We start from the raw sequence: 69,934 nt of genomic DNA, 5'->3' as shown, positions 1-69,934 counted from the left end.
GACTCAACCTCTGCTTGTCCTCCGGCTGTATCTGCTCTCATAGCAGAGTCGGGATCGTCTCAGTCCATAGCTGTGGCTGGAACTCTCGGACCATTTCAAGTGCCAATAGTAAGAAAATATATGTATTTGATTGATGCTCTCAGAGTTGTTTGTAGTATTTTGTTGTTTGAGACTTATTGTGTTGATATTTTCATAGGTGAGTTACTTCTCGACATGTGCCTGCCTGAGTGATAGAGCTAAATACCCTACGTTTTTCCGGACGATCCCCAGCGACTACTTCCAGGCCAAAGCCTTGGCAGCTCTGGTCAAACGTTTTGGCTGGCAGTGGATTGGCACCATACAGTCAGACAATGCCTATGGCCGGAATGGGATCCTGGCTTTCACTGAGGAGGTTAGGAAGCTGGGGGTTTGTGTTGCATTTGTCGGGACAATGCTACGCACGTACACTATGGATACGATTCTGGATGTTGTGGAAATGATCAAGCAGTCAACAGTCAAAGTCATTCTGGCTTTTGTTACTGAGGGGGACTTTTATCCCTTGATAAAAGAGGTAGTGAAACAGAATATCACTGGAATTCAGTGGATCGCTAGTGAGGCCTGGATAACAGCAGCGCGACTATCCACGCCTGAAATCTTCCAAGCTTTCAGTGGAGCCCTGGGATTTGTGGTGCATAAGATGGCCATCCCTGATCTCAAACCGTTTCTCACAGCCATCAGCCCTCACGCAGACCCAAGTGCCGCCTTCGTGAGGAATTTCTGGGAGGTTATGGTGGGCTGCCGACCTGTTTCAGCCGGTGAACACACAGGATCCGAGGAAACAAATGAAAAATGCACAGGCAACGAGACGTTATTATACTCCCAGCATGTGTTCTTTAATGTAACTCAGCTCAGAGTGTCCTATAATGTATATAATGCATTGTATGCCATTGCACATGCCCTGCATGAGCTGGTGTTCTGCCAACCAGCTGGTAAACCAGGAGGAAAACCAGTGATGCCGTGTTTGAATGTGTCAGAAATTCAGCCCAAAGAGGTGAGAAATAGTATAAAACCCACAATGTTTGCAAATAAACTTGTATCTATGTAAAAGTTACCTTATCATTGGCCCTGAAATGTCTTAAAAATTCATCATGATTTTCTCAGGTCACTGATCACCTGCAGAGAGTCCATTTCAGAAATCAGTTCGGGGACGACGTGTTCTTCGATGACAACGGAGACCCTCCGGCTTCTTATGACTTAATCAACTGGCAGCTGAGAGACGGGCACGTGCAACATGTGACAGTGGGTCATTTTGCATCTGCTGCCAAGGGTGATTATAAGCTCAGCGTCCAGGAGGAAGAGATAGTGTGGAGGATAGGGGAAAAGGTAATCATCAAGATTTTTTATTTTCATGCTTTAGGCTTACAAATTCTAAAATATGTGTCCCATTGAATTATTGGATGGAATCATGTGAGTGTGTCTGCACTTTTCCCCTCAGGTTCCCACATCAGTGTGCTCTAATATCTGTCCAGTGGGAACGAGGAGAGCTCAAATTAAAGGAAAACCATCCTGCTGCTTTGATTGTCTCCCCTGTGCCGATGGAACTATAGCCAACTCAACAGGTACTGACAGGCAGACAAACAAACACCATCCAGTTATAGCATTTAGTTGAAAATGTAATGTTAATGTATCACTAAGCGACCATGTCATTTTCTGCTAAAATTAAATCAAGATGCATGACTCTCACTTTCCTCTTCCCCTCAACAGGTGCAGCAGACTGCACTCAGTGTCCACAGGACTTCTGGTCCAGTGAGGGGAAAGACATATGCATTCCCAAAACAGTTGAATTCCTGACGTATCACGAGCCGTTGGGAATAGCTATCACAGTCATATCGCTGCTGGGAGCCTCCCTGTCTCTGGCCACCATGGTGGTTTTCATCCAGTACAGAGAAACCCCGGTGATAAAGGCCAGCAACGCTGAGCTGAGCTGCTTGCTGCTGTTTTCTCTTTTCTTGTGTTTCCTCTGTCCCCTCACTTTCATCGGCCGGCCCACAGTCTGGACATGCATGCTCCGCCACACAGCTTTTGGCGTGACGTTCGCGCTCTGCATTTCCTGCGTCTTAGGAAAAACAATTGTCGTAGTCACGGCTTTCAAAGCAACGTTTCCTGGCAACAAAGTAGCGGGAAAGTTCGGTCCTGCACAGCAAAGAATCATAGTCTGCTCCTGCACTTTGATTCAGATTTTGATTTGTATACTGTGGCTTAAATTAAATCCCCCTTTCCCAGACATGGTTTTCAGATACAGCAATAAGAAGATTGTTTTGGAGTGTAACACAGGCTCTGAAGTTGCTTTCTACGCAGTGCTGGGGTATATTGGGTTCCTCGCTATAATTTGTTTGGTCCTGGCATTTCTAGCCAGAAAGTTACCCGACAACTTCAATGAAGCCAAATTCATCACCTTCAGCATGTTGATATTCTGTGCGGTCTGGATCACCTTCATCCCAGCATATGTCAGCTCCCCTGGGAAGTTCACTGTAGCTGTGGAAACTTTTGCAATTTTGTCTTCAGCATTTGGATTATTAATTTGTATCTTTGCACTGAAATGCTACATAATATTGATCAAACCAGAGAAAAACACCAAGAAACATGTCATGACAAAAAATTGAACTAGAAAAAATTATTTCTTGACTTGAGACAGTTATGCTGCTGTTGCTTCCAACTCTCAGCGAATATACTGAAGAATAAAACATGAATTTTCATCATTTAGTCTGAATTTGCATCTATAAAAGTAATAAATGCTACGTTTATAATATGACATTGTGATATACACAATGCATTGTGTGTCTTCCAGGGGAAACCCATGGATGGGAATGTTTACTATGATCCTAGTCATTGTTATTTGAGCTGTTTGTGGTTAAAGATGATGATTTGTTTGAAAAGGTTTGTATATTTTTCAATCACTTTAATTGACTCATTTCACCCATACATTTTCATAATCAAACGAAAAATATGTTATATCTCTCGATTACTTAGGCGCTTGTAAACAATAAAATAAAAACTTAAATCGGAAAAGAAGTCTTTGAGTCTTTTTTTAATCATTCTCTTTTTCTGTAGTTAATGCATTTTCAAATTCAAATGAAAGATACAATAAAGCTACAACTTTTTTTAAATCAAAGTCTAAATGATGATGTGACTAAACACTAGGGATGAGCGAGTACAGCATTATCTGTATCTGTATCTGTATCTGTTAACCATATCAATTATCTGTATCCGTATCCGTACTCGGAGTGGGCGGGGCCTAACCCGGAAGTGGGTGTGATTTAACCCGGAAGTGGGCCGGGTTGTCTTGGACGTTTTTGTGGCAGCAGTGTCCATCACTTTTAGCTGTCCCATGGAAACACTTCCGTTGTGTTGTGGCCTCTTCTTGCTGCGCGTTTGGCTTCTTGCTGCGCGTTTGGCTTCTTGCTGCGCGTTTGGCTTCTTGCTGCGCGTATGGCTTCTTGCTGTGCGTTTGGCTTTTTGCAACGCGTTCCGGTATTTGCTGCGCGTTTCTCTATTTGCAGCTCGTTCCGGTATTTGCAGCGCTTTTCTCTTTTTGCAGGTGTTTTGTCAACTTGCATGTGTTTTCTTAAGTTGCCGTTCGTTGAGCTTTCAGGGCCACCGTAACAAACAGCAAATAGGCTCTACCAGACAACAATCAGTACAAATAATATGCTTAGATGTCTCTCCAGTTGTGCAACATTTATGAGGTCTAAATGGCCTTCTGCATCTTAGAAGAGATGTACATATACTGTGCATGAATAAATAAAACATATAGGTGATATCTGACTGGTTCTTAGCACAGGGCAAACAACCAAAGCAGCAGTGAGGCTCTGTCGGACTTCTGGCCTGTCTGCTGCTTTAAGGGCAAGGAGCTCCTGCAAAGACACCAGAACTTTAGTTCAATCAGGAGAGACTTGATTTCCCAATTTAACGATGTTTATTTTGTCAAATGCACAGAAGTAATGTGAATGTTGACAGTCTTTGGCCTTATAGACCCCTGTGATATGTCAGCAGGAATAGAAGGGGGTGGAGCAGAGCATTGAACAGTAATACCCCCCCGGGGTCTAGACACTTGTGGTAGTTCATCAGTCAATCGATTGTTTTGGATGGCCCATATTCGTGAGAATTGTCGATTTGGACTTTGCCAATTGTGACATCCTCTGCCCTTAACCCTCAACAAGAGTAAGGAAAAACTACAAAAACCTTCTTGACAGGAAAAATTTAGAAAACCTCAGGAAGAGCCACATGCGAGGGATCCCTCTGCCAGGATGGACAGAAGTGAAATGTATGCCACGAGTAATAGGTATATTGTCAGGCCGTTTTGTAGATTTTTTAAACGGCTATCAGTTCCCACCTCGGGTGTCGCCGTAATCCACGATCCATTGTCATGATCTACTGATACTATTGGGATCCGTCGTCAAGGTCCATGATCGCTGCCAACACAATGTGAGATTATGCATACGATCAGTTGAGGTCGGGATCGAGAAAAGGTGATGAACATTCTGCTGGAGACTGGAGGAGATTGGGATGGAGGAGGAGTTATGCGCGTCACTAAAAGACAGCTGACTGTTGAAGAGAGAAGGGATTTTTAAAGTTTGACAGGTGCTGAATGATTGTCTGAAAGAGACCGCGGCAGACCTGATTCGACATTTAGGAACACCAACAATCAGCTGATTAATATGCAGGTTAGATCTTCCTGACTGAACTTACGCTAAGCTTCATATTAAGATTCAATTCTGTACGACAGATGATTTGTATCCTGTGAGGAAATCGAGTAACTTTAGGAGGCAAATTACACTTTTGATTATGCACTATTTTTGTTATTTCGCTTTTACCTGTGTCTTTGTGTCTAGATTTGTGTTCATTCTGAGTTCTGTGTTTCCTGTTTTATTTGGAAAGTCTGATCCCCCTCATGTGTTTCTGATCTGTTTTTCCTGCCTTTGTGTGTTTCCCTCCAGTTGTGATTGTTTCCCCTGTTCGTCCTGTCTCTAGTTTGTCATCAGTTCAGTTTGTATTTAAGTCAAGTCCTCAGTTCTGTTTTTGTCCAGTCGTCTGTTTAGTCTCTTCCTGTTTTGTCGTCGTCATCTCAAGTTCCGTATTCTGCCTTGTTTCTCCTGACAGTTTTAGTTTGGCTGTTTGGTTCAAATTTTGTGAAGAATTTATTTTACTGGACCTGCCTCTTGCCTCGCTCCTGAATTTGTGTCCACCTGCACCATACTCTGAACACATGAGATGTCTGTTTTGCCTTGAAGTAATTTGATCTGTGAAAAGAGAGGAAATGACAAAAGGAAATTGTAAATATTTTTAGACTGGTTGAAAAAACCTATGTCAGCAAAGCTGTTATTAGGTTATTTTAAATGGTTGCCCCTCATCTGTGAATTTGAGAACTCCGAAAATAATTTGGTATATTGCTGTGTACCCTCTATAGCAGGGGTGGGCAATTCATTTTCTCGAGGGGCCACATGAGAATCTGTATCCCAGATTTGTTAAACTTCATCACAGAAAATGTTTGTTCATATTTGTAAGTAGATCCAAAGAGAACCAACATCTTCTGAGCATGCCTCCTGAACTCTTGGATGTCCTTGTCTTTTTTTTCACAAAACTCTTGAATCTCTGCTCTCAGGTCCCATACTGTTTTAAGCACTTTGCCCAGACTGATACATCTGACAGCTGCGTGGTAGCCTATGTCCCCATGTTCAGTCTCATGCTCCTCCGAAAGTGCAACAAACTATCTGAGATTCAATGCTCTTGCCCTGATAAAGTTAACTAATTTAGTTACAACATCAGTAACATGATTCATTTTGAGCACTGACTTACACAACACCTCCTGATGTATAATGCACAGGGTTCATACACATTTTGACCAATGGATTTCCATGACTTTCAATAACTTTAAACCAACTTTCCATGACCAAACATTTTGTGAGATCTCAGTGTATACATGCAAAAGAGACTAAATTTAGTATTTAAACTAACAATGACAATTTCAAGGCATACAGTATACCTTGAATTACACAAATGAAAGAGACATTAGTTTGATTGACGTCTGTTGTAACCCATGGCATGTACTTTTCCATTTGTAGCCAAGCATGGTTAAATCTACACTTCCCTGGTGTAGTGCATTATTACGCCTGCTTCCCAACGGAACATTTCAATTAGTACGAGATAGTATGCCTGCTTATATTTTGAGCGTATTTCTTTTAAAAGCATATGAATTAATTAAAACTCAGCGTAAATTAACGACATGAAAATATGAATATAACAAATTTCCATGACTTCTCCAAAACTTTTGGGATTACATTTTTTGCAAGCACTTTTCCAGGACTGGAAATAAACATTAAACAATTCCATGACTCTTCCAGGTTTTTCATGACCGTGGGTTAATTTCCCTCACTTTATCTTGCATCCACTTCAAAAGTCCGACTGTTTCCCCTGTCAGATTTGGACAGCCATTGGTTGTAACACCTGCCAGTTTGTCCCATTTGAGTCCCAGCTTGTCCAAGCTCGTCGTCCCTTTTATTGACCGCATTGCTGCCAGCTCCTCAGTAATCGCAAAGTCTTTCGTCATCCAACCTACAAATATGAGGAACTGGGCTGTGTCGCGGACATCACAGCTCTCATCCAGAGCCAAGGAGAAAAAGTCAAAATCGACCACTTTCTTTAGCAGCTGAAGCTCGAGATTTCCCGCGATGTCCTCGATCCTTCTCGTTATGTTTCGTCCGTAAAAGTCTCTCCGTGCTTTGTCTCGTAGTGGCGGTTCAAAATGTAATCCTTAAAAACAGCGATCTTTTTATCCACAAACTAAGCACAAGGCTTTCCCTTTGACTTCAGTAAATAAATACTTAGCAGTCCATGTCTCGTTAAAAACTCGTTACTTGTCTTAACGTGGGCTGACATTTTTGCAGACTAATAGCTAACTCACATCTCTTCTTAACACATCATCCACTCGCGGGCATTCAGGATGTACGTCAGGTAAATGTTTAAAAAAGACACCTTCAAAATAAAAGAAATGTTGTTGTATGAATGATGTTCACTTATTTACATGTGATTCCTAATATTCCGTTGACCTCACGCGGGCCGGTCATAGACAGCCAAAGGGCCGGATGCGGCCCGGGGGCCGTACAATGCCCAGGTCTGCTCTATAGTGAACATGACCCCGAGTAACCTTTAATCAATTCAAAGCTAGGATTTAATATTAAAATTTTTTATATTAATATTCAATATTTGATTTTGATTTTGACAAAATTTATTGAATGCAGAAAGGCACAACATTTTATGGTATCAAGTTTAATGCAGTATTGCACAACACGCTGCAGTTGTCCTACACAGATAACTTTTGCCCATTGGTGAAAACCCAGCTGAGCCAATGAGGATTTTGAATCTGACGAGGAAATCTACAGCTTGTGACGTCAGTTTGAGTTTCACATGAGTTACTTGATAATTGCAAACACGTGTTTTATTTGTCAAACATAAATGTTTCTCTTCATTAGAGCAAAACCCTGAAAACAAGCCAATTCACTCTGAGATCCAACAAGAGACGAAACATGAAATTGTGACGGTAATTATTGATATTTTGGTGAACTTTGAAAAATGCCATCCACCAACAGACCTGAGAAAAGGGATTGGTTGACTGCTTCCATCTAGTGGTCATAACCACAGTTCTGCATTGTTGATGTTTAACTTAAATTTACAGAATATAGGTCACCATTTATCATGCAAAATTAACCCTTCACATATGATTGGCTTTTTCTTTAAAATAAACCAGATTATTTTCACTGCAAAATTATATTGGCCCATTTGAACCTGAAGGAAAACATCAACCTTTCCCCCAATCCATCTCGGGAGGTCGATATGGGTTTGATTCCCGTCTCCCTCATTCCACACATGCCAAGGTGTCATTGGGCAAGACGCTGAACCCGAAAGACTGCTGATGGCAGTGAATGAAGGATGTGTGATAGAGAAAGTGCTGCATGTGAAAGCCTTATGTGAATGTGTGTGTGTGAGAAGGTGGATGACAAAACTGTACAGTGAAGCTATTTGAGTGGTTAACAGGACAAGAATGGTGCTATATATGAATACAGACTATTTACTAAATGCAGGCCATGAATATAAATCTGACCACATGCAGGAAGTGGAGCGTTTATCCTCTTGACAATGTATTTTTTATTTTACAATCCTGTGCAGATCCTCAGAGGTAACAGTTATTGAGTTCTGTCTCCTACATGACAGTCATTGGGCAGGTTTTTTTAGAAGTGCAGTAGTGCGTTGAGAATAATCTCAGGGGAATTGGGAGTACGTTCACATTGGCTGTTGATTCTTCTCTCATGGTACAAAGAAACACTATAAGGGTCAGTTCCCAGGTCAGAGTTGCCTCGTCGGAGAATAGGGAGACTCGTGATGGGTTGGATCACTTGTATCCTCTTCACTCTGCTGGGAGGTATAAAGTCAGAAAAACAAACATGCAAAATGATTGGGCAAACAGGGTTCAAAGAGTTTTCTAAAGATGGTGATCTCATTATCGGAGGAGTTTTTGATTTGTCTATTATACGCAAATTGATTGACAATGGCTACCACTCATTGCCGTATACATACTGCGAAAAGTAAGTGAATGTGTGGTAAAACCTGTTTGTTTTGTGTGTAAATGTGATCAGCTCTAATGTCATTTATTAATAACAAGCTAACACTGTGTGTAGGCTGGATGACAGGGAACTGAAATTTGCCAGGATAGTGATGTTTACAGTGGAGGAGATCAACAGAGATTCTAAGCTCCTTCCTGGATTGAGTCTGGGCTACAGGCTGTACAGTGGCTGTGGGAGTGAGAACCTGATTCGAGCAGTAGTGGAAGCCGTAAACGGAGAGGACTCAAAGGGCTGTGCAGATCAGATACAGACTCTCCTGGGCCATTCCTCCTCCGGAGTGAGCAAAGATATAAACACAATACTCAGCCCGCTATCCATTCCACAGGTGAGGAGAGGTGATTGGAAAATAACTGGGGTTTACTCATGTTTCCATCTTTGAAGAACATTTATTCTGCCTAGTTGTGGTTAACATGTTTTCTTTCTTTGAAGGTGAGCTATTTCTCCACTTGTGCTTGCTTGAGTGACAAAAGGAAGTTCCCTACATTCTTCAGAACTGTGCCCAGTGACCGCTTCCAAGTCATTGGTCTGGTGCAGCTCATGAAATACTTTGACTGGCGCTGGGTGGGGATTATTTATAGTACGGGCTTGTACTCAGACGAAGGTACAACGGCATTTGCAAAGGAAGCAAAAAAAGAGGGCATATGTGTTGAATACCGGTTACTTCACTCAGATACAAATGTAAAATTTCTTGCTACTGTGGAGGCTCTGAGGAAATCCTCGTCCAAGGTGGTCCTCTTGTTTATGCCCTTAGCCCCCACCAAATCGTTTTTGTCAGAAATAAATAAGTATAATATCACTGGAAAGCAATGGGTTGGCAGTGAGGCTTGGATCACTCAAACAGACCTGGCTTCTGATGGGAGAAAGAACCTTTTGCAGGGGACGATGGGCTTCGCCCTCCCTCAGGCCCCCATCCCAGGTCTTGGTGAATTCTTACTCAGCTTTAAGCCCTCTGACGAACCACAAAGTGCTATAGTTAAAGATTTTTGGGAGTCGTTCTTTGATTGCAGCTTCTCTCCGTCAAATACTTCTGCTACGTGTACTGGCAGAGAAGATCTCAGCACAGTCTCCACTGACTACACAGACGTGACACATTTTAGGGCAGAGAATAATTTGTACAAAGCTGTCTACTCTGTGGCATATGCTATTCACGCACTACTGCAATGTCACAACGGCTCAAATCCAACCACTGGAAAGTCCTGCGTGACTAAAGACCAAGTTCAGCCTAAATTAGTAAGTTATGGTATATTTACTCAGGCATAAGATACTTAATATTAATGATATCCTTACCTTGATGTTAATGCAAAAACTTAAACATTTTAATATTAGCTACATATCGTATTGGTTTCTCAGAAATATGCTGAATTGTCCTGATTGTCCTCTTACAGGTGTTGGAGCACATTAAGTTTGTGAACTTCACAACACAGAGTGGGGCCAAGGTTTTCTTTGATGAAAATGGAGACTCAGTTGCCCAGTATGACTTAGTTAACTGGCAAATAAAAGATGACGGCTCTGTTGAGATCGTAAACATCGGTCAATTTGACACGTCTCTTCCAGAGGGGGAGAAATTCCAACTAAAAGACAACACCAGGATAGTTTGGGGAGGAAACAGTATGCAGGTGAAGTGACCATCTGTCTAATAATTCTCCCAGCTAAATTATATTGTTTTCCTATAGTGTATTTAGAAATGTTCACACGTTGTGTTTTCTCTAATCAGGTGCCGAGGTCTGTTTGCAGAGAGCCATGTCCCCCAGGGACTCGAAAGGCGATAACCAAGCATAAACCTGTGTGCTGCTTTGACTGCTTTGAGTGCCCCGAGGGATCAATTAGTAATGAGACAAGTGAGACAGAAATTGAATTCATTCATGTTTGCAGTAGAAACAATATAAAGGAATGAAATGCATGATTTAAAATCTCTCTCTCTATCTCCACTGTTAGATTCTCCCGACTGTTTGATCTGTCCACCTGAACTTTGGCCGAATGAAAAGAAAGACCAGTGTCTCCCGAAGCCGACTGAGTACCTCTCCTACAAAGAGATCATGGGGGCACTTTTAACTGGATTTGGTTGTGTGGGCATATTTTTATCTCTACTGATATCAATCATTTTTATGACTCATAAAGAGACTCCCATTGTTAAAGCCAACAACTCCGAGCTGAGCTTCCTGCTGCTATTCTCCCTGACTCTGTGCTTCCTGTGCTCCCTCACCTTCATTGGCCGGCCCTCTGAGTGGTCCTGCATGCTGCGACACACTGCGTTCGGCATCACCTTTGTCCTCTGCATCTCTTGTGTTCTGGGGAAAACTATAGTGGTGTTAATGGCCTTCAGGGCGACACTTCCAGGCACAGATATGATGAAATGGTTCGGTCCTGCACAGCAGAGGCTCAGTGTTCTGAGTTTCACCCTGGTTCAGGTTGTAATTTGTGTACTTTGGCTCACAACAAACCCTCCGTTTCCAAGGATGAACATGAAATACTATAAAGATAAGATCATCTTAGAGTGCGCTCTGGGGTCAGCTGTCGGGTTCTGGGCTGTGCTGGGTTACATCGGACTTCTTGCTCTCTTGTGTTTCATTCTTGCTTTTTTTGCCAGGAAGCTGCCAGACAGCTTTAATGAGGCCAAACTGATCACCTTCAGCATGTTGATATTCTGTGCAGTCTGGATCACATTCATCCCGGCATATGTCAGCTCTCCTGGGAAGTTCACTGTGGCTGTGGAGATATTTGCTATTCTGGCCTCCAGCTTTGGCTTGCTGATATGCATTTTTGTTCCAAAATGCTACATTATCCTATTCAGGCCAGAACATAACTCAAAGAGACATTTGATGGGAAAAATACCACCAAAGAATCTTTGAGCTGTAGTTTTAAAGGTGTTGAGTTAACTGCAAATAAAATATTTTCACAGCTTGACAGATATTGTAGTAAACTATAAGTTGTGATGTGTTTAATCGAATCAAGTCTTCCTCATTTTTATTCATCAACTCCACTGAGTGTAAGCAGTGTCTGAGATTTCATTAGATTGATTTTGAAGGTAGAATTTAAACACATTCAACAGAAATATTCACACTTATAATAGTTAATTAAATTGGCTGCAGTGGAACAGACAAATAAAAAGTGTCAAGAAACAGGCTCCACTATAAGCCACTACAACTGCACTATTTCTCCACTTGTGCTTGCTTGAGTGACAAAAGGAAGTTCCCTACATTCTTCAGAACTGTGCCCAGTGACCGCTTCCAAGTCATTGGTCTGGTGCAGCTCATGAAATACTTTGACTGGCGCTGGGTAGAGCACATACCTCCTCCAAGGCCCAACAGTCAAAGGTAACACTCTCATAAATATCAGTCCCATAGACTTGCTAGATTTTACTTATAAAGGTTCATTAATTACTCACTGACAAATTAAAGAAATGTTGAAAGATGCCCTGTCTCACAATGATAAAGAAAGTAAGAGAAAATTCCTGGATCAGCCCGCTGATCTGGATCCATATTAAAAATATTTGGTTTTTCCATCAAACCACTTTTATAGTAACCGTCCTAGAGACAATAAAAACACAGAATTAATAACTCAATACTCTTCCTGTATATATGTGATTAGTCATTATAGAAGCACCCCTTGATTATTCCATGGAATTGCTAGCATTGTAAAAAAATCTTCCAGAATTAAATTTGTATTGTTATATTCAAGAAAACAGGGTGAGGTGATTGATAAGTGGAATCACAGAGTTATGGCCATTTACAGCTGTTTTATTAAAAATACATTTATTAATGTAAATAAAATGATGTATCAGTAACTACAGTATAAACACTACCGAAATAAAATTTCACCATTTCTTCATCATTTTTATTCTCAAACATATTTAAAAAAATAAGATTTATATGTAAAAGGTAATTACGTTTTAAAAAGTGACATATTCTTCAGGCAGTGTATGTGTGTTTACAAATTAGATTAAACCAATTCAATCCATAACCTCCCACAGAGACCTGATAAGCAGGTAAAACTGGGAACAAGCAATCACATATTTTTGTATTTTCTTGTACAAGGTTAGTATTGTACATCATGAAGAACGCACCTTCTTCAATATGCTTAGTGCACAAAGCTGTCACAGCCTTGCAGCTAAAACGAAATCAGCACTTTCTGCAGTATTGAATTTGTCCATTACTGGATCAATCATTATGTTTATAATCTTTGATTTTAGACTTTACACTTTGATTTTGTCATTTGCTGTTTTTGATTTTGAATGACATGAATTATGTTTATCTCTGTTGACTTAACTGGTTTAACTTGTTTTATATTTTTCTTATTCTTGTTTTAATTGTCCTCTACTATTATTATTATTAATGTTATTATTATTAATGATATTATTATTAATAACATTACTAATATTGTTATTGTTGGGACAGAGTTTTTGAGAAAGCAGAGGCCTACATGTGTAGTCAAAAGCCTGAAACCGCATGTCCTTTGTTCTGGACAAAGCCAGAGCAGAGGGATCTCAGTCTCCGAGGATGTCTCAACTTCACACCGAGGTGTGAAAAGCCTCCAGAGACACAAGGGTTAACACCTATTGGTCACTCTGGACCCCATGGCCTGTGAGGTCCCGGGCCAATAGAAGTCCAGTTCTCCCCCCCTTTGATCTCTTTCTACAATCCCTCCAAGGAGAAAAGGCTGTCCAGCCTCTCTTCAAGTGCTTCTCGTACATCGCAGAGGGAAGAAGCCTTGCTGCTCCAGCTCACATCTTCTCTTTCTATCCAACTCTTCAAGAGGAGCACAAAGGTGCAGCGTCTAGCTCATCTCACCAAGGAAACCTTCTCGCAACCCAAGCTCTACCAAACTCCGAGCAGTGTTGGGATTTTTTATTTTAGCTTGTCTGTATGTGTGAGTCTGTTAAGATGGCAATAGAACTGTACTCTAAACAAGTGAAAGGAGGGTGGGGGCAGGAGCAGTTTGGGCCAGATATATACAATATGTATATGGCCAACAGATATATGGCCTTCACACAATTACTTAAAATAACCGTTGCTGCTTGGTGTTAATATTGAAGTTAGTTAAAAATGTGTGTGCGTCACATTGCTGGTCAATCTCACACCTGTCTTGATAAAAGGTCTGATAAGAGCTGCTGCCTGTTATGAAACTGTAAATCCAGGGCATTCAATATACTGTATTTCAACCTGTTCTCACACTTAACTTTTTATATTAAAGCATTTCTCCCTTAGCTTCATTCAACATCACACAGAGTTAAGCAGCTGCCCCAGGTTCTGGAGGGGAGATTGAGTGGCGTTGTTTTGGTTCCGAGGATGCAAATGTTTACACAAACAGAACATACAGCCTATAAAGCAGGAACACAATATTCTCTACTCCAATGAACAACAACGTCAACCCCCTGTTGAGGTTTGTGATAGGAATTGGACCCCAAAGCAGACACGAACGAGTAGTTAAGGATAAATGAACAGAGTTTATTGGCAGGAGAGGCAGATGCAGGCTGGAGCGGCAGGGTGCTGGCTGGCTTGGAGATCCAGGGTGAGACGAGGATGAGGAGCCGAGCGGTAAGGCAGACGAAGGTTCTGGGTAGACGAACGGAACATAAGAGTTAGTAGATATCTGGGAAGACACGAGAATCAAGAGTACTACAGCAAAACAGCTACCAGAGTAGACGGAATAATCTGGCGCCGAAGTGATGAGCAGACCAGGCTTTTGTGGAGGGAATGATGAGATGAATTGGGAGAAGGTGTGCCTCGTTCGCTGCAGCCAGGAGCCAGCCACGCCCTCTGCCACACACAACGCAGAAACAAGAAGGGAAGGAGGAGACACAACAAACAACCACAACACCAAACACAATCCTCACACCCACAAGGTGTTAGCCGAGTCAGGGCTTGTTTATGAAACACAAAACTAGAACTGTCATGGTTTGAAGGTTTGTCCAGCAACTATCAGAGGAGGAGCGTGACTGGGAGCGGCTCCTTGTCACGTCCTGGTTCCAGTGCCAAGAGGCGTGGGACTACGCCTGTGCACCAACAAGGTAGAACCAAAGTAATTTGCGGTGACTCCCCTTCGTGATTCGTTATTAACCAATCAAATTATACCTTCTGTTATAAAATATTACTAACGCCTTCTGTTTGATGCAACTCGAGACTGTCCGGTTCTGCTGGAGTGCCGGGGTTGTATTTTGGGTGCCCATTGCTTTGCTGCATCTTTTCATACCATTTCATTGCTTCTTAATAAATACTTGATTGAACCAAACCGAGACCGGCTCCTCTCATATTTTTGATAAAAGAACACGCAATGACAGCAGCGACTCGATGTACTGCAGGAAAACTTCAAGCAGCATCTGAGCTACACAGCTCAACAGAACCGCGAAGGCAGAAACCACACAACCAGCCAGACGACTTCACAGAACTGCGAACTTCACAGCAATTTCCTTTTTCCCCTTTCCACGGATGGAACTAACACAACTGAGCTTAATAATTATACTTGGCTAAGCAAGACTGTTTATTCGATTCTGTGTGATGTTTATAATTTTGATATGTCTTGTGATATTGTGGTTCCAAGTTATTTGAAAATGAATGTTAGTTATGACCTTCACAGTCTTTCTTCCATGTCTCTCTGACTCTTTCTCTGACTCACCATCAACACAGACACACGCATAATTCTTCACCTAACTATCTCTGACCCCGCTACCTGTCGTAAAACATTCCAAAGGGGGGAGGAGCGTTATCTTTAGGGTGGCCAGCCACCATTTTGGAAGCATGCTGACACACACAGACACACACACTCACATACACATCTTTGTTTAGTAAGTACACCGTTAGTAATTTGTGTTTTTATAATTGTTCCCCCTTTCTTCATTCTCTTTCTACACTCAAAAAAAGGATATTGGGTGGCTGTCCTATTTACTTGAATTAAAAGAGTATTTCGAATTAAATAATTCATGTTTGCAAGATGAACGTAATAAAATTGCGTTGGATTTGCTAAATATTCAACAACTTCGCTTTAACACGATTAAATCACGTTGATATGAGCTGATATGTTCGAGTTTCTGCACCAGAAGCACGGCATCGTCGCGAGAACACACCTCCATTACGCATCGCGAGAAGAAAAATACCGGAAGTCAGGTACGTTACCGGATGTGTTCGTCAGGCGCACACGGAGAAGGTAAGAGAAAATCAATTTCCATCCAATCATATGCGAGCGAAATATTGTTCAGAAATCTCATCAGCTGTTAGTCGGTTCATTTTCCACGGTATTAGAACCCAGCGTTGTATTTGTTACTCGCTGTTAGCGGGTTTTTATCAAACTTAGAAAGTCGTCCGTCACACATGGCGAGTTAACACGGTGTTTTGTGTTGCTAGTTGTGCCTCTATAGCTTGAAAGATAGTTACTCAAACACTTTCATATATGCATTGAACTGAAGAATAACGTTACATTGTGTGAGAAGGACACACAATACATGTGATTAATCAGCGGCTACATCAGAGAAGACGCGGCTTGTGTGAACTCCGGTTCCGGGGAGCAGAGCGCCATTACGGCTACACTCGGCTTACTTTATCACGAGGGAACATTTGCTGGCAGAAATAGTGAGTAACGTCAGCGCATGGGGACAGTGTGACGAGTTAACGAGTTGAAGTAAAAACGAGTCGAGCATGGCGTAGCACGTGACTCGTGCATGCAGACACGTGAAACGTCCCATCCACGAACGCTGCGTATCCTAACAACGTTGCGTTCTATTTACTGGAATTTGTCTACATCTGTATAATGTCACGTTTTCCCGTATTTTTCTTTCCAGCCTCTATGATCCATTAGCAAAAAAAAAGTAAATAATGCATTTGAACACGTTTAACCAGAGAATATGACATTGAAATGTTGTCAGCTCTTTTTCTTCTGTTTTAATGCTGAATCAGATGGATCATTGTTGCCAGCTCCTGCTGTGTTATTCAACCTGCTGATAGAATTATAATAACTCTACACGAACAGTAACTTCCCATGTAAAATCAAATGTCTTTGTAGTATGTTTAAGTATTTCTATTTTCCTCTCCTTTGCATTAGCCTTTCTGTCTCTCTCTCCCTCCCTTCGTCTGTTTCCATTTCTCCCTATCTCTTCCTTACACTCACCCTTTTCTACCTCTGCATCTAGCTCTTGCTTGTGTGTGTTTATGTACTCATGTGGATGTGTTTTTCCAATTATTTAATGATAACTTCATGTTAACTGATCAATCTCTCTAAATGTATTACAGAAATTTGTGAGTGTGCTGTGACGGCTGTCCGACCACAAGAGTCTCCTATCCGACTGCACCTGTGTCTGTTGTCCAACCTGTCTGAATTCAGGTAAAGAAGGCCATCATAAAGTTTCTTTATATAAGTATATCTGCCAAATTGCCTTGTCTTTTTTTTGTTAACTAGAGCAGCAGAAACCTTTCTCGTCCATCGTCAAAAATGTGATGTGTGTCACTTCCGGTTTGGTGAGCATGTGAGAGCGGTGTAGTCTCGGTCTCCCGTAACCCAACTTTGCAAAAACCCGTACTTTTCATATACCCCCAACGACCTAAGTAAGGACTGACGACCCATAAACCCTGTATAATACTGCGGAACCAGGAATAATGTCAAAAACAACGAAGCAGTTAAAGAAAAACGAAAATGAAGCTCCGAAGGCCTGCGCTAACACATGCTTAACTAGCATCGAAGACCTGCTGGAAAATCACAGAGCCAGCATGGCGACGGATCTTAAAAACTCCTTTGCTGCCCTGGAGTCAAGACTGGAGAAGATGCAGACCACTGTGGTAAATCATGGACAACGTATCAGCTCACTGGAAACCAGCGCCGAGTCAGACGACCAGCGTATTCGCACTCTGGAGACGAAGCTATTAGCATTAGCCGATAGCAACAACAAGCTACTAGCGAAGACGCTGGACCTCGAAGGCCGGAGCCGCAGGAATAACATCCGGATCATCGGCCTTCCAGAATCAATCGAGGGACCGGCACCCACTATGTTTTTCTCGAAGCTGCTGGTTGAACTACTCGGGGAGGAGATCTTAGATTCCCCTCCAGAGCTTGACCGGGCGCACAGGGCGCTAACTGCCAAGCCACAACCTGGATCGCGGCCGCGGCCGGTGCTCATCCGCCTGCACCGCTACCGAATCAAGGATCTGATCATACGAGAGGCTCGCAAAAGAAGAGGAAAACTACAATATGAAGGAACTACTGTCCTGATCTTTGAAGACTACGCTCCAGAGGTGGTGGAAGAACGCGCAAAGTACCGGGCGGTGATGGCAGAATTGTACAACCTCGCTCTCAGGCCTGCACTACTCTTCCCGGCTCGCCTGCAGATTTCACTCAGCGATGGGGCGAGGAAGCGGTTCTCCTCCCCATAGGAGGCTGCAGCGTTCGCCTCAAGATACAAACAGAGCCCGGGGCCTAACTAGCTTAGCCATCCAGGCTATTCAGCTCCGGTAAGGCGTAAGATCACCGATAAGTATAATTCTGACCATTTATGCATAGCAGGCCAAACTGTTGTTAAACCCTGTTTAATGACAATATGTGACTGAAGAGTATTTGCTCAGGGCTACTGATAGCCGATCATTGTGCTAGCCGGTGGCTAACGTGCCAGCTGTGTCTCTGCCTGGGGAACCAGGGGACTAAGCTGTCTCATTCAAAGACACTCTCTTGCAGTAAACTGAGTTAACTTTGCACTCGGACAATTTAATTTTTTGTAATTATTTTCACTCTATTTCATGTTCTACAGTTCTCATAATGATTATCTGGTTGTATGAGATAACTAAATGTTCGGGAGTATACTGCAGAATTTTCTCTCTTTATTTACTTGAAACTGCAATTTCTACAGAGCCAGTAGTCTTTATTTAGATGTAGAAAAGCACAATAATCATAAGTTTTGACTAAGGTTGCGTTTAACTAAGCACAGGAGTTGGCCTGTTCTGCTTGGTTTCGAAGGCTTACTTAATATGGTAAGGGTAAATAATTATATTCAACACTGTACATGGGTCATACTTCACTGTGTAATAGCCCACATTCCACAGAATATATATTTTTTTATTTTTTATATGCTATCCACCTCATGTTGGGGGGGTATTCTGAAGTATTTTGTTAAAGGTTCAAAGGGATTATATAATACATTATAATACTTGTTCAGTTACGAGTTCTGAGATGATTCTTCGAGGAGAGATGCTTCAGAAAGGGAAGTATGAGCAAGTTAGTTTAGGAGTGGATGACATTCCTAGGGGCAGGGGGGGACATGGGAGGGAGCAAGAGCAGGAGACTAGGTCTCCTTGCAGATGGGGTGGGGGGGTGGGGGGAAGTGTGGGTAAAGAGACCTTTTTTGTGTGTTCAGTACTGACAAGCTTCACTGTTTTGTGGTTTATTAAGTTTTTGACATTATTTGTTATTATTTTACTCATCTCTTGCTGTCTGCGTCTTAGAATTGACCTGATACACTTTCTACCTTTTGCTGTAATATGACTGGCTCACTAGATGGAGGGACCACCGGTGGGCAAGTGGTAAGGTTCACCTCTTTAAACACGGGGGGCTTAAATGCCGCATTAAAACGGACTAAGGTAATGACATATATCAAAAATCTGAATGCTGATGTGATTCTACTTCAAGAGACACACCTGCTAAAAACTGACCATAGAAAGTTGAACCGACCATGGATAGGACAAATCTTTCACTCTCAATTTAACTGCAAGACGAGAGGGACAGCCATACTAATCAGGAAACATTTTCAATTTACTTCTAGTAATATTATCACAGATCCAGAAGGACGTTATACAATTATCTCTGGTATGTTATACCAAAAGCCCGTAATATTGGCATCAATCTACGCCCCTAATTGGGATGACCAAAATTTCTTCAATTCAGTATTTTCTCTAATTCCTAATCTGGACTCTCATACTTTGATTTTTGGAGGGGATTTGAATTGTGTTATCGACCCAGTTCTTGACAGATCGAGCCACAGAATTATTCCACCCTTAAAAATGTCACAAACCCTGTCTGCTATCATGGACCAGTTTGGCTATGTCGATCCCTGGAGATTTACGAACCCATCTTCTCGTCAATATTCCTTTTTCTCCCACGCCCATCGTTCTTTCTCCCGTATAGATTACTTCCTAGTGGATAAAACTCTTATCTCTTCTCTTATTGATGTACAATACTTACCCATAACGGTTTCAGATCACTCAGCCTTAGTACTAGATCTCCGTTTCGACCTAAAACCCAAACATTTTAGAACATGGCGTCTCGATCCTCTTTTACTTAGAGAAGAAAAATTTTGTAACCATATTTCTGACTCAATCTCAGTCTTCTGCGACACTAACAAAAATGAGGAAACCTCCCCATCATTGCTATGGGACACATTGAAGGCTTTTCTTAGAGGCAAGATAATTTCATATGCTTCCTATGCAAATAAACAACGCAGAATGCGTAGGGAAGAACTAGAAAGATTAATCGCAGACCTAGATAGATCGTTAGCAGTAACAAATACTCCGGATTTATATAAAGAAAGACTTGGATTCAAGACAGAACTTGACTTGCTCCTTACAACAGAAGCTGAACGACTACTTCTCCGTTCCTATGGATCACTATATGAACACGGCGACAAGGCTGGGCGTCTCCTTGCTCACCAGCTAAAGGCCAAACAAGCATCCAACCAAATCATTCAGATAAGAGATGAATCAGGCATGGTAGTGACCGACTCTATTAAAATTAATACCTCATTCAGCTTATTCTATCAACAACTGTATAAATCTGAATCCCCCGATGATGAAACCCATATAGACACTTTCTTTCAAAATCTAGATGTACCAAAAGTTTCGCCCAGTGATGGTCAGGCGCTGGACGCTCCTTTAACACTCTCTGAGATTAAAGAAGCAATAAGCTCAATGAATAGTGGCAAATCACCGGGCCCTGATGGATATCCCGTTGAGTTCTATAAACGGTTTTCTAATCAGCTAGCCCCTCTACTTTTGGAGATGTTTGACTATTCATACAGCCAGGGCTCTCTGCCACCCACCCTAATGCAAGCTTCCATTTCACTCATTTATAAAAAAGACAAGGACCCTCTAAACTGTGCATCATATAGGCCAATTTCACTACTACCTGTAGATGTGAAAATACTTGCGAAAATTTTAGCACGCCGTTTGGGGCCAATTATGCCTTCAGTCATCTCGGAAGACCAGACGGGGTTCATCAGCGGGAGGCACTCCTTTTCTAATGTCAGGAGACTTCTCGACATCATTCATACTCCATCCTCCTCTACAGACCCGGAGATGGTTATCTCACTTGATGCCGAGAAGGCCTTCGATAGAGTAGAATGGCCTTACCTTTTCTCTGCCTTGCAGCGATTCGGGTTTAGCGCACGTTTAGTGTCTTGGATCAAATTACTGTACTCATCCCCTCAGGCATTAGTATGCACAAACACACAGCGCTCCAATCCTTTCCCCCTCTTTCGTGGCACACGTCAAGGGTGCCCTCTCTCTCCACTGCTGTTTGCGCTTGCCATTGAGCCGTTGTCCATAGCATTGAAATCAGAAGGGGGATTGAAAGGAATAAGGAGACATGGAGAGGAACATAGGGTCTCATTGTATGCGGATGACCTACTCCTGTATGTAAGCGATCCCCTGTCAAGCCTTCCATCTATTCTCTCAATCCTGAACTCTTTTAGCATATTCTCCGGATATAAACTCAACATCTCCAAGAGTGAGTGGATCCCAATAAACCAACTAGCTACAGAAATCCCAACTCATCTCATACCATTTAAGTCTTCTGTGGTTGGCATAAAATATCTAGGAATAATGATCACCCGATCTATGCGCACGCTGAAAGAACAAAACTTTTCGGTACTGACTGATGCAGTCAAACGGGATCTTCAGAGTTGGAGCCGTTTGCAGCTGTCTTTAGCAGGTAGAGTGCAAACGGTAAAAATGAATATCTTACCAAGGTACCTTTACCTTTTTCAATGCTTACCAATCTACCTCCCCTGTTCATTTTTTAACCGTATCAATAGCATCATATCCACGTTCATTTGGGCAGGTAAACGAGCCAGAGCCAATAAATTCTTGTTCCAGAGGAGTAGATCGGAGGGTGGCCTAGGACTGCCCAATCTCCTTGGGTACTATTGGGCGGCTAATGCACAAAAGATTTTATTGTGGTTCACCTCTCCTCAACAGGGCTGGTGCCAATTGGAAGAGAGCTCATGTTCCACATCCCTTCAAGCACTAGTATGTAGTACCCTCCCCCTCTCTCTCACAAATTTCTCATCCAACCCCATTGTAATTAATACATTACAAATCTGGACTCAAATCAGGAAACGGTTTGGATGGCTCTTCCTCCCTCAGGCTACACCTCTTCGTAATAACCACTTATTTATACCAGCCAAGATTGACTCCCGCTTTGCAACTCTAGAAAATAAAGGCCTGAGATGCCTGGGAGACTTGTACATGAACGGACTTTTTGCTAGTTTTAACCAACTATGTTTAACCTTCGGATTGGGTAATACAGACTTCTTTCGCTTCTTCCAACTTCGCGATTTTGCTCGAACCTACTCTTCTCAGTTTCCACAAGCCCCACCCCTCAGCGGCATGGATCTGGTTCTCCAGGCTAAGTCGTTGCCTAAGGGCCATGTCTCATATCTCTATAATCTCTTGTCACCAACAAACGATTCATCTGTGAATAGGAGCAGGACTGGCTGGGAAACTGAGCTCCAGATAGGCATCTCCGATGCTCTTTGGAGGGGAGCGTTGAAAGCTGTTAACTCCTCTTCTAGCTGTGCCAGACTTTCTGTTATCCAATTCAAAGTACTTTTCAGGTTGCACTATAGCAAAGACAAACTCTTCAAACTTTACCCAGACAAGACATCTGAAATTTGTTATAGATGCTCTCAGACGCCATGCAATCTGACACATATGTTCTGGTCATGCTCCAAGTTGGTAAATTATTGGCAATCAATCTTTAAAACTATCTCTGACATCCTAGGTATACCAGTTAGTCCTTCACCACAGATAGCTATTTTTGGGGTACCTCCGGATGAACTTGTAACCACATCCCTGCAGGAAAATGTTATAGCTTTTGCGTCCTTGATTGCACGTAGACAAATTCTCCTCTTATGGAAATCTTCCCAGCCACCTTCCTTCAAATCCTGGCTACATGATTTATTATTTCTATTGAAACTGGAGAAAATCAAATTCAGCCTTAGAGGCCGCCCTGACAAGTTTTATTCGCACTGGAAATCACTCCTGGATTATGTCGATAAACTTCCTGCCACTGAAACGTCCCCCTGATCCTTTGTTCACACCTTGAATAGTCCGCCGACCCCCACCCCATTGGATATGACTCTTGGTACTCAATCTGACCCAGGAATAATGGGCTGATCAGTTAAGCATGTAGAGACGCAGGCAGCAAACAACTTATATTACACCACCCTTCTTTATCTATTTTATGTTATTTTATTTATTTATTATTTTTATTACATTATTATTCTATTATTGTCATTGTTTATTATTTATTTATTTATCTTTTTCTGTATGTCGTGTTATCTAAAACTGATCTGGTATATTATGCTGTTGTTAAAATGTTTGAAGATCTCTGGGATGGGAGGGATGGGCATGGGGTTATACAAAATGGAAATTAAACTCTCTTTGATTGTACTGTCCACTGCAAATGTGAAATCAATAAAAATGTTTATAAAAAAAAAAAAAAAATGTGATGTGTTTTTTAGGGGGGTGGGGCAAATGTGGAATTGTAAGCTGTGTAGCAAATCTATATCTTCTAGATATGACCTACTGAAACATCTGAGACTACAACACCGTCAAAGGCAGCGCTACCCGTGCCCACACACAAACTGCCCATGTACTTTTAAGACATGGAATGCTATGCATATTCATTTAATTAGAGTCCATCCTAAACAAAATTCCCAAGAGCTGCTGGAACTGTCAACATTCAGATGCACGTTATGCACTTGCAGAAGTCTATCTACTGAAAAGGATTATTTCATACACATTGGCACTCATTTGAAGAGTAATGAAACTGTTACATGTATGTTTATGGGTTGCAGTTTTAAAACAAATGTATACGGAACCTTTCACTCTCACAAAAACAAAAATTCCAAGCCAGGTGTAGTTACAACCAATCCAGTTTCCTCTGATTGTCCAGAGGAAGATGCATATCATCTGGATGACTCTGCAGTAGAAGCAGACCCTGCATGTGCAAGTACTGATGTGGATTTAAACAAGAACTTGCCTGAAGTAATTGAACAAAGTTTTGCTGCAGCATTGCTCAAGTTGGAGCATTTTGCACATGTGCCAGGCAGAAAACTGGATGAGTTTTTAGAGGAATTGCATTACTTGTCAAGTTCAGCAACATTGCCTCTCTCCATTAACGTTCTTGAGACTGTATTTCAGAAACATAGTACCACAACTGATGTAGCTGTGTTAACTGAAGTAGCCACTGCTCTGGGCACATCTAACCCCTTGCTCAAAGCCATAGGGAAAGATGGTCCCCTGAGCACATCTTATCTTCGCAACCAGTATTATAAAAAACACTTTAAGGTTGTAGAGCCCATTGAGTACATACTTGATGCCAAGGAAAAACAAAGTTTTCAATATGTGCCTATACTGAAGTCTTTGCAGCAGCTCTTTGATAGAAGCGATTTTGTGGACAGGGTAGTTGAAAACCACAAAGCACAGCAGACTAATAGGCAGCATACTGAGCCGCAAACTTATAAATCTTCTCAGGATGGTTCTCACTTCCAGGCGAACAATTTTCTGTCCGTGGATGAGGTGAGATTTTTGATAACTTTATATGTAGATGACTTTGAGATCTGCAATCCCCTGGGTACTTCACGCAGGAAACATAAGCTTTGTGGAATCTACTGGACCTTGAGTAATTTGCCTCCAGGTTCACATTCATCACTTGACTCAATTTACTTGGCAGTCCTGTGTAAATCTGATGATGTGAAAAAGCATGGTTTTGACAGTGTCTTACACCCTCTACTTCGAGATATGAAAACTCTGGAAGAAGAGGGAGTTTTCATTCCATTGCTCGGAAAATGTCTAAAAGGAACGATTCAGGTTGTTGCAGCAGATAACCTGGGTGCTCACGGTTTAGCTGGTTTCAACGAGAGCTTTTCTGGTGGGTATATCTGTCGATTTTGCACAGGAACAAGAAAAGACATCCAAACAAAAGATGTAAAGTCCGGTGCATAGTCTCCGAACAAAGGAACTCCATGACTCTCATGTGAAATCAGCTAAGGAGAACGGTGCAAGTTGTTACGGAGTGAAAGGCCATTGTGTTATCACCAAAACTCTTTCCCACTTCAGTGTTCTCACAGGTTATCCCCCAGATCTTATGCATGATGTTTTCGAGGGTATATTGGCATTGCTGATATCCAAAAAATATTTCAGTCTACAAACCCTCAACCAGTCCATATTGCATTTCCCTTACAAGTGGGGAGACAAGACCAACAAGCCACATGTGATCCCACATATGTTTTCAACAAGGAAAACAATTGGTGGGAATGCTCATGGAAACTGGGCTCTGTTGCGACTATTACCATTCATAGTTGGTCATCTGGTGCCTGAGGGTGAAATGGCGTGGCAAATACTTATGGACTTGAAAGACATTGTAGAGCTTGTCGTTGTTCCAACACACACAGATGAGTCCATTGCCTATATTGAGGGCAAAATTTCAGAGCACAGACAAAAATACCAAGAACTGTTCCCTGAAATGCAGCTCCTTCCAAAACATCATTATTTGGAGCACTATCCCCAGCTGATCAGGATGTTTGGTCCTCTTGTGGGGCACTGGACCATGCGATTTGAGGCTAAGCACAGTTTTTTTAAGCAGGTTGCACGACATACCAATTGCTTTAAAAATGTGCCCCTCTCGCTAGCTGTTAAGCATCAGCTCATGATTTCACATCATTTGAGATTGTGTAGTTTTGAAAAAACTGCCCTAGAGGTAGCAAATGTCTCAACCGTTTCTGTCGATGTTTTGAAACATGAAGTAGTTCATACTATTGAGCAGAAATTCCCCGGTACGATTGAAGTCCACCTTACTAAGTGTGTGTCAAGCAAAGGTGTAAATTTCAGAAATGGAATGATAGTCGCTCATGGATCTTCAAGTGGCCTGCCTGATTTCGCAGAGATAGTTCAGATTTGTGTTTTGCAGGAGAAACTGTGTTTCATCGCAAGAAGGCTTTTTGGATGGTACAGGGAACATTTCAGAGCCTTTGAGCTGAGTGCATGTCCAGCCAGAGAAACGGTTTTGATTGAGCTTGATGAACTGGCTGATGACTACCCTTTGTCCGACTACTTTGTTGGACCTCTCAGAATGGTGACATTAAAAAGACATATTATCACATAAGGTATGTTCATGTTTATATAATGAATGTCAAATGGCTTTGCTCTAGCATTGTTTTTTGAATTTCTGACCAATTTTTGTTGAAACATTTGAGCCTAATCTTCTCTTTCCTCATTTGCAGACTGCGGTGAAATGACTGATCCAGTTAAGTTCCGAATCATTCTGGGAGAGAATAATTCCCAGAGATTGATCCTTCCTGGCGGGATACCAGACTCTATCAGTGACCTTGCAGACCAAATAAAGCAGCAGTGTGGAGTAGAAGGGGACTTCAGACTTCAATACATGGATTAGGAGTTTGGGAATGAATTCACCAACTTGCTGTCAATGTCAGATGTCCAGGACAAAAGTACCATCAAGGTCATATTTAATTCCATTACTACTGTCCAGCATGATGGCTCTCAGCCCCCTCCCTACCCAGCTGCTGCTGCCACCATTCGATCTCCAGATGACTCCTCGTCCCTTTCTTCGGGTAGCTCACAGGATACAGAAATACTGTCTTCACCGGAGTCCACTTCCTCAAGATCCTCTGGATGGCCCATTATCTTCACTGTTCCCCGGTTCTCCTATGATGCTGAGCTGCAGCTGGACAGGGCCAACACTGCTTTTAAAGAACTGGAACTTTGTTAAGTCCTGATACCCAACTTAAGTCAGCCATTCTTGATGGCTTGACTGAAACTATTGTGAAGTACAAAGTGTACCTCTCCGACCGTGAGTTTGAGGAGGTAGCTGAAGCTCTTGTATCAGCACATCCATGTTTGAAAGAACCAGGCTCAGTCACTGGATTTGGCGGCTGGAAGACGAGCTTGAAATATAAACTTGGTAACTACCGAACAAAGCTCAGGCGGCTTGGCTGCCCAGAAGTCACAGTAAATGCCCTAACACACAAACCTGGTGGCAAATGCAGTCCTGCTTATGGTGTAAAGAGACCAAAAAAAGCAGAAGTGAATTACTGCCCTGCCTACCCGTCTGGTGAAACTGCCGAGACACAAGAAGGACTAAGAGTGGCCCTCCTCCCAGAAGTGAAGAAAAGAAACAATGAGGAGAATGTGGCGAAAATGATGGACAAGACCTTTGCTTACAGGAGGCAAGAAGTAGTTCGGGAGTCACCAATGATAGCTGACTTCAAAACGAGGTGGCCGGCTCTCTTCAATGTGCATGAGGTAAGTAAATGACTGTGTGAAGGAACATCCTCTTTCACGTTTTACAGTGTGAGCTATATAGAGACACCTATTTGCAGACTGATGTATTTCATAAACTGGTAAAGGTTCACTGGCTCTGACCGTGGAATTTGAATGGAGAAAACTAATATTGATAAACCAAACATGTACCACTGAAATCAAAAAAGCCAAACTAATTTTTATTTTTTTTATCTTTCCCAATTTGTAGGTGTGTTTGGAATTCAAGAGAATCACAACACTCCATTTAGAGTCAAAGTTCTTCTCTGAGCTGGATGCTTACTCTGCAGACCTAATCAAGTTGTTTGCCAAGAAAGGCGGAGTTCAAGGGAAACAGATCAGAAGCATCATGGTACCCATGACTGAGGTATGATAATGGAGAAGTGACTCATGTTATATACTCATATTTATAATAATTACACATCTATTCTAGCTTCTTAATGCTTATCATGTTGTGATGACCTGTGAATCTTGCATCCGGTGTGTGAAAACAACTCTGCTGGGTGGTGTTGATGTTTTTCCTAATGTGTTTTTTCTTTTTTCCCATATTCTCTCTAATCTGCAACCTTAGACTGACAGCATTGATGTCAGAAGAGAATGCATACTGAAAAGTCTTTGCGTCTACTTGAATGAAGATCCAGAGAAGCTGGTGAAAGAATACCTGGTATGTTGATTTAACTTAATCTTCACTGGGGATGATCATGGTTAATTTTCCCCTTAATTCATATAGCCCTTAAAACTTTCAAAATATCAGCTCCAAAAACATTTGGAATGCATTTACTTTGATTATTTGAAGATGGTTGGGGATAGCTGTTTTACATTAATAGTGTAAAAATGCCACGTGCTGTAAGATATGGAATATAATGCACATAAATGAAACATTATTTCTCTTATTAAATTTAATTTTTTTCTTAATTACAGAGCGATGATGAAAGCAGTCTGGCGGCTATGGCAGAGACGGTCTTTGGAGTTTTTGTCATTCGACACCACGGTGCAGGGCCCAGTGAGAACCCAGAGGATGTCGGAATTATTCTGGAGGGTGTAATGGTGTTGCATGAGTTCAGGTATGTGCCTTTTGCAGTGGCAATGTTGCTTGCGCTCGTCTATGCTCTAAACCTGAGCTACCCCAGAGAACTAAGATACACCTTTGAAGCTCTGCAGAAGATCATTATGAAACTAGATGGAAATAAACTTTCCGCAAAAGTGCAAGCTCTCAAAACATTGCTTTCCCGTTAATAACCACACAAGGTACATGACTGAGCTCATCCTCACCTTAGGAAATCACCTTGTGATTGCTTTAGATTGCTTTAAATCAGTAAAAAATCTCGTTCAATCAAAACATAATTGAAGTTAAAATACTCCGACTGTAAGAAGGTTTTCAATGATTCTCTAAAGTAAAAATGTTTTTCCTTGACAATGTTTTAGATTGCCCACTGTTGGTTTTTATGTAATAATATCCCTAACTGTGAAATGTTTTTTTTTTGTTACTAAGGTAAAGTAACATTTTTTTGGCACTTTAAAAATAAGTGAAGCAGTGTTTTGTTTATACTGTTCAAGTTTTGACACTGAGCAGGCTTCAATTCATTGAACCTCTGTTTCTGATGTTAATGTTCACTGTTACATTCTAAATATGTTGGTCTGATGTTGAAGTGGAATGTGAAATGTTTCAAGGGAAATGTGAGTCTAATGCTGGCCTCACACTGCAAGGTTCTCGTCAAATTTATGCCCTGGCCCCGCCCAACAATCGACAGAAAAATCGGGTCTGCGACATTGTCAGTCCTGATTGAGGGGGGTACTGATCAATCGTAAGCCTTGATCGGCTAATATAGCGTCGGGGGTTACCCGATCGCTTTAAAACATTTTAGAAATTTGTTGAATTAGATCTTTCCAAAACTTTCTATCTGTGACCATTCCCTCGGCCACGATATTCTAATGGAGTCCTGTAATATGTGATGGCTACTAGACAGTCCCCCATTTCTTAAAAGCACTCTACTGTTCACTAAATCACTCTACTTTTGTGAATTTGCTTCTTTATATATATATATATATATATATATATATGTGTGTGTGTGCGTGTTCTCAAAAATGGGAAAGTATATTTTTTTATATTTACAAGCACCTGAAAGTGTTAACTTTTCTTGCACTTTGAAAAATAAGGGAAGCAATGTGTTGATGTTAAGAGAAAGTATTTTTTTATGTTGTTTTCAAGCACCTGAAAGTGTTGAACTTTGTTCTTTTGAAGAAATACAATTTGATTGCCTCATCCACAGTTTGTCTTGTCTTGTTTCCAGCCTTTTAAACATTTAATTTGGTTTTGTTACTAGTCACATTGTTTGCACTTGAAAGCTATGGTTTGAATGAATTTCCACGTGATTAAAAGGCTTTGTTTTAGCACTAAGCAATTATGTTGGGCCAACTTAATTTTTTTGGGATAGATTAACTCAATTTAATAGTTTAAATTGTATTAATTTGAAATCAGTTGGATAAACTCTATTGAATTAAGTTAGTCTTAATTCGACTAACTATTAAATCAAGTTGGATCTAATTCAACAAACTAAGTTGAATCAACTGTAAGATATAACACTAACCCAACCTAAGAAAATTACATTAGACCAACATAATTGCTTTATGCTGTAAGAAACCCATTTAATCATGTGGAAATTCTTTCCATGATTTTTTTAAGTAAATTCAAGGAATTATTTTTTTGAGTGTACGCCACCGTCGAGAGGAGAAGGCTGTCCAGCCTCTTTCCGATTCCTCTCTCCGAGAGGAGCTCAAAGGTGCAGCTTCCAGCTCACCTCAACAAGGAAACCTCCTCCAATCCAAGCCTTAACAACCTTCAAGCAGCGACGTGAGGGCCTTCCCAAGGACAGCAACCTCTGTGTAAAACTTTATACTTTGTTATATTCATAATAAATATTTTTCTTTCACAAATGCTTTTTTCACAATGTTGGATAAGTGAATTTTGCCGACCTCTACACTGTCAAGTAATCTATATCCTTCAACTGAGCTAAGCTATATGGTAATTTAGGTTACAGTAATTCATAAAAAATGTAATCAGAGTTCCAAATTTGTAGTTAGTACTTTTATGAGAATTAATCAATTAATTGGCTATCTTTTCCCTTCCTTTGAGGGGTGGTGCCCCGAGGTACATTTAATCAATTCAAAATTATTAATTAATATTCATGTTTGCAATATTAATATTCAATATTTTATTTTGATAACTAAATTTATTAAATTCCGAAAGGCACAACATTTTATGGTATAAGGTTTAATGCATTATTGCACAACACACTGCAGTTGTCTTACACTGATAACTTTTGCCCTCGGGGGGGGGAAACCCCGCTGAGCTAAGGAGGATTTTGAATTTTATAAGGAAATCTACAAATTGTGTCGTCAGTTTGAGTTTCACATGAGTAACTTGACATAATCATGCAAATTTGTGTTTTATTTGTCAAACATAAATGTTTGATTTAATCAAAGCAAAACCCTGAAAACAAGCCAACTCACTCTGAGATCCAACAAGAGAGGAAACATGAAATTGTGAAGGGAATTATTGATATTTTGGTGAACTTTGAAAAATGCCATCCACCAACAGACCTGAGAAAGGGGATTGGTTGACTGCTTCCATCTAGTGGTCATATCCACTGCTGATCTACAGTTCTGCATTGTTGATGTTTAACTTCAATTTACAGAATATAAGACACTCTTCATGATGCAAAATGTATCCTTCACATATAAATGGCTTTTTCTTTCAAATAAACCAGATTATTGTCACTGTGTTATGATATTGGCCCATTTGAACCTGAAGGAAAACATCAACCTTTTCCCTCAATCCATGAACTTAAGGATCGGCTGTGGCTCGGGAGGTCGAGATGGGTTTGATTCCCGTCTCCCTCATTCCACACATGCCAAGGTGTCATTGGCCAAGACGCTGAACCCGAAAGACAGCTGACGGCAGTGAATGAAGGATGTGTGATAGAGAAAGTGCTGCATGTCAAAGCCTTGTATGAGTGAATATTTACCAAATACAGACCATAAATATAAATGTATTCAGTGCTACAATGTAACCCAAGTTATTAATATTATTGTTATTATTTATATTACCTTTATAGGTTTTAAGAGATCCACCACTGGTAAATATCTGTAATTGAATGCCACGTTTAAACAGATACAGCACAACGAAAACACTTCTCTCCACAATGTAGTTATTATTTTACAACCCTGTGCAGATCCTCAGAGGTAACAGGTAAATCAGTTCTGTCTCTTACACGTCAGTCTTTGGGCTGAATTTCTTAGAGGTGCAGTAATGAGTTGAGAATAATCTCATGGGATTTGGGAGTACGTTCACATTGGCTGTTGATTCTTCTCTCATGGTAGAAAGAAACACTATAAGGGTCAGTTCCCAGGTCAGAGTTGCCTCGATGAAAAATGGGGAGACTCGTTATGGGTTGGATCACTTGTATCCTCTTCACTCTGCTGGCAGGGATAAAGTCAGAAAAACAAACATGCAAAGTGATTGGGCAAACAGGGTTCAAAGAGTTTTCTAAAGATGGTGATCTCATTATCGGCGGAGTTTTCTCTTTGTCTACTACACGCAAATTGATTGACAACGGCTACCACGCATTGCCGTATACATTCTGCGAAAAGTAAGTGATTTTGCGGTAGAGCCTGTGTATGTTATGTAATCGGGTCATAACATGTTTTGTGTGTGAATGTGATCAGCTCTAATGTAATTTATTAATAACAAGCGAACACTGTGTGTAGGCTGGATGACAGGGAACTGAAGTTTGCCAGGATAGTAATGTTTACAGTGGAGGAGATCAACAGAGATTCTAAGCTCCTTCCTGGATTGAGTCTGGGCTACAGGCTGTACAGTGGCTGTGGGGATGAGAACCTGATTCGAGCAGCAGTGGAAGCCGTAAACGGAGAAGACTCAAAGGGCTGCGCTGATCAGATACAGGCTCTCCTGGGCCATTCCTCCTCCGGAGTGAGTAAAGGTATAAACATCATACTCAGCCCGCTATCCATTCCACAGGTGAGGACACGTGATTGGGAAATAACTGGGGTTTACTCATGTTTCCATCTTTGAAGAATGTTTATTCTGCCTTGTTGTGGTTAACATGTTTTATTTCTTTTAAGGTGAGCCATTTCTCCACTTGTGCTTGCTTGGGAGACAAAAAGCAGTTCCCCACATTCTTCAGAACTGTGCCCAGTGACCGCTTCCAAGTCATTGGTCTGGTGCAACTCATGAAATACTTTGACTGGCGCTGGGTAGGGATTATTTATACTACGGGCTTGTACTCAGACGAAGGTTCAACGGCATTTGCAAAGGAAGCAGAAAAAGAGGGCATATGTGTTGAATACCGGTTACTTCACTCAGATACAAATGTAAAATTTCCTGCTACTGTGGAGGCTCTGAGGAAATCCTCGTCCAAGGTGGTCCTCTTGTTTATGCCCTTAGCCCCCACCAAATCCTTTTTGTCAGAAATAAATAAGTATAATATCACTGGAAAGCAATGGGTTGGCAGTGAGGCTTGGATCACTCAAACAGACCTGGCTTCTGATGGGAGAAAGAACCTTTTGCAGGGGGCGATGGGCTTCGCCCTCCCTCAGGCCTCAATACCAGGTCTTGGTGAATTCTTACTCAGCTTTAAGCCCTCTGACGAACCACAGAGTGCTATTGTTAAAGATATCTGGGAGTCGTTCTTTGACTGCAGCTTTTCTCCGTCAAATACTTCTACATGTAGTGGCACAGAAGATCTCAGCACAGTCTCCAGTGACTACACAGACGTGACACATTTTAGGGCAGAGAATAATGTGTACAAAGCTGTGTACTTGGTGGCATATGCTATTCACGCACTACTGCAATGTCACAACGGCTCAAATCCAACCACTGGAAAGTCCTGCGTGACTAAAGACCAAGTTCAGCCTAAATTAGTAAGTTATGGTATATTTACTCAGGCATAAGATACTTAATATTAATGATATCCTTACCTTGATGTTAATGCAAAAACTTAAACATTTTAATATTAGCTACATATCGTATTGGTTTCTCAGAAATATGCTGAATTGTCCTGATTGTCCTCTTACAGGTGTTGGAGCACATTAAGTTTGTGAACTTCACAACACAGAGTGGGGCCAAGGTTTTCTTTGATGAAAATGGAGACTCAGTTGCCCAGTATGACTTAGTTAACTGGCAAATAAAAGATGACGGCTCTGTTGAGATCGTAAACATCGGTCAATTTGACACGTCTCTTCCAGAGGGGGAGAAATTCCAACTAAAAGACAACACCAGGATAGTTTGGGGAGGAAACAGTATGCAGGTGAAGTGACCATCTGTCTAATAATTCTCCCAGCTAAATTATATTGTTTTCCTATAGTGTATTTAGAAATGTTCACACGTTGTGTTTTCTCTAATCAGGTGCCGAGGTCTGTTTGCAGAGAGCCATGTCCCCCAGGTACTCGAAAGGCGATAACCAAGCATAAACCTGTGTGCTGCTTTGACTGCTTTGAGTGCCCCGAGGGATCAATTAGTAATGAGACAAGTGAGACAGAAAATGAATTCCTTCATGTTTGCAGTAGAAACAAAAAAGGAAAGAAATGCATGATTTAAAATCTCTCTCTCTATCTCCACTGTTAGATTCTCCGGACTGTTTGATCTGTCCACCTGAATTTTGGCCGAATGAAAAGAAAGACCAGTGTTTCTCGAAGCCGACTGAGTACCTCTCTTACAAAGAGATCATGGGGGCACTTTTAACTGGATTTGGTTGTGTGGGCGTATTTTTATCTTTACTGACATCAATCATTTTTATGACTCATAAAGAGACTCCCATTGTTAAAGCCAACAACTCCGAGCTGAGCTTCCTGCTGCTCTTCTCCCTGACTCTGTGCTTCCTGTGCTCCCTCACCTTCATCGGCCGGCCCTCTGAGTGGTCCTGCATGCTGCGACACACTGCGTTCGGCATCACCTTTGTCCTCTGCATCTCTTGTGTCCTGGGGAAAACTATAGTGGTGTTAATGGCATTCAGGGCGACACTTCCAGGCACAGATATGATGAAATGGTTCGGTCCTGCACAGCAGAGGCTCAGTGTTCTGAGTTTCACCCTGGTTCAGGTTGTAATTTGTGTACTTTGGCTCACAACCAACCCTCCATTTCCAAGGATGAACATGAAATACTATAAAGATAAGATCATCTTAGAGTGCGCTCTGGGGTCAGCTGTCGGGTTCTGGGCTGTGCTGGGTTACATCGGACTTCTTGCTCTCTTGTGTTTCATTCTTGCTTTTTTTGCCAGGAAGCTGCCAGACAGCTTTAATGAGGCCAAACTGATCACCTTCAGCATGTTGATATTCTGTGCAGTCTGGATCACATTCATCCCGGCATATGTCAGCTCTCCTGGGAAGTTCACTGTGGCTGTGGAGATATTTGCTATTCTGGCCTCCAGCTTTGGCTTGCTGATATGCATTTTTGTTCCAAAATGCTACATTATCCTATTCAGGCCAGAACAAAACTCAAAGAAACATTTGATGGGAAAAATACCACCAAGGACACTTTAAGCTGTAGTTTTAAAGGTGTCAAGTTAACTGCAAATAAACTATTTTCAAAGCTTGACAGATATTGCAGTAAATTATAAGTTGTGATGTGATTAACCGAATCAAGTCTTCCTAATTTGTATTCATCAACTCCACTAAGTGTAAGTGGTGTCTGAGATGTCATTAGATTGATTTTGAATGTAGACATTAAACACATTCAACAGAAATATTTACACGTATAATAGTTCATTCAATTGAATGCAGTGGAACAGACAAATAAAAAGTGTCAAGAAACAGGCTCAAAGGTAACACTCTCATAAATATCAGTCCCTTAGACTTGCTTGATTTTTCTTATTAAGATCAATTTATTGTTCTCTGACAAGTCAAGGAAAATGATGAAAGATGCTCTGTCTCGCATTGAGACAGAAAGTAAGAGAACATTCCTGGCAACCCACTGATCCAGATCTGTACTAAAATGTATTGGGTTCTTCCTCTAACAAGTTCCATCGTAACAAAAAATAACAGAATTACAAACTCAAAACTGTTTCTCTTTTTATGTGAGAAGTTACTACAGAAGCACCCCTTGATGATACCATGGACTTGATAACATTGTTAAAAAATATTTCAGAATTTCCTTTTTGTTATATCCAAGAAAACAGGGTGAGGTGATTTATAAGTGGAATCCCTGAGTTATGGCCCTTTACAGCTGTTTTATTAATAACACATTTATTGATGTTTATAAAAGCATGCACTGCATGAAAAGAAGAATTTGTGTCAGTTAGTGTCTCTGCAAATTTCGGTGGAATTACAGGTTAACAGCTGTTCACAGAAATCTGTAAACAGCACATTAAACTGCCAGGAACCACCAGGAATAAGCACATTGCATTCATGTATGTGTGATGTTGAATAAAGCTAAGGGAGGTAGGCTGTAATATAGTAAGTTAGGTATGAGAACAAGTTTAAGTAAAGTGTATTGTTTGCCACAGATTACAGTATCCACATCAGGCAACGGCTCTTCCCAGCCTGTTATCAGACAGGTGTGAGACTGAACTGCGATGTGAAGCACAAACACACACACACACACACACACACACACACACACACACACACACACACACTTGAACCTTCAAGATTAATACCAGCCAGCAATACAAGTAATTGTGTGAAGGCCTATATTCAGCCCAACTGCCTCTGCCCTCACCACCGACCAACACACTGCATTTGTTTAGAGTTCAGTTCCATTGCCATCTCCTCAGACACACAAACACAGACAAACATAGATTACAGTCTCCACAGCACCACTGTACAGTTTTCTAAGAGAAGTATTTCTGCTGACACCAAAACATTGTGCTTCATATCAAGCATATCAGTTGTGTCATCGCTTGTCAAAGTCCCAAATATTTGTCCTTCCAAAATACTGGCCATCTCAGCACCATAATCACATGTCCATGGCAAACTAAGCTGTTGACTCTGCTGAAATTGCCTCATAATTTGAACTTCAATTGTCTTATTGTTGTTATTAAACTTTCTCAGTATTCCATAAAACACTCAACACTTTTATCCAAAGCGACTTGCATTAAATGCATTCAACTATGAGGGTTTGAACACAGAACGGCAAGAATAATGTAATTACATTTACTTAACACCAGAAAGAATAAACTGGTCCTCAGTCACATACTATTCTATATAAATGTACAATTTAAAAACTGTTATTACTGCTGCTTCAAAAGTGTAAAGGACATTTGTGAAGTTTTACTGTGAAAACGTCACCTCAGTCGTTAACGTACACGCGGTAGACGGCTCATCTACTCACAGCCTAGTAAATGAAAAAAACATAGTTATTGTTATATTTGTTATCGTTTTTATTACCTTTCTATGTTTCACAGATCCACCACTAGCAAACATCTGTATTTGACAGCAGCGTTTAAACAGTTACAGCACAACGAAACAACTTCTCTCCACAATGTATTTATTATTTTACAATCCTGTGCAGATCCTCAGAGGTAACAGTTAATGAGTTCGGTCTCCTACACGTCAGTCATTGGGCTGGGTTTCTTAGAAATGCAGTAGTGCATTGAGAATAATCTCAAGGGAATTGGGAGTACGTTCACATTGGCTGTTGATTCTTCTCTCATGGTACAAAGAAACACTATAAAAGTCAGTTCCCAGGTCAGAGTTGCTAGGGATAGGGAGACTCGTGATGGGTTGGATCACTTGTATCCTCTTCACTCTGCTGGCAGGGATAAAATCAGAAAAACAAAAGTGCAAAGTGATCGGGCAAACAGGCTTTAAGGAGTTTTCTAAAGATGGTGATCTCATTATCGGAGGAGTTTTCTCTTTGTCTACTACACGCAAATTGATTGACAATGGCTACCACGCATTGCCGTATACATATTGTGAAAAGTAAGTGAATGTGCGGTAAATCCTGTGTATGTTTTGTGTGTGAATTTGATCAGCTCTAATGTCATTTATTAATAACAAGCAAACACTGTGTGTAGGCTGAATGACAGGGAACTGAAATTTGCCAGGATAGTGATGTTTACAGTGGAGGAGATCAATAGAGATTCTAAGCTCCTTCCTGGATTGAGTCTGGGCTACAGGCTGTACAGTGGCTGTGGGGATGAGAACCTGATTCGAGCAGCAGTGGAAGCCGTAAACGCAGAGGACTCAAAGGGCTGCGCTGATCAGATACAGGCTCTCCTGGGCCATTCCTCCTCCGGAGTGAGTAAAGATATAAACATCATTCTCAGCCCGCTATCCATTCCACAGGTGAGGAGATGTGATAGGGAAATAACTGGGATTTATTCATGTTTACATCTTTGAAGAAAGTTTATTCTGCCTTGTTGAGGTTAACATGTTTTCTCTCTTTGAAGGTGAGCCATCTCTCCACTTGTGCTTGCTTGAGTGACAAAAGGCAGTTCCCCACATTCTTCAGAACTGTGCCCAGTGACCGCTTCCAAGTCATCGGTCTGGCACAGCTCATGAAATACTTTGACTGGCGCTGGGTGGGGATTATTTATTCTAAGGACTTGTACTCAGAAGAAGGTACAACGGCATTTGAAAAGGAAGCAGAAAAAGAGGGCATATGTGTTGAATACCGGTTACTTTACTCAGATTCAAATTTGAAATTCCGTGCTATTGTGGAGGCTCTAAGGAAATCCTCGTCCAAGGTGGTCCTCTTGTTTATGCCCTTACCCCCCACCAAATTGTTCTTGTCGGAAATACGGACGTATAACATTACTGGAAAGCAATGGGTTGGCAGTGAGGCTTGGATCACTCAAACACACCTGGCTTCTGACAGGGGTAAGGGCCTTTTGCAGGGGGCGATGGGCTTCGCCCTCCCTCAGGCCCCCATCCCAGGTCTTGGTGAATTCTTACTCAGCTTTAAGCCCTCTGATGAACCACAAAGTGCTATAGTTAAAGATTTCTGGGAGTCGTTCTTTGACTGCAGCTTCTCTCCGTCAAATACTTCTACGTGTAGTGGCACAGAAGATCTCAGCACAGTCTCCAGTGACTTCACAGACGTGACACATTTTAGGGAAGAGAATAATGTGTACAAAGCTGTGTACTTGGTGGCATATGCTATTCACGCACTACTGCAATGTCACAACGGCTCAAATCCAACCACTGGAAATTCCTGTGTGACTAAAGACCAAGTTCAGCCTAAATTAGTAAGTTCTGGTATGTTTACTCAGGCATAAGATACTTAATATTAATATTTTTCTTGCCCTGATGTTAATGCAATAACTTTAACATTTGAATATTAGTTACATATCGTATTGGTTTCTCAGATATATGCTGAAATGTCATGATTGTCCTCTTACAGGTGTTGGAGCACATTAAGTTTGTGAACTTCACAACACAGAGTGGGGCCAAGGTTTTCTTTGATGAAAATGGAGACTCAGTTGCCCAGTATGACTTAGTTAACTGGCAAATAAAAGATGATGGCTCTGTTGAGGTCGTAAACATCGGTCAATTTGACACGTCTCTTCCAGAGGGGGAGAAATTCCAACTAAAAGACAACACCAGGATAGTGTGGGGAGGAAACAGTAAGCAGGTGAGGTGACCATCTGTCTGATTAATTCTCCCATCTGAATTACATTGTTTTCCTACAGAGCATTTAGGTGCATTTATGAATATTCACACATTGTGTTTTCTCTAATCAGGTGCCGAGGTCTGTTTGCAGAGAGCCATGTCCCCCAGGGACTCGAAAGGCGATAAACAAGCATAAACCTGTGTGCTGCTTCGACTGCTTTGAGTGCCCCGAGGGATCAATTAGTAATGAGACAAGTGAGACAAAAAATGAATTCCTTCATGTTTGCAGTAGAAACAATAAAAAGGAAAGAAATGCATGTTTTAAAATATCTCTCTCTCTATCTCCACTGTTAGATTCTCCGGACTGTTTGATCTGTCCACCTGAATTTTGGCCGAATGATAAGAAAGACCAGTGTCTCCCGAAGCCGACTGAGTACCTCTCTTACAAAGAGATCATGGGGGCACTTTTAACTGGATTTGGTTGTGTGGGCGTATTTTTATCTCTACTGACATCAATCATTTTTATGACTCATAAAGAGACTCCCATTGTTAAAGCCAACAACTCCGAGCTGAGCTTCCTGCTGCTCTTCTCCCTGACTCTGTGCTTCCTGTGCTCCCTCACCTTCATCGGCCGGCCCTCTGAGTGGTCCTGCATGCTGCGACACACTGCGTTCGGCATCACCTTCGTCCTCTGCATCTCTTGTGTTCTGGGGAAAACTATAGTGGTGTTAATGGCCTTCAGGGCGACACTTCCAGGCAGAAATATGATGAAATGGTTCGGTCCTGCACAGCAGAGGCTCAGTGTTCTGAGTTTTACCCTGGTTCAGGTTGTAATTTGTTTACTTTGGCTCACAACCAACCCTCCATTTCCAAGGATGAACATGAAATACCATAAAGATAAGATCATCTTAGAGTGCGCTCTGGGGTCAGCTGTCGGGTTCTGGGCTGTGTTGGGTTACATCGGACTTCTTGCTCTCTTGTGTTTCATTCTTGCTTTTTTTGCCAGGAAGCTGCCAGACAGCTTTAATGAGGCCAAACTGATCACCTTCAGCATGTTGATATTCTGTGCAGTCTGGATCACATTCATCCCAGCATATGTCAGCTCTCCTGGGAAGTTCACTGTGGCTGTCGAGATATTTGCTATTCTGGCCTCCAGCTTTGGCTTGCTGATATGCATTTTCGTACCAAAATGCTACATTATCCTATTCAGGCCAGAGGAAAACTCAAAGAGACATTTGATGGGAAAAATAGCACCAAGGACACATTGAGCTGTAGTTTTGAAGATGTTGGGTTAACTGCAAATAAACTAGTTTCACAGCCTGACAGATATTGTAGTAAATTATAAGTTGTGATGTGCTGAATAAAGCAAATGAACCGAATCAAGTCTTCCTCATTTTTATTCATGAACTCAACTGAGTTTAAGCAGTGTCTGAGATGTTGTTAGATTGTTTTTGAATGTAGAATTTAAACACATTCAACAGAAATATTTATGCCTATAACAGTTCAATTAATATACTGCAGTGGAACAATCAATAAAAAGTGTCAAGAAACTGGCTTGGCTATAAGCCACTACAACTGCACTGAGTAGAGCACATACCTCGTCCAAGGCCCAACAGTCAAAGGTAACACTCTCAAAAATATCAGTCCCTTAGACTTGCTTGATTTTTCTTATTAAGATCAATTAATTATTTTCTGTTAAATCAATGAAAATTTTGCAAGATGCTCTGTCTCGCAATGTTAAAGAAAGTAAGGTGGGAATTAACGCGGGGTTCTTGCAGTTTCACAAGTCTGAGAATGTTGGCACGTGACCCCCTGCTCCTAGGCCTAGGGGAGGCTTTCACATGTAAATGCAAATGCTGTGAGCTTTACAAATGCAAATCAGGATAGTTCCCTCAGTGGTGCAGAGGTAACACCTTTTTCTAAAAAGTACTAACTAAGGTACCAACTAAAATATCTGGCATAAGTACGTAAGTGTGCTATAATGAATTACATTGTATACCATGAGCATGATCTTAATCAATTATTACACGACTTAATATTTATTTGTGATTTCTAAACCTGCTGTGCTGAGACCCAAGAACTGGAGCAGCAGAGAAGCTGTGGAGGAGCTGCGTGACTGCCTGGACAAAACAGACTGGGACATTTTTAGAACTGCTATTCTCCAGGACAATCTGACACAGCTGAGCGTGCCTGAGCCCACCTGCAGGTGGATCACTAATTTCCTGACCGACAGGAAGCAGCGCGTGAGGCTTGGCAAGCTTGTCTCTGAGCCCCGGACCATCAGCACTGGAGCCCCACAAGGTTGAGTGCTCGCCCCTCTACTCTTATCCCTCTAAACCAACAACTGCACCTCCAGCCATCCCTCTGTCAAACTCCTGAAGTTTGCTGACGACACAACCCTAACTGGATTAATCTCCAATTAGGACAAGGCCGCCTACAGAGAGGAAGTTAACAGCCGGGCTTCCTGGTGCAGCCAGAACCACCTGGAGCTGAACGCTTTAAAAACTGTAGAGATGGTGGCAGACTTCAGGAGGAGCCCAGTCCAAACAGCCGCCCTCACCATGTGCAACTCCCCAGTTAAAAAAGTGGAGTCTTTCAGATTCCTGGGGACTATAATTGCACAGGACCAGAGGTGGACGGAGAACATCACCTCCACCATCAAGAAGGCCCAGCAGAGGATTTTCTTCCTAGGGAAACTGAAGAAATTCAACATGCCGCGGAAAGTGATGGTTGAGTTCTACACAGCATCATTGAGTCCATCCTCACCTTATCAATCACCGTCTGTTTTGCTGCCTCCACTGCCAAAGACAAGGGCAGACTGCAGCGGATCATTCGGTCAGCCGAGAAGGTCATCGGCTGTGACATGCCAGCTCTCCTAGACCTGTTCCACTCCCGGACCGGTAGGAGAGCACGCAAGATCATTGCTGATCCTTCCCATCCCGGTCACAACCTGTTCCAGAGACTTCCATCCGGAAAAAGGTTCCGGGCCATCAGGACTAAAACCTTGCGCCATCTGAACAGTTTTTTTCCTATGGCAGTGGGGCTCACAAACAAGCCCCCTGCATCACACTGACTCTGCATCACACTGGCTCTGCCCCCCCCGCACATAATTTATAATTTATATATTATTGTCACTATCACCAATCTCTGCACCTTAGCATCGCACGTGCCCATAACTCTGTTACTATTTATATTTTGTTCTATATAGTTTTTTTTATATTGTTGTTTTATGTTCAGTGCACCAACGAACTAGCCTGGATGCCAGACGAACTTAGCCCCGCCCACAACATTTTTGGTCGGGCAGTTCGGTCTGGAGTCGCTCCATTGGGAAAAAATTATGGGGCGTGTTTCAACTGACCAGGAAGTAAAATTCCTCTTCGCTCAATTGGATAGACCTACAACCAATCAGAGCAACGTAGTATGTGACGTATGCTAAGCAACGCATTGTGAGTTATTTACTAACTAAATAACAGCTGGCTCCCATCCACTCCCATGTTAAAACTTTGTGCCGGTCACACCGGAGGCTGAAGCACCGCGAGGCAGCCTTGGCGCAGCGCGGTGCTTCAGCCTCCGGTGTGACCGGCACAAAGCCGTGCAGCGATCTACTGGATCAACGGGTGATATTATTAGCGCTGCCCGGCGGTTCAGCGTCGCTTCAGCGTCCGTTGTGAACAGCCAAGCGCCGGGGCGATAGGGATTAGCGCGGTGCTTTGGCGTCGCCTCCACGTTCTGTGTTCCTCTTTCAAATGAATGCGCTGTCGATGTCTTCTAAAACAGACTCAATGGCAGCATCTACACATCTCAGCTCGCCAGCGGCAGGCATGTTTGTTGAAAACAAATTCAACCCAAGGGCACTTTGATGACGTGGTTGATTACGTCACTGTTGATCATCTGTCAATCATCGTATAAAGCCCGCCCTGACAATCTGATTGGCCCGGTCGTCCATAATTTTTTCCCAATGGAGCGACTCCAGACCGAACTGCCCGACCAAAAATGTTGTGGGCGGGGCTAAGTTCGTCTGGCATCCAGGCTACCAACGAACGACACCAAGGCAAATTCTTTTATGTGCCAACATACTTGGCAAATAAAATAATTCTGATTCTGATTTACCTGACTCATTATTATATAATTATTATTGAATCATGCATTTGAGCTGTTAAGTTAATTTAATTATTTATTTATTATATTTTATAATTAATAACATAATTTGCATAATAATAGCACTTTGCAGATAAACAACCTTCTGAAAATATTAGTTACAATATTTTTTACACACTTTAAAAAATACATATGCATATAAATCGCATCATTGAAAATTAATAATTCACAAATGATTACCATTTCACACAGTAGTAGAGACAAGTTATTGTTATGTTTAAAGTAAATCCAAAGAACGTGATTTGTATGAAAATGTTTTTTAATCACTTTAATCAACTCACGATTAAGCCTGTGGTTCAGCAGCACCCAGTCACAGTGAGGACAGTGAGGAAATGGTCTCCTGAGGCAATGGAAACACTGCGTGGAGCGCTGGAGGCCACAGACTGGGATGCTCTGTATGAGCCACATGGTGAGGACTGTTGGGACATGTTTTTTGTGCAAACCACAGGCATCCTTTCAGTCAAACTTGAAACAAACATGCCGCATGTGCTGGAGTGGACTCAATCCCCCAAGATGCCACAGGTTCCATTGATCTTAGAAAATCAAGGAACTCAGTCTCCCAGAGGATGTAACAGGATGCTGCATGTCCTGGGGTCTGGGCAATGTCACACAAAGGTGTCAAGAACCACCAGGGTCAACTCCTATTGGTCACTCTGGTCCAAGACCCGTGAGGTCACCGGGGCCAATATAAGGAGAGGTCTCCCCAAAATCTCTCTCTCTTCTCTCATCCCTCCAAGGACGGAAGGCTGCTACAGCCTCTCTCTCCTAAATCGCCAAGGGGGGGGGGGGGGGGGGCCTGGCTGATCCAGCTTCCTTCTCTATCCAACCCACAACCGGAGGTCAGAGGTGCAGCTCCCAGCTCACCCCTCTCAAGGAAATCTCCTCGCCCTTCAAGCTCTGCAAAACTCTTCGTAGCGACGCGATGTCCTGCAGGAGAACTTCAACCAGCATCTGAGCACACGGCTCGACAGAATCGCGAATGCAGAACTCTACGACCACAAAGCCAGGAGACATCACAGAATTGCAAACTGAACAGCAACTTCTTTTCCTCTTTCCCTCGGACTGGTAACATAATCTGGGCTTAATAATTATACATGCTAAGCAAGACTGTTTACTCAATTCTGTGTGTTTACAAGGTTGATATATGCTGTGATGTTGTAGGTATAAGTTAAATGAAGGTTAATGCTAGTTAGGCTCGCCACAGGCTTTGTCCCTGACTCTATTTTATCTGATTAACATCCACACAGACACGCATAGCATCTCACCTAGATAAACCTTCCCCTCAGCCGTAAACCAACGGCCATAAAGCAACAACAGAAGAAGGGGGGGGCTCTTATCTTAGGGACCATATTTTTTAAAGCATGCTAATTTACATTCACACACACACTCACACACCTCCTTGTTAGTTAGTTTGATTGTTTAGTAATTTGTGTTTTTATACTTTATTATGTTAATAATAAATGTTCTTCTTTCACAAATGTTCTGTCATTAATATTGCATAAGTGAATTTTGCCAACCGTAACACTGTTAAGAACTCCATAACCTTCCCTGTTCATTATATAATCTTTAATGGTAAAATATTGAGATTTCTAATTGAACTAGATCTAAATGAGACTGATCTTAATCAATAAATTGGCTATCCTTTCCCTTCTATGAAGGGTGGTGCCCCGCGAGAACTTTAACCAATTAAAGTTATGATTTAATATTAATATCTTAAATATTAATGTTTTATATTTTATTTTGATAACCAAATTTATCGAGTGCATAAAGGCACACCATTCTATGGTTACACTTTTTAAGCACTATTGCACAACAGGACATTGATGGCCTGACTGACTGTGTCTCTGAGTACATTGGGTTCTGCATAGACAACAACATCCCCACTATAGAGGTCCGCTGCTACCCAAATAACAAGCCGTGGGTAACAAGAGACCTGAAGGCCCTTCTCAACGAGAAGAAGAGGGCCTTTAGATCACGGGACAGAGCAGAACTCAAACGGGTACAAAGGGAGCTCAAGCGCAGCATCAGGGAGAGCAAGGACAACTTCAGAAGAAAACTGGAGCACAAACTGGAAGACAACAACACCAGGAACGTCTGGAGTGGGGTGAAGGAGAGCTGGGGGAGCAGCTGGGAATGAACGACGTGCGAACGAGCTGAACACGTTCTTCAATAGGTTCAACTCCAACCCCCCCAACCCCAGCGGACCATCCACTGCCTCCATTGCCTCTACGACTGCCTCTACTGCTTCTCTGAGCAACAATCCCCCACCTCCCCCCATCACCCCCTGCCCCCCACCACCCCCGTCACCACCTCCCCCCAACCCCCCCGCTGGCTTTCACCACAGACCTTTTCACACCTCCCACCCCCAGGACATCCTCACATGACCCACAGCCCCCACCACCTCCTGCAACACACACATCTCTGCACCACCCTCATCACCTCCACCCTCAAACCCACCACTGACACCCCCCACCCCCCAGTCTGGACTCCACATCACAGCCAACCAGGTGAGGAGAGAGCTGGAGAGGCTCAAACCGAGGAAAGCTGCGGGACCGGACCGCATCAGCCCTCGTGTGCTGAAGGCCTGTTCCAGCCAGCTCTGTGGCGTTCTCCAGCACCTCTTCAACCTGAGCCTACACCTTCAGAGAGTGCCAGTACTCTGGAAAAACCTCCTGCCTGGTCCCAGTGCCCAAAAAAGGATGTCCTGCTGCACTGGAGGACTACAGGCCGGTGGCACTCACCTCTCACATCATGAAGGTCATGGAAAGACTGGTCCTGGCCCACCTAAGACCGCTGGTGTGGCCATCACAAGACCCCCTGCAGTTTGCGTATCAGCCCCATGTTGGGGTTGATGATGCAACCATCTACCTGCTGCAGAAGGCTTACTCCTCCCTGGACAGACCCAACACCTCAGTCCGGATTATGTTTTTCGACTTCTCCAGCGCCTTCAACACCATCCAGCCCAGACTGCTGAAGGCCAAACTGGAGGGCACGCAGGTGAGTGCTCCCCTCATCGCTTTGGTCGATGACTATTTGACGGGCAGACCACAGTTAGTGAGATTACAGAACTGTGTGTCTGATCGTCTGATCAGTAACATCGGGGCCCTCCAGGGAACTGTACTGTCCCCCTTCCTCTTCACCATATACACTGCTGACTTTAAGCACTGCACAGAGACGTGTCATCTGCAGAAGTTCTCTGATGACACGGCCATTGTGGGGTGGGTTGAGGGCGGAGGGGAGGCGGAGTACAGGGACGTGGTTGACCGCTTTGTGAAGTGGTGTGGGGAGAATGCATGCAGCTCAACGTGGCGAAGACGAGGGAGATGGTGGTGGACTTCAGGAGGAACAAGCCCCTGCCATCTCCTGTCTGCATCAATGTGACGGATGTGGAGGTGGTACCTGCATACAAGTACCTGGGTGTCACACTGGACAATAAACTGGACTGGTCCACCAACACAGAGGCCTTCTACAAGAAGGGCCTGCGCCGGCTTTACTTCCTTCGGAGGCTCAGGTCCTTCAATGTCTGCAACAAGATGCTGCAGATGTTCTACAAGTCTGTTGTGGCGAGCACCATCTTCTTTGCTGTGGTGTCCTGGGGTGCGGGCATCAAGGCAAAGGACGCCAACAGACTGAAAAAACTCATTAAGAAGGCAGAGTCTGTGGTTGGCTCTAAGCTTGTCACCCTGGAGGAGGTGGTGGAGGACAGGATGCTGGCAAAACTGCTGGCAATCATGGACAATCCCTCTCACCTCCTCCACAAAACACTGGACAAGCTAAGGAGCAGCTTCAGCCACAGACTCATTCAACCCCGCTGCTCTAAGGAACGATACAGGAAATCGTTCCTCCCAACCGCAATAAGAGTGTACAACTCAGCTACCTCTTTCAGAGCCACCATCACAGAACTGCACTAAATAAACCTGTTTCCTTGCACTGTGTACCCTGTACAACACTCCGCTCCATATACTGGAACACTTACTTCACATCATATGTGATATGTGCTAATATAAATCATATTGATACTATATATCATTGCATACAATAATATTGTCTTTTGCACACTCTGTCTACATATTCTCACACTCATAGTATATTATATTATCTATTGTATAGTCAAATACTTATATTTATACCTCTACTATATATCATACTCTTTGTATATTATTTGTATATATAAGTCTATATACACATATATATGTACATGTTATTATTATTATTATTATTATTATTATTATTATATTTACTATTATTATTATATATACTGTTGCTGCCATTAGTATTATTACTATATACTGCTATTATATTGGTATAATTACTATCATATATAAATATATATTATGTTATATTTATATACTATATATACTGTACTATTTTTATATACTATCTAACAATAACATTACCAGCATATCATCAGTACTATTACCATCATCTTGCCACTGCACCTTATCTACCTATTTATCTTGTGTTTCTGTTTGTATTCTTTCTACCTCAATATTTTTATTTTTATTCTATTGTATTGTATTTTATTGTATTCAAATGTACCGGCTGCTATGACGACTTAATTTCCCTTCGGGGATGAATAAAGTAATCTATCTATCTATCATATCACTTATACATTTTCATAATCCAGCCAAAAATTATTTGTATCACCTGATTATGTAGGCTCTTGCAAACAATAAAATAATAACTTTAAATGGAAAAAAATTTGTCTTTGAGTATTTTTTTTATCATTCTCTCTTTGCAGTTAACACATGTTAAACTTCAAATGAAAGATACAATAAAGCTACAACGTTTTTTAAATAAAAGTCTAAATGATGATCATCCTTTTTTCACGTCCTGTCTATGAAAAGACCAGTACAATGATTTAATTGGTTCTTGATATATTTCAATACATTATGGTGAAAAGGTTGAACATTACAAGGGGCTTCTAAATGTGTATCTGAGGTCGTCCCTTACTTTTCATCACTTCCTACAATGGGTGTTGAAGAGAATAATGATGAGGTATACATGGCCGAGCAAGGACTTGTAGATTATATTATGTGACTGCAAAACGATTGTAAACAGGAGGAGAGCAGTTATGGGAGAATTTGTTTTCCCACACACCTGCTTTTGGTTCTGACTGAGTTGTTTGAAGTCCGCTACATATGTGTCTTTTCTTGAGTTGATGTTCATCTCAGAACCAAATCAGTGAAAGGTGAGATTCACAACAAATGCATCAAGAAACTTAAAACTGATTATTTTTTATAGACTTTTTTTAGGTGTTTAATAGCATCACAGTTCAGTGGATGAAGATGTTTTTACAGTGTAAACTACAAACGTATTGGATTTACATGTCTTACAGTTAATACGCAATTTATGAGTTCTTAATAGAGACTAATGTTGTTGAACTCAACATATATCATGAAAAGTGTGACGGGTTTATGCAAACTTATTGTAAGTTTCTATTTTTCCCCCTGACTTGTCATCAGAGAATGGCTTATTAAATGCACATTCCTACAATACTTAAACTCATGCAGCAAAACCAGAACTTTATATACTATCACATGGGAAGTGGCTGTGTAGTTTCCTTTGTTCACTCTCTCCGCTGTCGGCTGATGAGTGACTATGACGCTGCTGACTATGACGCTGCATACACAGAGAACTTTTGCCCTGGGGTAAAAACCCAGCTGAGCTTACGAGGATTTATGAATGTGATAAGGAAAACAACTTACTCTGAGATCTAACAAGAGAGTATTGTGTCTTTCAAGCAGCAGTGTCTCGTCGAAGTCGGTGTTTGAAGAGAGGAGACGCAGATCCAGAACTTGCAGCATAACAGAATTTATTACACAGAAGTTTCACAGGTCAGACAGGCACCATGGTATACCCGGAGAAATCACACAGGCCAAATAGTGAAAATCTGACTTGCCTCTGCAAGACAAGTACTCAGGCCCGGCCCGAGGCATAAGCGATACAAGCGGGCGCTTGGGGCCTCCTGACCGCCAGGGGGCCCCCTATCGGAAAAAAAAAATTATAATTAAAAATAATAATAATATTAAATAACTTAAACAAGTGACCTGATTGAATGAAATAAAGAATACATCTATACAAGAAAATTCTGATTTTACGATCAATATATCTGCCAGCGTTCAAGTCATGCATATCAACTGCGTGCTCAATCTGCTGACAGACACTGCATAATACTCAAGGTTAAGTTGGAAGGGACATATATAAGCATGTCATCTAAAAGGACGTATCTCTCTGGTGCCCAAAAACGGAAAAAGAAAAGGACAGAAGATGAGAAAAAAGAGCAAGATAAAGGTATGATTGCATGATTATTTAAAATATGTTTTGAACTCATTTGAGGGAGGAGCAGCTCAAGCTATCATAGGAGTTAGCTAGCTAGCTAGCGAGTTAATGTCATCTTATATTTGCCATCACGTGAGCTATATTCATCAACAGTGTATGTATCTCATTAATATACATTTATCTAGGTGTATATCAGATTTCAACGATATTGGCAGTGTTTAGGATGTTCAATCAAACATGTACTGCTAGCTCTTGCCAGGCTTAATCTAACGTTAGCTCGCTGACTGAGGTGGACATTAGCACTAGTAGCTAGCTACATGAAAACAGTACTGTTTTATAAATGTGACATAGTGGTGAGTCTGACAGCGACTAAGTGCAGAGTCTTAGTCCGTGAGATATCGGTTTATATTGGAGGAAACAGCCAAAGGTGAACTTAACCTTCTAGGTGTAAGGGATGCAAGCTAGCATTGCTGTGCATGTGCACGTTAGTAAAAGTGACATCTCAGCCAAAGATGGAGCACAATGTGCGCTCTGCTCTAAGATCTTTGTTGAGAGATGGCCTATTGGTCTTTATGAGAAAACACCATGTTGAAGTGAGGAGACGTCTGTGATAAAAATATACTTATATTGTATTAATATTATATTTAGGATGTTAAGTGTTCACCGTCAGTGATGCCGGTAACGCGCTACTTAGTAACGCGTTACTCTAATCTGACCGCTTTTCTCAGTAACGAGTAATCTAACGCGTTACTATTTCCAAACCAGTAATCAGATTAAAGTTACTTGTCCAAGTCACCTTGCGTTACTATTTCGGTATTTGTGGTTAGCCCGCTGGGCACGTCCTGCGGCTGGGGGAGCAGTCGCCCCGTCGCCCTCCTCACCACGCCGCCGGAGGCTCAGTGTGCGGCACTCCTCGACGTTTTTTTAGGGGGGGAGGTGCTCGTCCGCGGTGCGGGGGCTTTCCTTATAGTATGCCGCGGGGCGGTGTCCGTCGGCGCTGCGGAAGGCGGGGACCGGTTGGAGGGGACCGGGTACGACGGTCGGCGACAGCGACTCTGGACGTGTGTCGGGCTCTTCTCGCGGATCACCTCAGCTACAGCGCCCGTTAGGGGAACCCTCCGTTCGCGCGGGGGGGGGGGGGGGGGGGGCCTCCGGCGGTGTCTAATAAAGTTAGTGTTGGCCAAACCGGTTGTCATTTTTATGTTGAGGCGGCGGGGGTGTTGTCGGCAGCTGCTGAATGTAACTAATAAAGTAACTTGTAATCTAACTTAGTTACTTTTAAAATCAAGTAACTTGTAATCTAACTTAGTTACTTTTAAAATCAAGTAACTTGTAAAGTAACTAAGTTACTTTTTCAAAGTAACTATGGCAACACTGTTCACCACACTGCAATTAGGCTGTGCCTTATTTTGCCTCACTAGAATAGGAATGGTTAGGTGTGGAATTGTTTGTTGATGAGTGTAAGTAATGATGGCAAAATAAACTCATTTTTCATAAACTCACTATCAACTATGCACTTTTGCAATGTTATTTTTTCAGGAACACTGTTGAAGTATTTTGGAGCACAACCAACTGTACCTGCCCCCGATGTGTCATCAAGTGTCAGTGCCTCCACAGCTGATGATACAGCAGGTGAGGTTTTTCTTGATGGCAAATGGCTACATAGTCTTTTAATATGACAAGACACATTTAAAAAAAAATAATTACATTTTTTTTATTTGTTGATTTATTTATTTTATCTTTGCAGGTTCACCCCCAGCAGACTTACAGTCACCTGAAAGTGAGGAAGAACCTAATGTCCCTACAGGTCCTTCTACAGCATCCACTGCTATGGATGTCCCATCCACTCCCTCAACAAGCACCAGCTATCAAGGTGGATCAACAGCTCCTCCAATTGACCCAGCTGAATGGTCAGCCGGCATGACAGGTCAGTTAATCTAACAGTTTTTGTTTTATGTTGCCTTACTTAACTGTGAAATATCTTGTGTTATGTTATGATTCTATTTTTGTATCTAATGTCCCTACAGGTCCTTCTACAGCATCCACTGCTATGGATGTCCCACCCACTCCCTCAACAAGCACCAGCTATCAAGGTGGATCAACAGCTCCTCCAATTGACCCAGCTGAATGGTCAGCATTCCTGTCTGACTCAGAAAGGACTGATCTGGTGAGAAGAGGGCCAGTGAAAATTAGTGACACCTTCACCTTCCCCAAAAAATCTGATGGTCGAAGCTTTCATTACCATTATACGTGTAGACAATTAGTTAATGGGGAAAAAATCAAGCGAAGCTGGCTAATTTATTCAAAGAAGAATGATGCGGTTTACTGCTTCTGTTGCAAATTATTCTCCAGAAAGTCCACAAAACTGTTAACAGAGGGACAGCGTGATTGGGTCAATGTAGGAGCTTTTCTGAAACAGCATGAGAATAGTGTAGATCACTGCAGCAATATGATGAAGTGGAAAGACTTTGCCCTCCGTCTTTCTAAGCAGAAGACTATTGATGCGACAGAAATGGCTCTTTTGGAGGCAGAAAGAAATCGTTGGAGAGATGTTCTCACACGTTTGATTAGCATCATTCAGTCTTTGGCAGAGAGGAATCTTGCTTTCAGGGGTTCTGTCGATACTTTGCATCAGGCCAACAATGGGAACTTCCTGAAAGAGGTAGAACTGATGGCAAAATTTGACCCGGTGTTAAAAGACCACATCAGGAGAATTGATAGTGGAATGCAGCACAACACGTACCTGGGTAAGACTATCCAAAATGAGCTGATAGAGTGTATCAGTGACAAAATAATGGAGGCAATGGTGGCAGAAATCAAGGACTGCAAATATTATGCCATCATATTAGACTGTACACCTGATGTTAGTCACCAGGAACAAATGTCTGTTGTGGTGCGCACAGTCACTCTGGGCAAAACACCAGAAATAAAAGAGCACTTTTTGGGATTTCTCATAGCTCCACAATCCACTGGCCTGGGTTTGTCCAATTTAATCCTTAACAGGCTTGAGGAATTGAACATCCCTTTTCAGGACTGTCGGGGGCAGTCTTACGACAATGGGGCCAATATGAAGGGGAAGAACAAAGGTGTGCAGGCTAGGCTCTTGGTCAAAAATCCAAGAGCTTTTTATGTGCCTTGCAGTGCTCATACCTTGAATCTGACCGTCTCAGATGCAGCCAAAGCATCAACTGATGCTTCTTGTTTTTTCGGAAATGTGGAGAAGGTATACAATTTGTTCGCTGGGTCCACTCAAAGGTGGGCCATCTTACGGCAGTTTGTTGACCTCACCCTCAAGTCCTGGAGTGAGACGCGCTGGGAAAGCCGCATCAAAAGCATTGAAGCTTTGCGCTACCAGGCAGAGAAGGTGAGGGAAGCCCTGTTAGAAGTAAGGAATAAAGCCACTGACCCTGTAGTGGCTGTTGAAGCCAACTCCCTTGCTGAAGAAATAGGGTCATTTCGGTTTCAGATTTGTTGTGCTGTCTGGTTTGACATTTTGACGAAAATTAACATCACCAGCAAGCTGCTACAGTCAACCAACATGCAGCTTGATGTAGCTGTAAACCTTGTACACAAGAACAAAAGTGAACTGATCATTTACCGGCAAAAAGGCTTCTCTGATGCACAGACATCTGCAAGAGAGATTTGTGAGCAGATGAATACAGAAGCAGTTCTAAAAGAGAAGCGATTGCGCTCTACAAAAAGGCACTTTGCTTATGAGGCTGCAGATGAACCGTTGGCAGATGCAATGAAGAGGCTAGAAGTGTCCTTTTTTAATGCTGTTGTCGACTGTAGCATTCAGTCATTGGAGGATAGATTTCATTCTCTAAGCGAGGTCAAAGAAAACTTTGGAGTGCTGCTCAATTTTAAGGAGCTCGATCGAAAGGTCCAGAGGGAACAATGTGAGCTTCTTGGGGAAAAACTCTCATGTGGAGAGGAGGCTGATGTTGATGGTAGCACACTGGCTGTAGAGATCGAGAGTCTTCCTGAATTTCCCCAAACCATGACCGCCCTTGAGCTGCTCACATACCTCTCACAAAACGAGATGTGTGAGGTTTACCCAAATCTTTGGGTAGCTCTCAGGATAGCCTGCACTCTGCCTGTGACAGTTGCCTCAGCAGAGAGGAGCTTTTCCAAGCTAAAATTAATTAAAACATACCTGAGATCATCGATGGCTCAGGAAAGATTAAGTGGACTTTCTGTTATTAGTATTAATAGCAAAGTTGGCCAAGCAATATCATATAATGATGTCATCAATGACTTTGCCTCCCGAAAAGCTAGGAAGGAAAGATTTTGAGGACAGTTACATTGTATTGAGACAGTTGGGAATATTTTCACAATAATTGATTGTTGAACTCTTGCTGTCATGTTACTGACTTATCAGTTTTGTTATTATCGTTTATTTGAATGTTTTGAAACAGTTTGATTTTAGAAGTTCCAAATAGTTAGTTTAAAAGGTTAATTGAATACTGAGTCACTTTCATTATTTAATCTATGTATCTATGTAACGTTCTATTTTTTATTATATTCATGCTTGTCTATTTTGGTTTTATTTTGTAATTGGAAATTGCTAACTTAATACGCATTTGCACAGTTGCAAATTATTTATTTAATATGTTTGTGATCGTTTGTTTGGAATACAGAGGCACTATCATTATTTATTTTTTATTTTTTAATGTTATTTTTGATAATACTAATGTTTGCGTATTTTGATTTCAGTTTAAGATTGCACATTTACAAATCTGTTGAAAGATCTGTTTATTAAACTGATACTTTAAAAAAAAATACAAATGCTGTTGTATTTAATTATTTTACAATTTAACTTCAGTAAACCACACTTGATGCTTTACTTTGAATATGAAAGTTTAAAATAAATCTGTGATCTAAGTGCCCTCTAAGGTTAAAAGGTGACTGTTTTGGTGTAAATAACGACTATAATAATACAGGGGTCTATCAAGGGACAAAAGTCTAGAATATTTTTGGCATGAGAGCAACTGAATGAGCCTTCCAGGCCCAAGAGGTCAAGGGGCACTGAAGCCCAAGCCCAAGTCACCATCTCAATAAGTCAAAAAGCAAAATGCTATGAATATGCTTAAATTTAGGTATTTCCCTTCTCCAGCTGGCCATATAAAAAATACAGGAAATCACATCTACGTAATTCAGTATTAATACAATTGATAATGTCAATTAATTCATCGTCAAATCATTGTAGTGTGACATTTTTGTCAATAATCGTCGAGCGCAAATGACTCTGCTAGGTGGGAGGGGGGGCCCCAATATCAAATTCTGCTTAGGGCCCCCGAAAGGCTTGGGCCGGCCCTGCAAGTACTTTTACAGGGGAGTTGTTTAATACAAACCTAGAGATAAAATGACGTCACACAACAGGGCCATCTGCCTAAATTTGGGAATGTTCCTTAAGATTTAGGGACCTGCTGAAAACACTCTCTCCTCTTATTATTCCATAGGCGGTTCAAGGATAGTTCAGACAAGAAGAAACATAGAGAACAAATCTGGAAATAATTCTTAAAGGTCTGAACATAAGATTCAAGGCGCCTTAAGATATTAACATTTCATTATGATCTATACCTATGCTAGAGAAATCCATTAGCTGAATAAAAGTCTTAGCATAAGGCATCATAGATGTAATTGTTATTATGCTTCATAACCATGTTCAAAAGATCTTCTTCGAGATTGGTTTGATTCCCGTCTCCCTCATTCCACAAACGCCAAGTCGTAATTGGGCAAGATGCTGAACCCGAAAGACAGCTGACGGCAGTGTATGAGGGATGTGTGATAGAGAAAGTGTTGCATGTGGAAGCCTTGTATGATGGTGTGTGAGTGGGTAGATGACAAAAAGGGTACAGTAAAGTGCTTTGAGTGGCTAATAAAAAAAGAAAACTGCTGTTCTGTATCTGAATACAGACAATTTACCAAATACAGACCATAAATATTAATCCAACAACACGTTTTGGCCTCTTGGTAGCACTGTTTTGACACTAGTGTTGAATAATTCTGCTGAAACCAGAGAAACCCAAAGAAATATGCAGTGTTTTCTGAAAATGTTGTGTTTTCTGTCATGGAAATTATTGAATCTAACTGTGATCCCTGAAATGTAACAGATCCTCCTGTGCTGACAGCTATGCTCAAAGTTCAGTTGGATTGACCTGATGAAACATCATTATATAAATTCCACTTAATGTTTGCATCTGCCTGATAACAGGAAATGTTAGTTACCTTGAGCCTAAATGCCCTTGTGACTATTTGATGTTTTGCTGAATGTCTATACACTCAGGAGACAGGGGGGGGCATCTACCCCTTCGCTGACAAAGTCTGACCACTGGACACGTCCTGCCTGCATGATATCGAAGGATGACGTGAACCCTTGAGCTGTGCATAAAGCTGGCACAACTCCTGTCACCCGTTGTCAGAATCTTGATACCTGCAGTGGTGTTGGAGATTCTGTCCCGCTTGGCCAAGTGTTTGCTCAGTAACTCTGTCTGTGTTCAAATCTATTCTCTGTAAATTGTTTGTTGACCATTAATTAAATACTTTGAGATCATTGAATTGATCACTGAGTCTGATGGTTTATTTCCTCACCAGGTAATTACATACAAAATTCCCACGACATTTTCCTAATTGTTAAATGAATAAAATGTCCTGATGTTGTTGATTTAAATTTAAATCTTAAATTTTTTGCAGTTGTTGCTGATTATTTCTCAAGTATTTATTAACATTTCAGGACATGAGTTTGCAAACAATGTGACATTAAAGGGGACATATTATGAAAAATCCACTTTTGTAGTGCTTCTACACATTAATTTGGGTATCTGGCATGTCTACCGTCCCAAAAACTCCGGAAAAAAAACCCTCACCGATTTGTTGTGGTTCCTCTATGTAAGAAACTATACGATAGAGTGCGTCGAATGGGAATACAACCAAGATTGACGTCACAGTTGGTCTACATGGCATAGCCCCCCCCCCCCCCTGGAGGCGGAGATCTGGTGGAGGAGGAGACCGGGTTATGTTACGAGCCACAGCACCCTCCTCAGCTCGAGGCGGCGGTTGTTAGCTGGGAAGCTAGCCGAGTGGGGACGCTAACCAGCTGGTGAGCAGGGTGAGAGGCAGAGATCTGGCCGAGAAGCAGAGACTGCAGTCGGGGTAAGTCACATGCCAATGCCCCCTCCTCAGCTCGGGCTTGTTAGGTGATGTCGGGCTGTGGCTCCATGTCAGCGGCTCGCCTCTGGTGGACCTGTTGGTGTTTGTTTACGGTTAGCAGCAGGGAGCTAACGCTAGCTTGCTGTTAGTTTGTGTTTAAAGTTGCAGCACTTTCTGGAATGGCTGCTTGTGCACGTTTTTACAGCAGTATTGCATGTGGTGGCCCACCCGGGAAGCAGCGGAGATCTGGCCGAGAAGCAGAGCCTGCGGTCGGGGTAGGTCACATGCCAAAGCCCCCTCCTCAGCTCGGGCTCGTTAGGTGATGTCGGGCGCCGGCTCCATGTCACCAGCTCACTTCTGGTGGACCTGTTGGTGTTTGTTTACGGTTAGCAGCAGGGAGCTAACGCTAGCTTGCTGTTAGTTTGTGTTTAAAGTTGCAGCACTTTCTGGAATGGCTGCTTTTGCACATCTTTACAGCAGTATTGCATGTGGCAGCCCACCCGGGAAGCAGATGTCGGCTGCTGGCTCCATGTTAGCGGCTCGCTTCTGGTGGACCTGTCGGTGTTTGTTTACGGCTAGCAGCAGCCACCTGACTGATCCCCCCACGGACAGGAGAGCGTTGACAGTGCGTGTCTTGTGTCACAGTGAGTGTCTTCAACTAGAAAAGCTGTTGTTTCGTTTCGATAATTGACGGTGACATGTAAGGTAGGTGGCGTTAGTCTCATAGCAATCAGTGCTCGGCTTGCCGCTCGGCAGCAGCGGGCAGCCGGCTGCTCGGTGGCGGGTTGGATCCCGGCTGTACCCGGGCGGCTCACTGCGAGGCTGGCGATGCTCCCGCTGACTTCACACACCTGAGAGCCGGACACGTCTCACCGGCTCAGGGGTCCCTACGTCTGCAGGGTATGTCTCATTTTCATCATTGATCATTATCGATCTGTGACAAATCTCCAGCCTGTGTGTCCCCTGTGTGTGTCCCGCTACGATTAGCAGCAGCGGGCTAACGCTAGTTTGCTGTTAGTTTGTGTTTAACTAACAGGAGAGGCTGTCAGCTGCAGCCGGAGACCCCCCGCAGCAAATCTGTGGCCTGTACAGATTTGCTCCACGCACCCCGAGCTGCACGAACCGGGGCCGGTCACCAGCAGCTCGTTGCCGCCTGCATATCGCCGCAAAAGTTGCAGCAGTGTTAGCCCCCAAAGCTGTAGCCCCTCCACGATCCCTTTGTCTGTGTGTGTGTGTGTGTGTGTGTGTGTGTGTATCTGTGTGTATGTTCATCGATGAAAACTATTGCATGTTCGCTATGTGGCAGGAGGTCGGGATATCCGAGTTACCCTGAACACCGCACAGCGATGACGTTAGCAGCTGAACAAATCAGCCCGGAGCTAAGCCTCCGCTGCTCGCTTGGCGACCGTCAGTCCACGCGGAAGGGAACCCGGACAGACCCGGGTCTGGGTGAGGGGTTCCGGGAGTGAGGGCGTGACAACAACCGGACTGAAACATCGAGAACCGTCAAATCGAACTAGCTCTCAGCGGCTAGCTAGTGTCTCATAGGGGCTTGAGAGTACAGCAGCGCATATTTTAAGTGTAGATATGTGTGTATACACACATATCTAATGCATGTATTTAAATAATGTACATCTTTATCAGAAGATGTAGTAGTTTGAAAATTGTAGCTTCAATGAAGAAACACAACAAACGGCTACAGAAATATATGTGTAGGACAGTGACTTTAAATGATTTTAACAACCTTAAATATGCTAAGGGGAGATTTAAGATGTGTGTTTGTGTGCGTCTGTGTGTGTGTGTGTCGGGGGCGGGGCGGTGAGAGGGGGCGTGGTTTGTTGGTGAGAGGGGGGGGGGGGGGGGGGCACTCAAAACAGGTCAATCTGAGGAAGGCTGTTTTAGATGATCCTTGTGGTATTTTGACCAAAAAATGATACAGACATTTCATTAAGACCCCAAGGAACCATATCAACTGCAGTGAAATGGGCATAATATGTCTCCTTTAACAATTGTTGGCAACGTAACAAGATTTTCTTTTAATTATATCACATCTTATAAACTCTGATGTGCAATTTTTTTTAATGTTTTATAGTGAAGACAAACTCTTATTTTTGTTGCAAAAATTTGCTGAAGTTTATTTCATATTTCCAGCACAAAATTGTAATTATTTGTAAAATAAGAAAATAACAGATTATAATGACATTCACAAAATTACAATATATGAAAAAGCATGAAAATGTAAATATTCACACAAACTAGGGGAAGAACTCTTGTGTGCTGCCATCGTAAATATTCCCAGAGCTCAGAGGTACTAGGATTCATTCTTGTTCATCAAATGTTTCTTGGTGTTTTTTTCGGGCTTAAACAATATAATGTAACACTTTGGAGCAAATATACACAGAATTAATCCAAAACTGGAGGCCAGGATGGCAAATATCTCCACAGCCACAGTGAATTTACCAGGAGAGCTGACGTAAGCTGGAATAAAAGTGATCCAGACGGCACAGAATATCAACATGCTGAACGTTATGAGCTTTGCCTCATTAAAATTGTCTGGTAGCTTCCGAGCAAGGACGGCTAACACGAAGCAAAAGAAGGCCAACAGGCCTATGTACCCGAGCACAGCCCAGAACCCAATGGCTGAACCCAACGCACACTCCAGGATGATTCTCTCCTTGTATGTGGTCAGGTTTTTAATTGGAAAAGGGGGACTGACAACCAACCAAATGATACATATTAGAACTTGAATAAAAGTGAAGGACACCACAGTCATTCTTTGCTGCGGTGGGCCGAACCATTTCATGATGTTACGACCTGGAAGTGTCGCTTTAAAGGCCATTAACACCACTATAGTTTTCCCAAGGACGCAAGAGATGCAGAGGACGAAGGTGATGCCGAACGCCGTGTGTCGCAGCATGCAGGACCACTCGGAGGGCACTCCCATGAAAGTTAGTGAACATAAGAAACACAGAGTCAGCGAGAAGAGCAGAAGGAAGCTCAGCTCGGAGTTGTTCGCCCGGACAATCGGGGACGTCCTATGACGTAAAAAAACGGCTGCTGTTATGATGGCGAGAAACGCGCCGCCAACGGAGAACGCAGCCAGGATGATTCCCAGGACCTCATGGATGGAGAGAAACTCTACAGGCTTAGGGAGACAACGGTTTCTCTCTGCGTTGGGCCAGAACTCGTCAGAGCAGGGGAAGCAATCAGGAGAATCTGAAAAAAGAAAGAAAGAAAAACACTTTCAGCAGCCTTATATTTGCTGTTAACTTTATATAATTAATACTAGGTGCTGGACAGATGTAACAAAAACCAGACAATTCGAATTGTCCATAAATGAAATGTCAAAATACATGTAGGAGGTGGAAGAAAACAATAATGGTTTGAAAGAAAACCACACCAAAACAAACAATACTGTTTATTTATGAGTATAATATTAACAACTGATCAAATTTTAAGAAATTCCCTACAACCAGACGAGAGATATCATGTTCACGAAACCAAGATCATTATGAGGCCAAAGTTATGAGGCCACCAATGACTTTGACATTTGTGCTTTGGCTCCCAAAATGAAATCAGTACATCATTAGGTCCAAGTGAACATTTGCACCAAATGTTAAAGGATTTCCTAAAGGTATTCTTGAGATGTGTGTTGACAATAATGGGACGTACATCAAATAACCCCAAAACATAATACTTCCAGCATTGGCCCTTCTTCAGACCTGCTTTGTCCGAAATGTTGCTAACAAGTCGGTCGGTGCATCAACTGGTGTTGAACATTCCTTGTGTTCTTATTTCACCTGTAGCATTGCTTATCTCTCCCTCAGGACATGGTACACAGTCATAGCAGCAGATGGGTTTCCCTCTCTGCAGCACTTTACGGGTTCCTGCAGGGCAGCTCTCCGTGCACACTGAAGCAGGCACCTGTCACACAGACACAAACAAACTCACACAGATATCACACCATGGCTACACAGCTGACTTAAGTGTTACCTTTTGGCTCCTCACCTGTGTGCCACCCTCCATCCACGTGAGGTTCCTGCTGATGTGGAATTCCTGTCCGACCGGCAGCGACGCATTGTAGTGCCCCACTGTCACCAACTCAATGCTGCCACTCGCTCTTCTTTGCCAGTTGACCAGCTCATATGTGGCCACCGGGTCTCCGTTTGCATCAAACGACACATCATAACCATTCTGGGAAAAACTGACTTTCTTCAGCTCAGTGAGAACCTGTGAAGATGAAATGAAAGAAGACAGGACGTAAATAATGTAAGTACATTCTCACCTTGGTACGCATGTGACGTATTTGTTTGGCCCGACCTGTTTGGACTCTATCCTGGTGAGTTTGTCACACTCTCTTGTAGAGTTAGTCTTCTGGCACACTGCGTTATGAATGGCATGAGCTATTGCATAAACGGCCTTGTACACCATGTTGGTGATGCGGAGCTGAGACGTGTCGGTGTACGGGCTCTGGAGCGTCTGTATGTCTTCAGTTCCATCACATAAACTCTCTCCTGTGGCTCCACCTAAAAACACAACGAGGAGGAGACTGGGCTTTTTACTTATGATCATTTACATTTATGGAAAATAATGAGAAGAATGTCAATGAAACCTGTATTAATATGCACAAAATAATTAAATGAATATGATATTATTATAGTATTATGTAGTATTGTGCTGTTCCATTATGATTATATATCATTATAATTATTATTGCTATGATATCACTGCACATTATTATTAGTATGCAGCATGTACACTGTCAGTATCCTTTTAAATAACTTTATTGTGTTCTTAATGTTCTCCATTTTTAAGTTTACTTTCACCTATGATTATTTATCTTCTATTTTTCACTTATTTAATATCTCTTTCATTATAACCTTGTACCTTATTATATTTTCAGCTTGCATATTTATACCTTATATATTTGAAATATTATTTTTTTCATGTATCTTTGATGTTAATTGTGAACCACCAATAAATATAAACGTTAATTTCCAATTTCCACACAACATAACTGATAGTGACACTCATGTTCTATGAGAAAAAAGTCAGCACAATTTCCTCACTCTGGTCCAGCCTGCAGTCGAATTCACTCTCCCAGAACTCAGTCAGCACCGGGGACACAGACACTTTGGTGGGGGGCAGATCCAGCAGGAAGTCCCTCAGACCGGGGATGACAGCTTGCTGGATGCCAATTCCGATGGCCCCGGCACAGAAGGAGAACCTCAGCAGCTGTGAGTCAGTCACCCAGGCCTCGCTTCCTAACCACTGACGAGGAGGAGAAGGCTCCCGGGACAGCTCCTCCAACAGGATCCTCATGTCTCCAGAGGCTGCGAAGGCCACAATAACTGTGGCTGTCGACCTGGAGAGATGATGTAATGCATGATGCACACAGTTAATATGGATAAAGATTTTTTAAACCAGCAAACATGAGAACTTCAGTGTTTTGAAAGTAGAGTAATTTTATTCAGGCCTATGAGATCAATAAACAAAAAAACAAAGAGTTCTTAATCAGTATTATTTATTACATTTTTTTGTATTTGTCACTATTTGAATAAATATATTCCTATTCATATATGTGACTGGATATATTTAGTGGCTTTAATGCGCATAAGTTCAATGTCAACACAGCCTCTGGTGAAGAAACCTGCGGATCACTTCAGCCACTCTCTGGATCTTGCTGCGCGGGTTGTTGCGGTAGAAAGACTCAGAGTACTCCACGCAGATGCCCTCTCTGTGCGCTGCGTCCAGGAAAGAAGCCATGCCATTGTTGCCATAGTCCGAATCCGAACGAACAGCACCGATCCACGTCCAGCCGAAGTGTTTGACCAGTTTGGCCAGCGCGTTGGCCTGGAACTGGTCACTGGGAATCGTCCTCAGGAAACTCGGGTACTGCTTCTTGTTGGAGAGGCAGGCACACGTGGCATAGTGGCTCACCTGGAGCAACACAGTGGGATTCACCATCACCAAAAACAACTGTGAATAGCACTGGTTTATAATGAATGAATTGAGTAGAAACACAAATAAATTTACTTGAGGGATGTTGAAGGGCCCGAGGACGCGTGACATGCTGATGGATGGCGTGGAGCCGGACTCGCCAACGATGGCCATCACCATTCCGGACTGGGAGCAGTTGTGGTCGTTGCCGAGGCTGAACTCAGGGTCCTGGCCGTTGGTGAGCTGGAAGGCCAGATGCGCCGCCATGGGCACCGAGGCACACGAGTCATAGATGTAGTAACCGAGCTTGACGCCCGGCAGCAGGTTGGAGCTGTTGTTGATCTCCTCGATGGCGAAGATCATGGCGCGGGAGAAGCGCAGCTCGCGGGAGTCGATGCTGCACATGCACACATGTATGTAAGCATGTTGGAGTTTACATAGGATGGGATCAGATGTTTTAATGGAAATATCACATGCCTAAGAATAATAATAATAATAATAATAATAATAATAATACGAACGGGAGTACTACTACTACTACTAATAGTTATAATAATACTCACAATTATCATCATAGCCTACAACGAAAAAGTTACAGGCATAATAATTGTACAAATAGTACCACTACTAATGAAAATAGTACTGCTTGTACTACTAGTACTACTACTGCCACAACAACTCATAATAATTATAAATATAATAAGAACTTACTTTTACAAAGTGCTTCACAGACAGACCATATCAAAACAAGAACATCAAACGCCTTCATATATAACATCATAATAAGAATAGCCGAATAATTGTACTACTACTACAAATAAAATTACTAATACTACTAATATATACTACTATTAATAAGAATAATATCTACAATTTATAGACATACCTCTAAAAATTCACAAGAGATTTAATGCATGTCAATGGTCAACTAATTTAACACAACTAATGACTTTTAAATTCATATTCATCTGTTCTTATTCTGTGAAATATTAATAAAGAAGATGTTGAAAAAAATCGTTTTTCATTTAAGAATCATATATCATAATATTTTCTCCTACAGCCATACATTTATAATATAATACATTTAACTTGATGTAAAAAATGAAAACAACAATATTTTAACCGCAATATACAAATTTAAAACATTCATGTCCCCACACGGCCCAACATCCTTTTATTCCCCACTTCTCCCTGTTATACATACCTCCCCATGCACCTCAGAGGCTCAGGCATCGTGGTGTAGTTATACTTCACTGTGTGCATGTAGTAGTGAATGGAGAAAACCCCCCCAACCACATAGTCCCCGTCCATTGAGAAGGCAGGTGGATGAGCCGTACCCTGCAGCTTACACTTGATCCCAGCCCCGTTCAAACCAAGAGCAGAGTTCAGCTCAAACAAACCCAGAGCCCACATGAGGCAAACAAAGAGAGCTGAGATCCCCATCATCCCCTAAGTGTGTGCATGTGGGCAATAAGTGTGTAATTACTGCTTTATATAGCTTTTCAGATGAAAGATTCCCTCCTACTGTACGTCATCTTACTGTACATCACAGAGAGGATGTCCTTGCTGTGTATTTTTTAGTTCCTTAGCCTTATGTACTTTATAACCCTCACTGAGTGCCTCTGTTTCTCTTCTACCCTTGTTAAATAAATATTTAAAAAAACAAGGCTCAACAGTCCCCTTTACATTCAGTCGAGCCATACAACATTTCACACACTCGTGGATATCAGTCTTCTAAATGTACCAGGTTTTTTTTCCATTGAGAGCCATGAATTGTTCCCTGTGAAATTCATGAAAATTTCCCAAAACACTTAAACTCACATTGTTAGAGTAGCTGGGTGGAAAATGTCTGATCATCACTTTAACCGGATCCACAACTAAATTGAATATTTCATTTTCTTGGCTCATGTCCCATCATTCCACAAAGCTTTGTTAAAACCTGTATAATGTTTTTTCATATAAGCTGCTAAAATCGATTGCTCTCTAAAAGGAGGTTTATTATAGTGAGAGAGAAAAATATCCCCATTCAGAAAAGCATAGACACCAAATGTTCACTTAAACCCGACATGATACCATCTCAATTTAATGAGAAGCACTTAATGCCTTTGATTTGTACTTGTCTTTAATCTCCTTTGTCATTCATACTTCTTGTTATACATAAAATGACAATTTACTGATCTTTCCACTCGAGATAGTTCATGGTGACCGAGAGACAGAAACTCAAGATGACCTCCAACTTCACAAATGCAAAATAATTCAAATCAAAGTGCGTGAATTATGAAATCATGTGTATAAACTTGATATGAGCTTTCCCTCCCCTAAATGTATGCCCAAGCCCTGGTGGGCGGGATGAAACTATAAAGAAAATCCGCCTGCATATAAAATCAAGCACTTCTGCATTAGGATCAGAGATGGGGTTGGAGGGACGGATGGCAGTAATGGGGCCATTTCTAGAAACATTTTTCTCCTTTCACAGCTTCTCATTGTTGATTATGTTCCCTTCTTCCCTTTTCTCGTCTGAGTCGTCCTCTCACTCCTCATCCTGTAAGATCAGGAGGCAGTTTTATCTCAATGGGATGCACAAGCCTGGTGATGTGATTCTGGGTGGGTTGTTTGAAGTCCACTACACCTCCGTGTTCCCTGAGCTGACGTTCACCTCAGAGCCGACTCAGCTCAGCTGCCAGGGGTAAGTCTCACACTCCTGCAGAATTCAACAGTTGTATCATATCAACATATATAACTTCACAGCTGGTTAATTGTGTCTGTTTATGTGTTAGCTTTGACCCTCCAGGCTTCAGACATGCCATGACCATGGCCTTTGCTATCGAAGAGATCAACAGAAGCGCTGACCTGCTGCCTAATGTGACTCTGGGATACAGTCTGTACGATAACTGTGCCACGCTGGTGATTGGATTCAGTGCCGCGTTGTCTCTGGCCAGCGGTCGAGAGGAGGACTCTCTGCTTCAGGAGGCCTGTGTGGGGCCTCCTCCAGTCCTGGGGATTGTGGGTGATTCCTTCTCAACGTTTTCTATCGCCACCTCTGATGTGATAGGTTTATTCAAACTGCCCATTGTAAGTTTCTTTCAGTCTTAGCTTTCCTTTGAATGCCCAATTTGAATAAATCTGGGATGTTAAATGTTTTGATTAGGACATGTACATTGTATTGCGAGCACTTTTTTTATTTTAATGAATTATTTAATTAATTTTTACTGACCTGTATGAGAAGCAATTGCTGTATGGATACCATATGTTGCTGTTTTTTAACAGGTGAGTTATTTTGCCACGTGTTCCTGCCTGAGTGATCGTCAAAGATTCCCGTCCTTCTTCAGGACAATACCAAGTGATGCTTTTCAGGTGAAACTCTATCTACAGATAACAACTTCAAATTATGGCTCACAGGAAGTTGTGTGCAAAATAAAGATGTCCCCTGGATTTTGCCTCAGACACAATACTGGATTTAAATGAAAGAGCTGCATAAGAAGAATTAACTGAGGACATGAATCTTTGCACTCATCCCTCCCTCTGTCCACTTAGGTGCGTGCCATGATTCAGATACTCCAACATTTTGGCTGGACGTGGGCAGGCCTGCTGGTCAGTGATGATGACTACGGACTCCACGTTTCCAGATCTTTTCAGCCTGACTTGGCTGCGTCCGGTGGAGGTTGTCTGGCCTACACAGAGATCTTACCCTGGGGTGACGACCCAGTCGAATTAGGGAGGATTGTGGAGGTGATGAAGAAATCCACAGCTCGTGTGGTCATCGTGTTTGCACATCAGATCCACATGATACAGTTAATGAAAGAGGTATTTACTTATTTAACTCTTGTGGCGACTTAAGATTTGAGAGTCAACCTCATTTTAAATTGTGCACGTCTCTCTTACTAAGTGTATTGCACTGGTCTGAGTTTTGTATTTTCTATATTTTATAATTGTTCTCTGCTACAAAGTAAATTATATTAAAGCTGTTGTACATAAGTCTGAAAATATATTCAATATAATTCAATGCACAGGTAGTGAGGCAGAATGTGACAGGCCTGCAGTGGATGGCCAGTGAAGCCTGGACATCAGCTGCTGTGCTGCAGTCCCCGGACCTCATGATGTACCTGGGCGGAACACTGGGCATCGCCATCCGTCGGGGAGAAATACCAGGACTCAGGGACTTTCTGTTACACATCCGTCCTGACAGAGAAGACAACACTAACAATGGAAATAGCATGGTGAGATTATAATCTTACAAGCAGATCAGTGGTTATATAATGATGAAATACTGTGATTTCAGCCTCTAAATGCATTTCAGGTGAGACAGTTTTGGGAACACACATTTCAGTGTAGATTTGCTCCAGCTCCGGCAGCTTGGATGGAAGCAGCAGGAATGTTGTGCACTGGGGATGAAGACATAGAGAATGTGGAGACAGAGTTTCTAGATGTCTCTAACCTCCGGCCTGAGTACAATATCTACAAGGCAGTGTATGCTCTGGCGTACGCGCTCGATGACTTGCTGCGCTGTGAGCCAGGGGGAGGACCGTTCAGCAGCCACAGCTGTGCTGCTGTGCAAAGCCTGCAGCCATGGCAGGTGTGAAGTTTGCACTTAACCCTTTGTTAAACTGATCCCGCATGTTTGAAACTTTGATATTATAAACTGCGATATGAAGAGGCCTGGTAACGTTTACTCTTATTTTCTTTTAGTAAAAGAAAAAATATTTAATACCAGAAATCACAATACGAAATACACATATATTCACTTTATTTGTCATATCATGGAATTCAGTATAGCGCATACCAAGCTGAACCAGCTTGTACATACTAGATAACAGTCCCCTAAATGTGGCTTTATTTTTATATCATCAAGATCCATTAATTATTCTCTGGGAAAATTAGGGATCCGCCTCCTGATCCAGAAATGTATTTTTCATCTTCTAATTCTACTTCCAAGTTTTGTGATAATCGTAAGTTATTATGCAATCTTGCTTTAAAACAAACCAACCAACAAATGAACAGGGGTTGGCACAGGCTATTAAAGGTAAAAGATTCAATTGTATTATTCATGTGTTGAGGGAACTATAGTTTGTATGAATCAATTTTTTAATCCTGAAAACTTATGCGCAATCAGCATGCTCTCCATGATGATATATAAATCTTCTGTTTTCTCCCCATTGTAGCTTATGTATTACTTGGAGAAGGTCAACTTCACCACACCATTTGGTGATGAAGTGTCATTTGATGAAAACGGCGATGCCTTACCGATCTATGACATCATGAACTGGCAGTGGCTTCCTGATGGAGGAACTAAAGTTCACCTTGTGGGTGAGGTTAGGAAATCAGCCACTAAAGGTGAAGAACTCACACTTCATGACGAGAAGATATTCTGGAACTTTGAATCCAAACAGGTTAAATATATTTGTTGTGCTTTATGCTCTTGTTTAATATGGCTTGGGATATTAATATCAAACGGTGTAGAATAACTGTTTTTATGATGATGACTGCAGGCTCCTCGGTCAATCTGCAGTGAGAGCTGTCGTCCAGGAACCCGCATGGCCAGAAAGAAGGGGGAACCTGTGTGCTGTTTTGACTGTGTCCCTTGTTCTGAGGGAGAGTTCACGAATGAAACAGGTTGGTATCAGTCCAATGTTATTCAATACAATCATATATTATCCATCCATCCATCCATGCATCATCTATAGTGCTTTAGGGGTGGAGGGAGGGGCTTGAGCCAATCCCAGTGGAGTACCTCCTTTACTGAAAACAGACCAAGTTAAAAACACACACACATAAATTAAGTAATATTAACACAATTTATTATAACTTTATTTCAAAGAACTTAAGTCAATTAAGTGTTACGAATGTTTTCAAGTTGGTAACAAATTTTCTTGCAGAAAAAAGAGAATTTTCTTTTTTTTGTGCTTTTTTTCTATAGACTCCATGGAGTGCAGCAGCTGTCCAGAGGATTTCTGGTCCAGCCCCCAGCGTGACCACTGTGTTCCAAAGAAAACAGAGTTCCTCTCCTACCATGAGCCTTTGGGCATCTGCCTGACCACCGCCTCCCTAATGGGCACGGTTTTCTCTGCTGTCGTCCTGGGCATCTTCATCCATCACCGCAGCACCCCCATGGTGCGTGCAAACAATTCAGAACTCAGCTTCCTGCTCTTGGTTTCACTGAAGTTATGTTTCCTTTGCTCTTTGCTGTTCATCGGACGACCCAGAGCATGGACGTGCCAGCTGAGACATGCAGCGTTTGGCATCAGCTTTGTGCTTTGTGTGTCGTGTATCCTGGTTAAAACCCTGGTGGTGCTGGCGGTGTTCAAGGCCTCCAAGCCAGGAGGGGGAGCCACTCTGAAGTGGTTTGGCTCTGTGCAGCAGAGAGGGACAGTTCTGGTTCTTACTTCTGTTCAAGCAGCGATCTGCACTGCCTGGCTTGTGTCTGCTTCACCAGCTCCTTATAAAAACACCCAGTATCACAATGACAAGATAGTGTATGAGTGTGTAGTCGGCTCCACGATCGGCTTCGCAGTGTTGCTTGGCTACATTGGATTACTAGCTGTGCTCAGCTTCCTGTTAGCTTTTCTGGCGAGGAATCTCCCCGACAACTTCAACGAGGCCAAACTCATCACTTTCAGTATGTTGATCTTCTGCGCAGTGTGGGTAGCCTTCGTCCCTGCTTACATCAACTCACCAGGCAAATACGCAGATGCAGTGGAGGTATTTGCCATCCTGGCCTCTAGTTTTGGCCTCTTGGTGGCGCTGTTTGGGCCCAAATGTTACATCATCCTATTGAGACCAGAGAGGAACACAAAGAAAGCAATCATGAGTCGAGGCCACGCAAAGTGACAAAATTAACTCTTGAGATAAATCTGTGAAATAATCGTACTCTTTGTTTTTTAATCCCACCATGATTATCAGATTAAACTAAAACAATAAAGATGTGTTTATTAAAAAGACTGACATGGTTGTATATCATTACATTTAAATAAAGTGTTTTTTTCTTGAATTATATACTTTTTAATTCCCTGGGACAAGAACATTGTTGACAGTAATGCTTTAAAAGAAATAAAGTAATTTTCAACTCTACTTTTGTCAGTAACTAATTGTGCATCTAACAAACAAAAACGCAGGCCCGCTACTCATTACTTATGATTTCAGGCTGACAAACGGAGACGTCATCTGATTTTATAAGTGAATCTGTGGATCAGTGTTAGCCCACACAACGGTCCAGAGTTTAATTCAAGTGGTTTCTTCAAAAAAATATGGACATGACTTTTCCTTCCTCAAAGCAGGTGACAAAAATATACAACTCAGTTGTTGTCTATATGAGAAATTTACCTACATCAGTGTCCAGAAATCGTTTTGTCAACTAAAAACCTCGCTATTATAATCTTTGTTCCACTCTTTACGTCATCATAGAGATAATAGTGACCAGTGGTCGGAAGTAAACAAGTACAAATACTTTGTTAATGTTTGGACCTGGTATATGTGAACTACAGTTTGGCCTACATGTGTAGTCAAAAGGCTAAAGGCCTCTGTATGCTTCTCCGAGTCCGTTGCGGACTGACGGACGGACGGAGCGGCAGGACCCTTTTTGATTTATAGTTCTACGAGCCTTTTTGTTGTGAAAACAATTCACCGCCAGAACAGTAGATGGCGCAACGGAAGTTGAGC

General features: G+C 42.1%; 7 protein-coding genes across 7 annotated transcripts in view; 6 read left to right on the top strand and 1 right to left on the bottom strand.

Annotated features, from left to right (window-relative positions):
- Nucleotides 1-2,642, top strand: part of LOC128440183 (extracellular calcium-sensing receptor-like) — a 3,036-nt gene extending 394 nt beyond the window's left edge. The window contains exons 2-6 of the mRNA XM_053422819.1: nt 1-108; nt 197-1,030; nt 1,141-1,362; nt 1,475-1,598; nt 1,744-2,642. The exon at nt 1-108 is cut by the window's left edge and continues 178 nt beyond it. Of these exons, the coding sequence (XP_053278794.1) occupies nt 1-108; nt 197-1,030; nt 1,141-1,362; nt 1,475-1,598; nt 1,744-2,642 (2,187 nt within the window). The remainder of the gene's footprint in view (nt 109-196; nt 1,031-1,140; nt 1,363-1,474; nt 1,599-1,743) is intronic.
- A 5,842-nt stretch (nt 2,643-8,484) lies between these two features.
- Nucleotides 8,485-11,506, top strand: LOC128439688 (extracellular calcium-sensing receptor-like). The gene is made up of 6 exons (XM_053422079.1): nt 8,485-8,618; nt 8,712-8,982; nt 9,087-9,872; nt 10,043-10,273; nt 10,372-10,495; nt 10,593-11,506. Exons 1-6 carry the CDS (start codon nt 8,485-8,487, stop codon nt 11,504-11,506), a joined length of 2,460 nt encoding a protein of 819 aa, XP_053278054.1.
- Nucleotides 11,507-26,313: 14,807 nt separating this feature from the next.
- LOC128440842 (uncharacterized) lies at nt 26,314-29,446 on the top strand. The gene is made up of 4 exons (XM_053423682.1): nt 26,314-27,166; nt 27,393-27,548; nt 27,753-27,845; nt 28,103-29,446. Exons 1-4 carry the CDS (start codon nt 27,062-27,064, stop codon nt 28,415-28,417), a joined length of 669 nt encoding a protein of 222 aa, XP_053279657.1. The 5' UTR covers nt 26,314-27,061; the 3' UTR covers nt 28,418-29,446.
- A 2,181-nt stretch (nt 29,447-31,627) lies between these two features.
- Nucleotides 31,628-34,738, top strand: LOC128440573 (extracellular calcium-sensing receptor-like). Its single transcript, XM_053423324.1, has 6 exons — nt 31,628-31,830; nt 31,949-32,219; nt 32,324-33,106; nt 33,277-33,507; nt 33,606-33,729; nt 33,825-34,738. Exons 1-6 carry the CDS (start codon nt 31,628-31,630, stop codon nt 34,736-34,738), a joined length of 2,526 nt encoding a protein of 841 aa, XP_053279299.1.
- A 2,176-nt stretch (nt 34,739-36,914) lies between these two features.
- Nucleotides 36,915-40,017, top strand: LOC128440570 (extracellular calcium-sensing receptor-like). The gene is made up of 6 exons (XM_053423322.1): nt 36,915-37,117; nt 37,213-37,483; nt 37,588-38,370; nt 38,541-38,771; nt 38,881-39,004; nt 39,104-40,017. Exons 1-6 carry the CDS (start codon nt 36,915-36,917, stop codon nt 40,015-40,017), a joined length of 2,526 nt encoding a protein of 841 aa, XP_053279297.1.
- An 18,635-nt stretch (nt 40,018-58,652) lies between these two features.
- LOC128440058 (extracellular calcium-sensing receptor-like) lies at nt 58,653-63,619 on the bottom strand. Its single transcript, XM_053422635.1, has 9 exons — nt 63,486-63,619; nt 62,378-62,678; nt 61,992-62,281; nt 61,400-61,706; nt 61,100; nt 60,662-60,861; nt 60,350-60,571; nt 60,142-60,265; nt 58,653-59,557 (listed from the first exon to the last, which is right to left on the bottom strand). The coding sequence occupies exons 1-9, from the start codon at nt 63,590-63,592 to the stop codon at nt 58,653-58,655; spliced, it is 2,457 nt and encodes an 818-aa protein (XP_053278610.1). The 5' UTR covers nt 63,593-63,619.
- Nucleotides 63,620-64,797: 1,178 nt separating this feature from the next.
- On the top strand, nt 64,798-69,106 carry LOC128440057 (extracellular calcium-sensing receptor-like). Its single transcript, XM_053422634.1, has 9 exons — nt 64,798-64,967; nt 65,059-65,353; nt 65,549-65,635; nt 65,816-66,085; nt 66,292-66,498; nt 66,579-66,854; nt 67,441-67,668; nt 67,768-67,891; nt 68,196-69,106. Exons 1-9 carry the CDS (start codon nt 64,858-64,860, stop codon nt 69,104-69,106), a joined length of 2,508 nt encoding a protein of 835 aa, XP_053278609.1. The 5' UTR covers nt 64,798-64,857.
- Nucleotides 69,107-69,934: the final 828 nt, after the last annotated feature.

Source organism: Pleuronectes platessa, chromosome 5 (assembly GCF_947347685.1).
Source record: "Pleuronectes platessa chromosome 5, fPlePla1.1, whole genome shotgun sequence".
Classification (NCBI taxonomy): Eukaryota; Metazoa; Chordata; class Actinopteri; order Pleuronectiformes; family Pleuronectidae; genus Pleuronectes; species Pleuronectes platessa.
The sequence above is the reverse complement of the archived record's forward strand: the minus strand, read 5'-3'. Positions and strand labels throughout refer to the sequence as shown.

Excerpts from the sequence above, each read along its gene's own strand:
- LOC128439688 (XM_053422079.1), top strand. The coding sequence starts at position 8,485 with ATGATTGGGCAAACAGGGTTCAAAGAGTTTTCTAAAGATGGTGATCTC. Across the intron at positions 8,983-9,086 it reads GCCCGCTATCCATTCCACAG|GTGAGCTATTTCTCCACTTG; the intron begins GTGAGGAGAGGT and ends CTTTCTTTGAAG. Across the intron at positions 10,274-10,371 it reads GGGGAGGAAACAGTATGCAG|GTGCCGAGGTCTGTTTGCAG; the intron begins GTGAAGTGACCA and ends TTCTCTAATCAG.
- LOC128440842 (XM_053423682.1), top strand. The coding sequence starts at position 27,062 with ATGATGGACAAGACCTTTGCTTACAGGAGGCAAGAAGTAGTTCGGGAG. Across the intron at positions 27,167-27,392 it reads CTCTCTTCAATGTGCATGAG|GTGTGTTTGGAATTCAAGAG; the intron begins GTAAGTAAATGA and ends CCCAATTTGTAG. Across the intron at positions 27,846-28,102 it reads AGCTGGTGAAAGAATACCTG|AGCGATGATGAAAGCAGTCT; the intron begins GTATGTTGATTT and ends TCTTAATTACAG.
- LOC128440573 (XM_053423324.1), top strand. The coding sequence starts at position 31,628 with ATGGGTTGGATCACTTGTATCCTCTTCACTCTGCTGGCAGGGATAAAG. Across the intron at positions 31,831-31,948 it reads CCGTATACATTCTGCGAAAA|GCTGGATGACAGGGAACTGA; the intron begins GTAAGTGATTTT and ends CACTGTGTGTAG. Across the intron at positions 33,107-33,276 it reads CCTGCGTGACTAAAGACCAA|GTGTTGGAGCACATTAAGTT; the intron begins GTTCAGCCTAAA and ends GTCCTCTTACAG.
- LOC128440570 (XM_053423322.1), top strand. The coding sequence starts at position 36,915 with ATGGGTTGGATCACTTGTATCCTCTTCACTCTGCTGGCAGGGATAAAA. Across the intron at positions 37,118-37,212 it reads CCGTATACATATTGTGAAAA|GCTGAATGACAGGGAACTGA; the intron begins GTAAGTGAATGT and ends CACTGTGTGTAG. Across the intron at positions 39,005-39,103 it reads ATCAATTAGTAATGAGACAA|ATTCTCCGGACTGTTTGATC; the intron begins GTGAGACAAAAA and ends CTCCACTGTTAG.
- LOC128440058 (XM_053422635.1), bottom strand. The coding sequence starts at position 63,592 with ATGGACGGGGACTATGTGGTTGGGGGGGTTTTCTCCATTCACTACTAC. Across the intron at positions 60,572-60,661 it reads CCAGGATAGAGTCCAAACAG|GTTCTCACTGAGCTGAAGAA; the intron begins GTCGGGCCAAAC and ends TCATCTTCACAG. Across the intron at positions 59,558-60,141 it reads AGAGATAAGCAATGCTACAG|ATTCTCCTGATTGCTTCCCC; the intron begins GTGAAATAAGAA and ends TTCTTTTTTCAG.
- LOC128440057 (XM_053422634.1), top strand. The coding sequence starts at position 64,858 with ATGCACAAGCCTGGTGATGTGATTCTGGGTGGGTTGTTTGAAGTCCAC. Across the intron at positions 66,499-66,578 it reads CTAACAATGGAAATAGCATG|GTGAGACAGTTTTGGGAACA; the intron begins GTGAGATTATAA and ends AATGCATTTCAG. Across the intron at positions 67,892-68,195 it reads AGAGTTCACGAATGAAACAG|ACTCCATGGAGTGCAGCAGC; the intron begins GTTGGTATCAGT and ends TTTTTTCTATAG.